The 72,089-nt window shown below is 44.4% G+C and overlaps 1 protein-coding gene across 1 annotated transcript; it reads left to right on the top strand.

Annotated features, from left to right (window-relative positions):
* The first annotated feature begins 14,819 nt into the window (after positions 1-14,819).
* On the top strand, positions 14,820-67,548 carry LOC116983363 (monocarboxylate transporter 5-like). Its single transcript, XM_033037087.1, has 8 exons — positions 14,820-15,071; positions 44,638-44,770; positions 47,572-47,715; positions 49,341-49,502; positions 50,539-51,222; positions 55,739-55,950; positions 58,823-58,916; positions 62,660-67,548. The coding sequence occupies exons 1-8, from the start codon at positions 14,982-14,984 to the stop codon at positions 62,887-62,889; spliced, it is 1,749 nt and encodes a 582-aa protein (XP_032892978.1). The 5' UTR covers positions 14,820-14,981; the 3' UTR covers positions 62,890-67,548.
* Positions 67,549-72,089: the final 4,541 nt, after the last annotated feature.

Here is a 72,089-nt window from a genome sequence, read left to right as displayed (position 1 = left end):
GGTGTTCTCTGAGATCTTCGGTTTCTTCCCACACTCCAAAGACATACAGGTTTGTAGGCTTGGTATAAGTGTAAATTGTCCCTAGTGTGTGTAGGATGGTGTTAGTGTGCGGGGATCGCTGGTCAATGCGGACGCGGTGGGCCAAAGGGCCTGTTTCCGCGCTGTATCTCTGTAAGAAATAGAAGCAAGGATAAGCCATCTAAGTTCAAACCACCATCAGTAAGATTATTGTTGATCCTGCAACTCAACACCTTATTCCCACATTCTCTCCATTATCCTTCATCCTTTCCGTATTTGAAAAAAAATATCTCTCCTTTCAAGGACTCGACTTCCACCATCTCACGCGATAAAGAATTCCAAGATTCCCAGCCCTTGAGTGAAGAAACTTCTCCTTGTCTCATTACTAAATATCATGACCCATATTCTGAGACATTGGCCCTCGTTCTAGATCACCAGACCAACCGCAATCTCCACCCACGAGCCCAATCTAAACAGAGATAGACACAAAATGCTGGAGTAACTCAGTGGGTCAGGCAGCATCTCTGGAGAAAAGGAATAGGTGACGTTGCCTTCTTCAGACTGCGTTCTGACACTTCTTCTTCTTCTTCTTGCGTATGGCGTGCACAGCCTAAAGTTGTAGGACAACTATTTGATCTTATTTGACTGTGCACACCAGGTTGATTGGATTTGTCGAAACAGGGCGGACCACGTGAAGGTTGCAATCTCCCACCCCGCGTTCTGACACCAAAGAGCAAAATGTCCAACGTAGATACAATAATAAATATATCGCCATTTGCATTAGTTTTGTGCAGTTAACAAATCACAATTTCACACAATGTACATAAGACAGCAGTTATTTGACAAATACTCTGCAGTTCGGTGCAGGAGATCTTGTCGACGAATATTCTGGACCCACTGTTGACATCTGAAATTACAGGAGATATCATTTAGGATTAATTAATAAGAAAAAAGATGATCATAACTACATGCCTGAACAATGGATGATATGTCACTTAAATGCAATTGTTTTCAGTTGTGTGGAGAGACCTGTATGTTGAAGATGCTTTTTGCTTCTAATATGTCAATTTACCTTAAATGTAGAAGAGCTTATTAAAATCTTCTTACAAAGACCATTAAGTATTTTCTTTCTATCCTCTTTTGGACCCAAGGCATAGCAGAGCTGCCAACTCTCACGAAGAGGTAAGGGAGGGAGAGAGGGAAGGGAGGGAGAGAGGGAGAAGAGAGGGAGAGAGAAGAGAGGGAGAGAGAGAGAGATCGAGAGAAGAGAGGGGAGAGAGAGATCGAGAGAAGAGAGGGAGAAGGGGGAGAGGGAGATGGGGGGAGAGGAAGAAGGGGGTGAGGGAGAAGGGGAAAAGGGGGGAGAGGGAGAAGGGGGACAGGGAGAAGGGGGAGAGGGAGTGGAACGATAACACATTATAACGCGCAGCCGTCCCATTCCGACCAAAGACTATAGAGCAGATCTCCTCTCCTATCTTTGATTGCGGCCGCCGCCGAACCCCCCGGCCCACCATTGCACCCAATGTGTCCCGCGGGCCATATTTTGGAGACCAATCCCTTACAAGAACAAAACCAAAAACGTACAGAAGTGTTAAAATTGTCTTTATTATTATGGTAAGTAAAGATCTATTAAAAATAAGTCTAATAACTTTCTAATGTACCGACAAACCTAGTTTCCCAATGGCCGTTGATGGGAGAACAGAAAATAACATTTTCACGACAGAATATCGACTGAAAATAATAATAATATTTTCTCACCTTTCTTTTTTATTGGGGAACCTAAAGATTGACAGGTCGGGTCGTTTAGATTTACGATTAGAACAATTGATAGCAGAGCAGTGATGTGAAGCTTTAGATAAGGACGCCATGACAGTGTGGGGGGAAGCCCAACAAAATGCCTCAAAAAATGGCGTAGACAATCACATGCGTCATACTACGCGTTTTTCGAGGAGTGGTCTATCTTGCTCCTCTATGATCTTTGCATTTCACCGTTGCCTTCAGGTAGAAGGTACGGGAGCCTGAAATCTGTAACATCCAGGTTCAGGAACAGCTTCTTCCCCACAACCATCAGGCTATTAAACACTACATCAAATAAGCTCTGAACAATAACAGTCTATTATTATTATTATTGCACAATATCTGTTTATTTATTAAATATATATGGTCTATAGACACACTGAAGTTTTATCTTCCATTTTGTATTATGTTTACATATTCTGTAGTGCTGCAGCAAGTAAGAATTTCATTGTCCTATCTGGGACACATGACAATAAAACTCTCTTGACTCTTGACATCTTGGGTCAGGGCCATTCTTCTGACTTACTAAGGATTTATTCACTGGGATACCAAAGCAGAGAGGGTGTGGGTCATTTATGCTGCACTTTGAACATCTGAGTTAGTTAGGGGTACTGGAGATTGTTATTGATCAGGCTAAGTTACTTTAACTTTAGATGTACCTCCATAGGACTTTGGTTAGACCACATTTGGAGTATTGCGGGCAGTTCTGGTTGCCTCATTACAGGAAAGTTGTGAAGACTATCTTTAATCAGACTATACTTCTACATCTTTAATCGGATTTTACTGGAGTGCATCTTGCACTAAAGTAAAGGATACCCTTTACCCTGTACCCTGTATCTGTACACTGTGGATAGCTTGATTGTGATCACATATAGTCTTTTTGCTATTACCTATTTCCTTCGCTCCATAGATGCTGCTGCACCCGCTGAGTTTCTCCAGCATTTTTGTGTACCCTAGTCTTTTTGCTGACTGGATAGCACGCAACAAAAAAGCTTTTCACGGTACTGTGGTACACATGACAATAATAAACTAAACTAAACTAGGTTTTGGAGCGGGTGCAGATCAGGTGCCTGGATTAGAGGTTCAGCTACAGGGAGAGGTTGGATAGACTTGGATTATTTTCTCTGGAATATCGGAGGTTGAGGGGAAACGATAGAAGTGCATGAATGAAATTATGAGAGGCGTAGATAGGGTAGACATTTTTCCAGGGTGGAAATGTCCAACACTAGAGGGCATAGTTATGAAGTGAGATGGGCAAGGTTTCATGTAAATGTGTAGGGCAAGTTGTTCTTATTTACAAGAGTGGTGGGGGCCTGGAACACATTGCCAGAGGTGGTGGTGGAGGCAGATACAACAGTGCCATTCAAGAGGCTTTGAGATCGGCACATAGGAGTGCAGGGAATAGAGGAATATGGATCATGTAGATGCGATCAGTTTGATGTGGCATCATGTTCAGCACAAACATCATGAGGCGAAGGGCCCATTCCTGTACTGTTCTGTTCTATGTTCTATGTTATGGTTTTTAGTAATATTAATATGAAATATTGAAATCCAATAAATATACACCACAGCAGTCAGTCTTGATTCAAGGTGGCAGAATGCAAAGTCATCTTATTTTGTATGTCAAATATTTATTAAATTCTTAGAGCAACAATGTAAAATGTTATCAAATTAAGAAAGGAATTTTCTAATCTTCCATTTGTCACTCAACAAGGTTAATTAGAATTGACATTTCAGTGCGATTCACTGCATTGTGCTCTGAAGATTCCACCTGTCAGACCCCCAAATTCATCTGTGTTAGTTAATTGGTTGGGAGATGTTTTTTCTGAAGATATAAAGATAAGTTTGGCCATTATTTTTATAGATCCTGCGGCGTTCAGCTTTAACAATGAAGACACAAAGGTGAGTGTGAATAATCTTTTGGTTATCAGAAATCTGTTCCAGTTATTAATAGTCTGAAAGCTACGTCTGAATGTGGACATGTGATAGGCAAGAGTCCACATTGTACAATTACGTAACATCACTTGCACTTAGGTCTAATCTTAGATTTGACATTCAGATAAAGCTGAAGGTGATGAGGTTAGGATGTAGGCGTGCGCTGTTGTAGAATGGATAGTTACTTCAAGTGGTGAGAAGGTGTTTGCACTCATGTTTTCTTTATGATTCTTATCTCAACTACCACAGTGAGAGGACAAACCAAATTAATGCTGGCATTTTCTGCAAATTGGATTGGGATGAGAAGGTCAGACCCAACGTCAAACTTAAAGCAGCTTACTGCCTCTTCTATCTTGGTAAAACCTACCACATTCACAAGAAGGAAACATAGACCTTCAGTGTCATTTTCTAAGCCAACTAACTACATATTGAAGCCCTAGTTACTGACAATTGACTGAAATCACCAGCACAATGGCGCAGCGGTAGAGTTTGCTGCCTCACAGCGCCAGAGATTCACGTTCGATCCTGACCTCGGGTGCTGTCTGTGTGGAGTTTGCACCAAAGATCCTATAGCAGAGCAAGATAGACCATTCCTGAAAAATCCAATGGACTGACCTGTAGTACGCAATGGAGCGTAACTTCCGCCATTTCAGTAACCCAACCCTGCCTTTGACCCGACCCGACTTCAGTTATGTATTATGTATTCAGTTAAAATAGGACATACCTTGTACAGGGAGGAACTGCAGATGCTGGTTTAAACCAAAGATCCTATAGCGGAGGATCTTTGGTTTAAACTGAAGAAAACTGCTATAGGATCTTTGGTTTAAACCGAAGACAGACACAAAAGGCTGGAGTAACTCAGCGGATCAGGCAGCATCTCTGGAGAGAAGGAATAGGTGATATTTCGGGTCAACTTTTTCGATAGCTGCCATGACCCGTTACTGAGCGATTTCACCCTCCTCCCTCCTTTTCTACAAAAATAAATACTTTTATTTCCCCGAATGCTGCAAAATACGTAATCTTTTTTTTTGTGTGTGTTTTAAAACATTGTGGGTCCAGGGTTTGTTTTTAGAAAGAAGGTAGTCTCAAAATGCTGGAGTAACTCAGCAGGACAGGCAGCATCTCTGGAGAGAAGGAATGGGTGGCGTTTCGGGCCGAGACCCTTGTTCAGGCACTTCGTTTTTAGAAAACTGTGTTTGACCTACAAAATAAATGCAACATTCCTGTGAAGGGGGAATAAACGGGGATGTGCAAGTGTCAGGAGATCTCTCTCTCTCTCTCTCTCTCTCTCTCTCTCTCTCGCAAACACATCCTGTGCGTGAATTCGCAGCTTTATCCTGCGCTAGTTAATCCAAGGGCGAGTGAACGAGCGGACAGACGGACGAAAGCACCGATCATAGAGCGGAATAGATGACATTTCGGGTCGAGACCCTTCTTCAGACTGAGTCAGGGGAAAGAGAAACATGAGATATAGACGGTACTAAGGACAAATGAATAGGGTGATTTCACGAAAGGTCACTGGAGCGTAAATCCCCACTCACGTGACCGAAAATTTTAACTGGGGGACAAGCGTCACTTCCGGTACATGTTAGTGGATGGGAAAACACGCACTTTCACACCCGTTAAAAACATCGAAAACGGCCAGTTTTTGAGCTGCAATTAAGTGAGCCAGTCGGGGTGACCGTGAGGAACAGCTACCTAAATTTACAGTCCAAAAAAAAGATAGAAACTAAGGTAAATACAAGAGGGAGCTGAAGGGGCCAAAAAGGCGGAAGTTGATAGCGGACATTTTTCGTGGAGATTTAAAGATCCAAAATATCGGGAATTATCGCGTTTGCTCGCTGCATTTCATCAAAAGTAAGGCATTATTGACTTTGTTATCTTTATTCATTTGTTAGATGAAAAGTATTAATAGTTAGAAATCCGTCAGTAAAATTGCAAAATCGCCCATGGTTCTCGGGTGGGTTTTAACATGCAAAATGAACACGCTTCTGAAGCTCCATTTACCATTTAAATAATCGTAAACTCTCAATGCGTTTGGAAATCAATTTTACTCAGATGCAAGCTAAGGAATAGGATAATTCTCAGCTGTTGGACAAAATCAGGAGATTTTATTATTTGCCAGAATATATTTCTCAATGTTTCTTGTTTAAAGTCTGCACAATCACCCAAACTACTTATTTATTTTTCATCTAATAACAGACAAGCCTGCAGCATGGAATGATGTCAACAATCCTGATTGGGCACCCACTGTGAGCAGGATAGACAATGTGCACAAGAACGCCATGCACGTGCAACAAGAAGAGAGTATTAAAGCAGCTTTGGTCGCAGCTCAAGAATCTATAGCTCTGCAAGTTGATGCTGATTTTGTCCAACAGCTGAGAATTTTGTCCTGATTTTGTCCAACAGCTGAGAATTATCCCATTCCTTAGCTTGCATCTGAGTAAAATTGATTTCCAAACGCATTGAGAGTTTACGATTATTTAAATGATAAATGGAGCTTCAGAAGCGTGTTCATTTTGCATGTTAAAACCCACCCGAGAACCATGGGCGATTTTGCAATTTTACTGACGGATTTCTAACTATTAATACTTTTCATCTAACAAATGAATAAAGATAACAAAGTCAATAATGCCTTACTTTTGATGAAATGCAGCGAGCAAACGCGATAATTCCCGATATTTTGGATCTTTAAATCTCCACGAAAAATGTCCGCTATCAACTTCCGCCTTTTTGGCCCCTTCAGCTCCCTCTTGTATTTACCTTAGTTTCTATCTTTTTTTGGACTGTAAATTTAGGTAGCTGTTCCTCACGGTCACCCCGACTGGCTCACTTAATTGCAGCTCAAAAACTGGCCGTTTTCGATGTTTTTAACGGGTGTGAAAGTGCGTGTTTTCCCATCCACTAACATGTACCGGAAGTGACGCTTGTCCCCCAGTTAAAATTTTCGGTCACGTGAGTGGGGATTTACGCTCCAGTGACCTTTCGTGAAATCACCCTATAGAAGATATGCCTATATCTCCCGTTTCCCTTTCCCTTGACTATCAGTCTGAATAAGGGTCTCGACCTGAAATGTCACCTATTCCGCTCTTGGTGCCGGCGCTTCTCCCCTCAGACTCCGCCAAACAAACAAACACACACACACACACACACACACACACACACACACACACACACACACACATAGAGCATGTCCGGCAGATCGGTGCGGGCCGAGACCAGGAGCAGGGCGAAGGATGACATCAAACGGGTCATAGCAGCTATCGAAAAAGAACGGAAATGGTAAGGGGGAAATGTTTTAAAAGCACACGAAGGAAATAGATATTTAACAAAAATAATGGGGCCGGCGATCGCTCCATGTCCGTGTTGGAGGGAAGGGGAAGGGGGAGGATAGCTTGAGTGGGTGCAGGATTTCCTAATGGCAATATTTTGTATGTTCAAAGTTAAGAAGGAGGACTAGGCAGGAATATCAAAATGATTACCTGCAGCTGAGAAACAAAAAGATGATTTGTGTATGGAGACGCCATGACCAAAGCAAAGATACTAGAGCGGAGATGGAAGCCGGTTACTGAAATGGTGCTGAAGATTACCCATGACCCTATTACGGCTTTTTCGTCGAGTGGGCTCTCTTGCCCCCACTATAGGATCTTTGGTTTGCACTTTCTCCATGTGACCAAGTGGGTTTCCTCCAGGTGCTCTGGCTTCCTCGCACATTCTAAAGACATGTGGGTTTGTAGGTTAACTGACTACTGTAAATTATCCCTAGTGTGCAGGGAGTTGATGCAAAAGTGAGATAACATAGAAATAGTGTGATAGGCCAAAGGGCCAGTTTGTGCCCCTTCATCCACCCCATCAAACATCGTCTACCCCATCAACAGAAGAGTTTGCTGTTCCCACATTAGCCTCATTAGCTACCTTAGAACCCACAAAGCTGGAGTGGATGACATTTTTTATTCAGTTTAATTTAGTTGATTAGTAGAATCATAGTGATACAGTGTGGAAACAGGCCCTTCGGCCTAACTCTCCCACGCTGGCCAACAATGTCCCAACTAGTCCCACTTGCCTGCACTTGGTCCATATCCCTCCAAACATGTCCTATCCATGTACCATGTAACGTTCTTAAATAATGGGATAGTCCCAGCCTCAACTACCTCCTCTGGCAGCTTGTTCAATACACCCACCCTGTGTCACGTGTACAGAGATATAGTGACAAGATTGTTTTGCATGCTAACCAGTCAAACCATAACATGCACAAGTACAAGAGATCATCATCTGGAACAGCACGCAGATAGTCACTAAGTTCCAGCATTGTCTTGCAACTTCCAAGTCTATGAAAAATCCAATCTTAGCCCAAGGAGATCATTTTAATTTAGCTTGGTTTATTATTGTCACATGTCCTGCGATACAGTAAGATGCTTTTAGTGTGTGTTATCCAGTCAAAGAAAGTTGGTTGGCATGGCAGAGTTGCTGCCTTACAACGCCAGAGACCCAGGTTCAACCCTGATTATGGGTGCTGTCTGTATGGAGTTTGTACGTTCTCCCCATGACCTGCGTGGGTTTTCTCCGGGAGTTCTGGTTTCCTCCCACACTCCAAACATGTACAGGCTTGTAAGTTTACTGCTTTGGTAAAATTGTAAATTGTTACTTTGCGGGGATCACTGGTCGGTGCGGACTCGGTGGGCGAATGGGCCTGTTTCCACGCTGTATCTCTAAACTAAACTAAACTAAAACCAAACATGATTACAACCATGTATACAGATACCAGTGTACATATAAAGGAAAAGGGCACAACATTTAATGCAAGGTAAAGTCCAATTAAAGATAGTTCAAAGGTCTCCTTTGAAGGTCAGGATGGGAGGTCAGGACGCCACTCTAGCTGATGAGAAGACCATTCAGTTGCCTGATTACAGCTGGCAAGAAACTGACCCTGAATCTGGATGTAATTTCAGATTTTCTCACTTTAAGTCCGAGTGTCCTGGCAGCCAAGAGCGGAACTGGCTATCAAAACATGGAGGGGACGTGTCCCCTCTGGCCCCCCCGGGTTTTCCGCCCCTGCTGGCAGCTCTGGATCGAAGGAGTCGGCCTGGCCGAGCAAGATGCCGTAGGTTCAGTGGTCTTCATCTCCCAAGAGACTGACAAGGAAGAAGGAGAATTGCCTCTGAGCTGCCTGCTACTGTGTGCTGATTTATGGCCACTTCTGTGGTCAGAACACAAGGTTACCAGCAGTTGGTTCACTGTTTACGAGAGAGGGAAAAACAAACGTGACATTGTTACGAGCTTCTCGGAAGATAGTCTTTGAACCCAAAAATAGTGCTTTGTGTATAGAATCTTAGGGAAGGAATCTTGGAATTGTTTTCATTCTACAAACATCAGGGTCATGTGACATTATCTAGACTGTTCTGCCCAGTCTAATGTGAAACATAAGAAACAGGATTTTTCCCCATTTAAAATGTATTCATCTTTGGAATGTGGAGATAACCTGCAGCTTATTGTTCATCCCCAATTGCTTCTGAACTGAGGAGGCAGTTAAGAATTAATGGAATTGGTCATTCTGGAGTTATATATAGGCCAGACCTGGTTAGGATGGAAGATTTCATTTCATGAATGATATTAGCAAACATAATGGGTTTTTAACAATAATCTATTAGATCCATGACTACCAATACCATGATGTGTCTTTTGTTTTGATTCAGGATTTATTTAATTACATGAATTTAAATTTCCCACCTGCCATTTGTCACATGTCAATGACAATGACAATGACAAACCCCACTCACCCACTCCATGCCCTGAAGGTGATCAAGAGCAGCATCTTCAGCCAGAGGCTGATTGCACCAATGTGCAAAACGGAGAGATACAGGAAGTCCTGTTTACCAGCTGCTATAAGACTTTATAATGAGCATAAATAACTGCACTTTTTTTAAATTAATTGTATTTTAACTTGTATTTTAACGTATTTTAACTTGTTATGTATGAAAGCGTGGTGTTATGTTGTCTTGAAGCTGTCGTGGCACTGTAATTTCCTGAAAAGCATTATTAAAGGAATAATCTAAATCTAATCTAACTCGTATCTCTCAATCAATAGTCCAGACCTCTGGCCAGTTAATCAAACCAGTCTGTTGCTGAATCGTCTTCATAAATCTAATATGTTTTTCAATAACATTATAGCTCTCCCTTGCATGTCCTTTTATGCCTAATCCCTAAAAAGCGAAAAATCCCAATTTTAATGCCAGTTTATAAAATATTAATTTATTTTAATTTATAAAATATCAATGTTAATGATTGTGCTCAGCAGCACAGGTAGATAAGATTTGTACAAATCACAATATATACATTTTTAAGATGAGTTGTTTTGCCATCAGTCATCATCGGCGGTCCCTCGAAACGAGTATGACTGTCCTCTCCTCTCTATAGGGTCGTCTACTTCTGAGTTTGCAGATGTCTGCAGAGGCCGATCCGCAATCCACACACCTTGGTGCAACGTGGGCAGTGGAGACTGACGGTGGTTGGTAGTCGTCGAGCCCCCTTCTCTCTCTCCTTACGGTACTGTTGCTTTGTCTCTGCGACATGGCGTAGTTCCGTTTCATGACGTGCAACTACTTCCTGCACGGATTTCCTCCAGGAGCGCCTGTCCAGTGCAACGTGCTCCCAGTTGCTCGATGTGATGTGGAATTTCTTCAAACTGTTCTTGATGTTGTCCTTAAAGCGTTTCTTTGGCTCGCCGGGGGCTCGCCGACCTTCCTTCAATTGAGAGAACAGGATTTGTTTAGGGAGACGTGTGTTGGACATGCGGATGACATGGCCAGTCCATCGAAGTTGGTGCTGCATTATTGTGGTGGTGATGCTGGTCATGTTGGCTTCCTCCAAAACGCTGATGTTGGTGCGTTTGTCCTCCCAGCTGATCCTCAGAATCTTTCGTAAGGATCTTTATTGGTATTGTTGCAGGGCTCTCAGGTGCATGACTCGGCTCCATACAACAGGGTGGAGAGGACAACGGATCTGTAGACCAGCAGTTTTGTTTGAGCCTTTAGGTCTCGGTCTTCAAAGACTCTTTTCCTGAGTCTGGCGTGGGCTCCGCTGGCACAACTCAGGCGATGGTCGACCTCAGAGTCGATGTCAGCTTTTGAGGAAAGAATGCTGCCAAGGTTGGGGAAGTAATCAACGTTTTCAAGAGTGGTGTCGTCCACTTTTATAGTGGGTTGGGTAGACGGCTGGTTGGGTGGAGGTTGATGTGGGCCCTGGGCCTTCTTGATATTTAAGGCTAGGCCCATGGATCTGTATGCCTTGGCAAAGGTATTCAGGATGCCCTGGAGGTCTTCTGCAGAGTGTGCTGCAATGGCGCAGTCGTCTGCGTACTGAAGCACCATGATGGCGGTGTTACTGACTTTGCTCTTGGCCTTCAACCTGTTAAAGTTGAAGAGCCCACCGTCAGTTCTGAAGGTAATCACATCAACAATAACATGCTGAATTATTTTGAAAGGAATGCAACAAGTATATTTATTTTTGTGTTGCCCATCAGAAAATTCCCCCTCATGCCATCCCCCACAAGCTGAAGGTAAACCAGTGGATCATTATATTTTGCAACAAATTAGATATACCGTACATAAATACAATCAAGTATAATAGATAGAACAAGGGGGAAGAATATTGATCTTACCAATGGTGGCACAATGGCGCAGCAGTAGGGATGCTGCCTTACAGTGCCAGAGACCCGGGTTCGATGCTGACTACGGGTGCTGCCTGAACGGAGTTTGTATGTTCTCCCTGAGAACGTTTTCCTCGGGGTACTCCGGTTTCCTCCCACATTTCAAAGACGCGCAGGTTTGTAATTTAATTGGCTTCTGTAAATTGCCCCTAGTGTGTAGAATAGAACTAGTGTGCGGGTGATTGATAGTTGGCATGGACTCGGTGGGCCGAAAAGCCTGTTTCCACCCTGTATTTCTAAACTAAAACTAAATTAAATGCACTCGTCAGATTAGTTATTTGCCTTAAGAAGGAACTGCAGATGCTGGAAAATCGAAGGTAGACAAAAATGCTGGAGAAACTCAGCGGGTGCAGCAGCGTCTATGGAGCGAAGGAAATAGGCAACGTTTCGGCCCGAAACGTTGCCTATTTCCTTCGCTCCATAGATGCTGCTGCACCCGCTGAGTTTCTCCAGCATTTTTGTCTACCTTAGTTGCCTTGTCTAGCCTATTGCTAGCTTTTCACTTAAACTGATAGCATTTTACACCTAAATACTGACATGAAGTGAGTGAAATGCCCTGTGCAGTCCAGTTGCTAATGATATAATGTTGTTCTTATTATTTATCATTTACTAGATCCATTGGTAGTTTTTGATTGAATATGGTGAACTTAGCAAGATCGAGCAAAGAATTCAATGCAACAAAGTTGACTGTGCAGAATACTTCCTAACATTATCCGTTTCTCAATCGTAATTTTCAGTACGAGGTAGAAATAAATATCCTTGGAGCACTGTACAAAAAAGATTTGAGAAGAATAATTATTGTGTTACTGTAATCATATCATTTTTTAATGTAATTATGATAATACTAAACAGAACACCATTTGAAAATAGTTTTCCGAGTCTATTCAGTTGACTTTACCTTAGAGATACAGTGCAGAAACTGGCCCTTCAGCCCATCGTGTCCCTGCTGATCAACAGTCACCCCACACACTGGCACTATCCTACCCACTAGGAACGATTTACAATTTTTTTCCCCCAAAGCCAATTAACCTACAAACCTGTATGTCTTTGGAACGTGGGAGGAAACCGGAGCACCCAGAGAAAACCCACATGGTCACAGGGAGAGCGTACACACTCCATACAGACAGCATCCGTAGCAGGATCAAACCCAGGTCTCTGGCGCTGTGAGGCAGCAACTCTACCACTGTGCCACCGTGCTGCCCTGTTAATTGGGGTCTTTTGTTTGAAATATACATCATCCCTGACCAAACCGACTAATTCCTGTTGGACAAAGCTTGATTGTGTTTGCAGTAGATGGTGGTTGACCCAACATAAGGATAAACCTGAAGATAGAAGTCAAATGGCATCAATGAATGAGATTTGCATAGATAGGCATCACGGTCCTGTTTCCATGTTGCACAACTAAACTAAACTAAACTAAACTAAACTAAACTTAGATAAACTAAATTAAAACTTTCCTAAACTATAAGTTCTACCTTATAGAATAACATGCAGCTGGTGCATTTGAGGCACTTCACCTGCAAAGATATTATTCTGATTTAGAAATATGTAGACATTTCTTCATTGCTGTTGGGTTTAAAACCTGGAACTCCCAACTCTAAAGTCCCTTGGAACAAATGTCCTTTGTCTGGAATCATAATGACTGTGATAGTCACAATATGTTGTTATTGTCCAAAGCTTCATAGATTCCCAACACTAAAGTCCCTTGCACTGATCACAATGACACCCCAATAGCTTGCAATCTGAAAATGACCTATTTAGACACTGAAAGCTGAAGCAACGCAGCAGTTCAGGCAGCATCTCGTGGAAATCAAGAACTGGGTTCCAGAATAAGGGATTGTCCATTAAAATAGGGATGCAGAGGAATTTCTTGCGAATCTTTGACATTTTTTACCCAGACGCTGGGAAAACTGAATCACTGGATATATTCCTGGTGAAGGGAAACATATTTTTGGTCTATGGAAGGTTCAAGGGCTGCAGGGAGCTGGTGGGAGTGTGCAGCTAAGTCTAAGATTAGTCTGACCATAATCTTACTGAATGGTGAAACAGGTTTGGTGGGCATAAGGCTTACTTGTGATGCTATTTCCTATCAAGAGAGAGTTAGGTCTAGGTCTTAGGGCTAAAGGAATCAAGGCATTTGGGGAAAAAGCAGGAATGGGGTACTAATTTTAGATGATCAGCCATGATCATATTGAATGGCTCGAAGGGCCGAATGGCACCTTTTTTTTCCATTTTTCTATGTTCCAACTTAACAGCTCCATATGGAGTGCTTTTACCAGTTGGATGGCAAAACACCGTTCAATAAAGATGCTTAGAAATTGTCAATACATTCTGGGATGGCGTTGATGTGTCATGCCATCCCAGCATTTAGTGACAGTTCCTAAATATCTTTATTTGGGAAATATCTTTATTTAGTCCCTATGGTTTTTTTGCATTAATTTAAGAGAAGAGGGGATCTGAAGGAGATCTTTTTCGCTCAAGGTGAGTACCTGGAACTGCTAGTGAATATGGTGGAAGCTGCTGATTGAGATGCTGTCAGCATTTAAGAAGGGTCTCGACCCAAAACGTCACCCATTCCTTCCATCCAGAGATGCTGCCTGTCTCGCTGAGTTACTCCAGCATTTTGTGTCCATCTTCAAAATTTAAGACATGTTAGACACACAATTTAAATTGCCCAGGTATAGAAGTTTGTGGGCCAAATGATGGAAGGTGGGATCAATACAGGTGGGTGTCCACTGGTTAGCATGGCGATGAGGGTCAAATGGCCTGTTTTCGTGCTATGTGACTTCATGACTGTTTCACTCTCCGGGTAATTTGAGCATTCACTAACTTTATTGCAGAGACCTTTCTAGGAATTGCAGACGTTGGTTTACGCAAAAGGATACAAAGTGCTGGAGTAATTGAGCAGGTCAGGCATCATCTCTGGAGAACATGGATGGGTGACGTTTCGGGTCAAGATACTTCTTCAGACTTCAGAGACCCTTCTTCGGACTTCAGAGTCTGAAGAAGCGTGTCTACCCGAAACATCACCTATTCATGTTCCCCATAGAAACTGCCTGACCTACTGAGTCACTCCATTCTTTTTTGTCTATCTTTGGTATAAACCAGTATCTGCAGTTCTTAGTTTCTACTTCTCTCGAGATTCTGCCTGACCTGCTGAGTTACTCCAGCACTCTGTCTTCTCTAACTATATTGCCCATTCATATAATCATATGTGATTTTCTCCCAGTCTCTTCCCACGGGTGAGCTTGGGGGTATTTTTTATTCACTCTGACTTCCAAAGTGACCCTACAGGTAACTCTTGTCCCGCAACGCTCTGGTGCTCAGGAAAGCCAGATAGTTTGAGTTGAACTTGTCAACCCCGGCCGCTAGGGGTAGGCTGTGTCCGTGTGACTTGGTAAAAGGCAGCAAGCAATGCTTGGAGACAACCCAGAGAGGGAGAGGCGGTAGGTGCACGGGATTAGAGAGGCAGAGAAACGGCGACCCCGGGAGGTAACCGAAACAAAATCAAACAAGAAACTTTACCATGTCGAGACCAAACGGAGCCCAAAGTCGGAAACTGGTGGATCCCCCGGAAGGTGGCTGGGGATGGATTATCGTCTTCTATCTCTTTATGGTTAGTGGAAAGTTTTGCAGCTTGAGAGAAGAAAGTGAGAATTGCAGCAGGAGCGACCTGTTGCAACAAGACGGGGCACCTAGCGAGGCGGTGGGCACCAGCAACTAGACGCTGGAAGCCAACTTGTCTAGTTTCATGCCCTGGGGCGAAATCGCCTCTGGTGGTGGGGGTACATTTATTTAAAGACCGTGGGCCACAAATAACCAGGAAGAGAGCTTCTTTGGTAGAGTTTAAGGATGTTCGTTTGGCAACAATCTGAAACAAAAGTCTATGAAGTCAACAACAGAAGAGAGATTTTTGATTTGTTGTTCAGGCTGTTCAAATCTGGCAATTCCAGCTTTATGTTTTGTGCAGATAATATATCTTTGGCGACACAGGGTCGTCGGAAGTCGTGTGTTTATTCCTCTATTGGGTCCAAATATAATCTAAACAGATACACACTCTAAATACTCCGCCGATAACGTGCATTGGTTCCGTTCGCACTGTACCGTTTGTGTGATGGTTTTTCCATTTGTTTTTTGGTCCGGGCAAAATGGGTACGGCCACTCTTAGCGACCTCGTTACCTCAGTTACCCTGCAAGGTATTGGACCTTCTGATGGTCGCTGTATAACTGAGTCGATGCCAACACATTAAGGGACTCCACAAGTCGTCGGTAATAGGGCGAACGCTGGAATCTTTTACAAAATAATGTAATAATAGAACACCTTAAAATAAATGCTGCCAGCTCCGCTACTCGAGCATTTTGTGTCTAACCTTGAAAATAATAATGGGATCCAGCAAAGTCAGCATGGACTTCACAAAGAAAAACCATACTGGACTGATCTACTGGACTTTGTCATGTATCCAGCAGAATAGGCAAGCGGAAACCAGGAAATGTGGTGACTTTGGAACTTATGAGGCTTTTGATAAACCTTAATGTGGAATTAGGGATAACGTATTGATGTGGATGGAAAATTGGTTGTCAAAGACAAAGCAGAGATTTAATAAACGGATGACTAATTGGTTTCAGGGGTGGTCTACTAATTTGGTACCACAGGGATGGCCCCAGCTCGATCTCCATCAGGATTTGGCTGATGGCATGAAGTATCATTTGCCATGTTTATTGATAGAGCATCAAACATGTTCAGTTTCGTTTATTGTCACGCCTACTGAGGTACAGTGAAAAACTTTTGTTGCATGCGAACCAGTCAGCAGAAAGATAAATCATGATTAATAGTCAAGCCATTCACTGTGTATAGATTCATAAGGGAATAACGTTTAGTGCAAGGTAAAGCCAGCAAAGTCCAAGCAAGGATAGTCCAAGGGTCACCAATGAGGTAGAGAGTAGTTCAGCACTGCTCTCTGTTTGTTGTAGGATGATTCGGTTGCCTGATAACAGCTGGGAAGAAACTGATCCTGAATCTGGAGTTGTGCGTTTTCACACTTCTATACCTTTTGCCTGATGGGAGAGGGGAGAAGAGGGAGTGGCCAGGGTGCGACTCGTCCTTGACCACTGGAACGTTGGTGGTTGAGGGGAGACTTGATAGAAGTATATAATAGGTATAGATAGGAAAGAGAGTCAGAACCTTTGTCCCCAGGGTGGAAATGTCCAACAGCAGAGGGCATAGGTATAAGGTGAGAAGGGGGAAAGTTTAATGGAGATTAAATGTCAAGAGAGCATAGCTTTAAGGTGACAGGGGAAAAGTTGAATGGAGACGTGTGGGGCAGTTTTTTTACACAGAGAGTGGTTGGAGGGGGGGGGGGGGGGGCTAGAACACCATGGTGGTGGAGGAGGCAGATACAATAGAGGCATTTAAGAGGCTTTTGGATAGGCACATGGAAATGCAGCGACTATAGGGTCAGGGATCATGTACAGGCAGATGAGATCAGTTCTGTCAGCACAAACATTGTTGGCATAATGAGCCCATTCCTGTGCTGTACTGTGCTATGTTCTATGTTCTATATGTCTGGTACATTCCATCCAATGTCAGTGGCGAGCACAATGCCAAATTAAACTAATCCCCTCTGTCTGCATGTGATCCATATCCCTCCATTCCCTGTATATATATGTGCCTATCTAAAAACCTCTTAAACACCACTATCGTATCAGCCTCCATGGCAGCACGTTCCAGGAACTCACCACCCACTGTGTAAAAAACTTGTCCCACACAATTCCTTTAAGCTTTTCCCCTCCCACCCTAAAGCTATGCTATCCTGATATTTCCACCGTGGGGAAAAAAAGTCCTGACAGTCCACCCTATCTGTTCCTCTCGTAATCCTCAGTCAGGTCCCGCCTCAACCCCCTGTGTTCTAGAAATGCAATATGATGAAAGAATGGATCGACTGTCACTGGGTGGATTTCCTCTAGCTGCTCCAGTTTCCTCCCAAAGACCTGCTTCCTCGCTGTATCTCCAAACTAAACTAAACAAGTGAACACCGCGTGACCTTCCAGCTCGCTCTAATACAGAATCAGCACACTACAGTCATCCAGCGTGGGGAGGCCAAACCTGGAAGCCGTGGACATTGCAAAGACAAAACTTCACTCTGACCTTAAAAAAAAAACGTGCCTTGCATATCTGCGACAAACTGATCCTTCTGGGCAACTTCAGTTCCAGCCTCGGCAAAGATACAATACTCTGGCAAGGTATAACTGGAAAGGAGAAAGCAAGATAGGTTAACTCCAATGGTGTCCTACTCCTGACAAAATGCTTGGGGCAGAGTCTTGTCATAACCAACGTGCTGTTTTATCAGAGAGACTAGCACAAGACTACATGACATCACCCATGATCTGGACATTTGTTCGAGATTAAATCCTATCCGAGCAGAAAGGACATGGATGTCTGCATCACCTACCCATTATAGGCACCAATGACCTTTGAATTATTTAAAAAAGAACTGCAGATGCTGGAATAATCAAAGGTAGACAAAAATGCTGGAGAAACTCAGCGAGTGAGGCAGCATCTGTGGAGCGAAGGAATAGATGACGTTTCGGGTCGAGACCCTTCTTCAGACAATTGTTGCTCTGTTACCTCCAACAATTTGACCATTGGCAGCAGCCCCAAACAAACTTCTCATTCGCTCGTGTAGCTCGCTGTTGGCTTCTGTCGTCGTCCAACACGTTGACAGAATTAGTCGCCCGACGCGTCACAGAGCGCATCGTGTCGTCGTTTCCGGAGATCGCCACGAGGAGACGTCTGTCTTGATCCCCAACAACCTGCTGATTGCCTTCAACATCTGGGCTATCTTGAAGTCCACTTTGACAACGATGGACCTTCTAACAGAAATTGCCGTGATGCAACCAGTCAATATGCTCTCTACTGTACACATGCAGAAGTTCAAGAGAGTCCACTCTGACACATCAAATTATAATGAATGATTATATCAAATGGATCCAGAACTGAGTTAATCTCTGTGCACAATAATGTTGAGCAAAGCTGCATTACTGCCCAGCAAGCTTCCCTTTTTTCTTTTTTGTGCTGCAATATTACACGTTATCTCGAATAAACTTCCATACAATGTACAGGTCAAACTAAACAAAAACAAACATTCAATCTATGCAACCGACCCAGTCCAGACCCAAAGTCAATTTAACCTCAGTCATTAAATTACAAATAATACTTGCCTAGGTACATGAAGCCAGGCGCAAAGTAATTGTTATCACATTCGCTGAAACATACAAGTGAAAGGACCTTACTCTCAATGCATGCAAAACAAAGGTGCTGTATCAACGTGGCTTGTTGTACAACACCACCCTCTGATAATAAAGGTCCAAGACAATACTCTGGAAAATGTACACCACTTACCATATCTTAAAGCTATTTACTAAAGGGCGGCGCAGTGATGCAGTGGTATAGTTGCTGCCTCACAGCGCCAGAGACCCGGGTTTGATCCTGGCTACGGATACTGCCTGTGTGGAGTTTGTACATTCTCCCCGTGACCGCGTGGGTTTTCTCCGGGGGCTCCAGTTTCCTCTCACATTCCAAGACATGCAGTTTTCTAAGTTAATTGGCGCCAGTAAATAAGCGAGTTCGGTATTCCGAAGCTCAACTACCACCAGACCGACGACAGCCCCGGACCGACGACAGCAGTATTTACTTACCTAGAAGAATCAAAGCTGGAAAAAATAGAAGAAATGAAGGTGTATAGAAACATAGAAAATAGGTGCAGGAGTAGGCCATTCAGCCCTTCGAGCTTGCACCGCCATTCAATATGATCATGGCTGATCATCCAACTCAGTATCCTGGACCTGCCTTCTCTCCATACCCCCTGATCCCTTTAGCCACAAGGGCCACATCTAACTCCCTCTTAAATATAGCCAATGAACTGGCCTCAACTACCTTATGTACACAACTCCACTGCTTTCCAGAAATGTTTATGCATAGTAACCTTTGACCTGACCATGCGCAGTCGGAATACCAAACTCGCTTATTGCCCCTAGTGTGTAGGATGTGAAACAGGGATAATATAGAATGAGTGAACGGGTGATTGCTGGTCGACGCAGACTTGGTGAGCGGAAGGGCCTGTTTCCACACAGTGTCTCAAAACTAAACCAAACCAAACCAAACCAATGTGGGCAGATATTGATGAAATTAAACATTGCCTTTAGTGTGCCAACACAATAATTGGCTTCTGACGAAAAAGGTATGTGAAGATCAAAACGTCAAACCCTGCTGAAAACGTCTGGACATCACAGACCTGTGGTCTAATGTATGGGCTGGCCTGCCTACAGCAGGCACATTGAAACACTGGTAAAACACCACTGATGTTTCTATCAAAAGGTTCAGTGGTTCAATAGTGCTTTATTTGTCACACATGCAACTGCGCATTGAATTTATTTTTGCATATTCACACGTGCAAGCATCGTCACTTTTGTCACCATTGTTCAAAATCCGGTCGGCCCGCACGCTAGATGTACTGGAGCAGTTCCCGTCAACCGATGTCCCTCTCCTCTCCTTGCCTGGCCATCTTTGTGACCAGGGGACGCCTCCTGCAGCCGATCTTAAAGGCGCTGAAGGCATTACCCCAGTTCACCCTGACTTACTCCTCATGTCTGACGTCTCCAACTTCCTCCTGGTTTCACGGTCCAACAAGCCTTCCAGACAATCCTCCAGATCCACTGGCAGCGTTAGAGAACCAACATCAGTGTCTCTCTCAACAACATCTAGAGTATTATGTTCAATTTTGAGCACCATGTTATAGGAAAGATGGTGTCAAGCTGGAAAGGGTGCAGAGAAGATTTACGAGGATGTTGCCAGGAATCGTGGACTAAGCTGTAGGGAGAGGTTGAGCAGGCTAGGTGGCCACAGCCCCCGAGGCCAAGTCACCCATCAATGTTCTGCTGGGATGCCGCCTGACCTGCTGAGTTACTCCAGCTCTGGCTCTTGCCCTGCTTCTTCCCACTCCCCCACCCTCCACCCCTTTAAACTGACAACTTCCCCTCTAGTGTGTGGGAAATGGATGCCGGCTCGAAGGGCCAAGTGGCCTCCTCCTGCACCTATTTTATGTTTTTCTATGTTAAAAGTCAGAAAACATAGAACTAGTGCGAACGGGTGATCGATGGTCAGCGTGGACTCAATGTGCCCAAGAGCTAGGTTCCTTGCTGTATCGTTCAATTCAATTCAATCACAGTACAATGGCCCCAGTGAGAGAGTCTGCAGGTTTTGTAATGACTCATTATTTCCTTGTTCCTGAGGTGTGTGATCAGTTTCACCCAGTGATGTAGAAATTATTCTGAAGGGATTTTGCTTAATATCTGTTAATTATAAATGTTCTGTGTTGCAATCAGAGTATTCGAGTAAATAGATGTATAGCAGGGCAGTATTGTGGCTTTGAAGATAGAATGTAAGCTTACATAATATGAGTTGCATCATTGAAGAGCATGAGATACTATTTCCTCGGTGGAGAAAGGTCTGTGAATAGTCTTTTTATGTTGAACTCTGTCATAGTGAGACAGTTTTATGGGTTGTGCAATTACTGACTATGGGTAAAGGTTGTTGAAGAATGTAAATGCAAAAGGTCAATAATTGTTTCTATATACAGTATTCCATATAGGATATGGGAATCTCGTTGTATACATGAGGCAATAAATTAATCTTACCTAATCCTCATATCAAGATGATCTACAAATTACAATGGAAAGTTACAAACTGTGTGACTGGATATAATTAAACAATGGTGACAAGCCAGGTCGATTCTGCCTTCCACCTCTGCATTATATAAATTAATCATTTGGTCCTTTGAAGACCAGTCTTTGGGCACAGTGACATTGTGGTGAAGTTAATGATTTGTCCTCCAGAGCCTCGAACCATTGATTGGGAGTGTTGTGCTTGTGAAATGGGATGGGCCGTTTCAAAGTGGCGGATGCAAATTCATTTGTGGCTTGCCAAAGCGAATTGGATAAATATTAGAAGGAGCCGAGGGGAAAGCAAACTGCTGGGCACAAAGATGGCACTGGCTCAAGGAATAAGATGGCTGCATGATACTCTGATAATAAATTTGAGAGAGTTCATGTCCATAAGTTGTAGGAGCAGAATTAGGCCATTCGGCCCATCAAGTCTACTCCGCCATTCAATCATGGCTGATCTGTCTTTCCCTCTCAAGCCTATTTTCCTGCCTTCTCCCCATAACCACTGAGACCTGTACTAATCAAGAATCTGTCAGGATCGAACCCGCTCTCTGGTGCTGTAAGGCAGCAACTCTACCGCTGCGCCACCGTGCTGCAAATGTTACAAATAGTTGTGGTTTTAGAAACGGCATCGTCATCTATCTTCCCGCAGTCTGAAAATCAATATTTACCATGATTTTCTTATCTTTTACCCTTGACTTACTTTCTTATCTACACCCTTACTGATCCTTTTATTCCTCGGGCCTCAATTTAACTTTCCAGTCTTTTACGTCTGATTCTGGAAATCCGTGGATAGATTTCTAGCATTATCTTCAACTTTCTCAGTTACCTGTAAAAATACCTGCCAGGTTCGTCAGAAAAAAATGGCCTTTTTAAAACAGTGTGGGCTGTTGTTTATTAACTCAGACTTTTTGCAAAGTGACTATTCAGTTAAATGATGTTAAAGTTACAAGCCTTTTGTTGACTGGTTAGTCTCTACATTTGTTGTTATTTCCCATCTCTCCGGTACATCCGAGTGTCCGTGGAGAATGGAAGAAACGTGGCCAGCCCATATGCAATTCCCATTCCAACTGTATGCAGCCCGGCATCCTATCTACAAAGACTGACTTACCCAGCCTGCTTTTCCAGAACCCCGACTGCATATTATTCATCCCAACCAATATCTTTATTATCTTGCAGAAACAAGAAACTGCAAATGCTGGTTTACAAAAAAAGGTCATAAGGGCATAAGGAATAGGAGTAGAATTAGGCCATTCGACCCATCAAGTCTACTTCACCATTCAATCATGGCTGATCTATCTCTCCCTCCTAACCCCATTCTCCTGCCTTCTCCCCATAACCTCTGACACCCGTGCTGGAAGTAACTGGTTGGGCGGTACGGTGGTGCAGTGGTAAAGATGCTGCCTTACATCACTTACAGTGCCAGAGACCCGAGAACTTTGGTTTCCTCCCACGCTCCAAAGACGTAAGTATAAATGGCTTGGTATAAATGTAAAAATTGTCCCTAGTGTAGGAAAGTGTTAATGTGCGGGGATTGCTGGTCGGTGCGGACTCGGCGAAGGGCTTGTTTCTACGCTGTATCTAATCTAAACTAAACTAAAAAACTAAACTCAGCGGGTCATGCAGCATCCCTGGAGAACATGTATGGGTGACGTGTTGGGTCGGGACGCTTCTTCAGACTGGCCCACTGAATCACTCCAGCAGTTTGTGTCTTTTCTATACTATCTACCTTCTGATTACGATGAAGGCAGCATCCTCTTCCATGGTAAATACAGATGCAGCGTTAAGAACGCAGATGGTACACAGCTAATGGAGCTGCTATCTCACACGAATCTCCTGTACGGATTGTATCTCCCATACATCTCCTGGTCGGAGATGTGTCTTTTCTCCGAGTCGCATCTTCGCCCTCCCCCGGCCTACCATCTGGATTGGCACAGCCTTTCCTGCTGGAGACCGGCCAGAGCTTCAGCAGCGGCGCAGCGCTGAATTCCATCGTGGAGCGGGACGATGCCTTACCAGGGATCGCCGTGTTGGAGCTCCGGAGTGTTGGGCCAGCTGTTTCACATCGTGGAGCTGTGGTTTGTGGTGCTTCCAGCCGTGGGCAGCGTTGACTTTAATAAGAGTCCTGGGATCTTTTGTTGAGGGTCGCCAGCGTTGAATCTCCGCCCAGCTCGGCCTGTGGACTTTGGGAGCCGCGGTCTCCAGTAAGAAGCGGCCGATTCGGAAACTCCAAGCCGCTAAGAGTGTTCTTTCGTTCCGACGCCGGAGCTCCAATCATCCCGGCGAGAGGGCCTGAACATCGTGCCGCCGTAGCGGCGACTGCGGAGGGCTCAAAGGCCCCGACCACGGGTGAACAAAGAGGAAGATAACTGAACTTTATTGCCTTCCCTCACAGTGGAAACATTGATTCTGCTGTGGGGGATGTTTATGTTAAATCCTATTGTGTTTTGTGTTATTTTATTCGTATGGCTGTATGGTAACTCAAATCTCACTGTACCAATTGGTGCATGTGACAATAAATGTAACTTGAACTTGAACATGAACAGCTCCATCAATCTGGGTTTGTTACAAAACGCTGTCTAAGTGGAGTTTGCATGTTCCTCCTGTGATCACATGGGTTTTCTCTTGGTGGCACAGTGGCGCAGCGGTAGAGTTGCAGCTTACTGAGCCAAGGACCTGGGTTTGATGCTGACTACGAGTGCTCTCTGTACGTATTGTATCTCCCATACAATCGTCAGTGCCCTTTTCTTTGGTGACCTTTGTTTCCAACCCTGAAAGGCTAATGGGAGCCAGTACATTTCTGGTCACACAAGGAATTGCAGTTGCTGGAATCTTGGATAGAACACACAGTGCTGGAGTAACTCAGCAGGTCAGGCAGTATCCCTGAAGGATATGGATAAGTGACGCTTCAGGTGAGAACCCTTCTCAGTCTGAATGCTGAATCTACATTATACTGCATCTGCCATGCATCTGCCCACTCACTCAACCTGTCCAAGTCACCCTGCAACCTCCTAGCATCCTCTTCGCAGTTCACACTGCCACCCAGCTTTGTGTCATCTGCAAATTTGCTAGTGTTACTTTTAATCCCATCATCTAAATCATTAATATATATTGTAAATAGTTGCGGCCCCAACACCGAGCCTTGCGGCACTCCACTCGCCACTGCCTGCCATTCTGACAGGGACCCGTTTATTCCTACTCTTTGTTTCCCTTCTGCCAACCAATTCTCTAACCTTACCCCCAATACCATGTGCTCTAATTTTGCCCACTAATCTCATATGTGGGACCTTATCGAAGGCTTTCTGAAAGTCCAGATACACTACTCTGGCTCTCCTTCATCCATTTTGCTTGTCACATCCTCAAAAAATGCCAGATTAGTCAAGCAGGATTTCCCCTTCATAAATCCATGCTGACTTGGACCAATCATTTTACTGCTATCCAAATGCATAATTATTACATTTTTTAATAATTGACTCCAGCATCTTCCCCACCTCCGATATCAGGCTAACTGGTCTATAATTCCCCGTTTTCTCTCTCGCTCCTTTCTTGAATTATTATTCCCAACCATTATTCCCGGGAATCCATTACAGTTAGTTCACATAAGAACGAGTTTAGCACGGATTTCCATGAGAGGCCTTATGGATTGACTTTAGACTGAAAGGGAGCCTGGATTCTACTGAGAAGGAGTATCAGTAAGCTAATCAGGAAAGTATAGCAGCATTTTCACTGAATCTTGATACATGCGGAATTCTTTTATGCCATATTCCAGTTTTGCATCAGATTTCAATCTGCTGAGTTACTAAAACTTTTCATTACCAGCCCAGCAAAGGAGATCTATTCTTTAAACAAAAGGGCTTTCTGTTGGCAGCTCAATCTCTGGTGTAAATGTTCCCTGCTAGTACGTGTCGATTTCCCCTGACAATAACAGATTGACCACAGTAAGTCTGCACTCACCTTTTATTGTATCTAATAATGTGTTTATACATTCTCAACTGAAGCTGCAACTCTTGATAAAATCACAAAGATTTTCATTCATTAACTTTCCATTCCTTAATTTAAAAAAAAATCTCCTCATATTATATTCTTTCCGCCTCCCCCATCGGCTGCCTTCCCCACCCACTGATTAAATGTTGATGGGAGAGAGTAAGGTTGCGGGGTGAAGGCAGGAGAATGGGGTGGAGAAGGAAAAATAGATCAGCCATGATTGAACGGCGGAGTAGACTCAATGTGTAGAATGACCTACTGCTGTTCCCATGCCGTATGAATTTATGAAGGCCATTTGGCCCATCAAGTTACTATGTTTGTCCTCACATTCTGAGGTTTACTAGAATGCTGTCTGGATTAGAAAGTGTGACCTACACTGGAGACTACGAGAAGACCTGAGAGAAATATATAAAATGATGAGAGGCATATATAAGTTGGACAGTCCAAACCTTTTCCCCAGGGTGGAAATGTCAAAGATTTGTAACGTTTTTTTTTTACAGAGAGAGTACTGGGTGCCTGGAACACACTGCTAGGGGTAGTGGTGGAGGCAGAGGCAATTGTGGTATCTAAGAGGCTTTTAGATGGGCACATGGATCTGTAGGGAGAGGAGAGAGGTTCAAAGGTTCAAAGGTTGGTTTATTGTCACATACACCTAGGTGTAGTGAAATTCCTTTTGCCAATGCAGCACATAAAAAATAATACAAACATAACAATAATAAATAGCTTTAACATAAAAACATCCCCCCACAATGGTTCCCATTATGGGGGAAGGCACAAAGTCCAGTCCCATCCCCAATGTCCACCCATAGTCGGGCCTATTGAGGCCTCCACAGTTGCCTCTACGGAGGCCCGATGTTCCAGGCCGTCCTCGCCGGGTGATGATGTTCCGGCGTCGGGAGAGTCCTCTCAGCGGCATGGGAACCCTGGAATGGCCGCCTCCCTACTCGAGACCGTGGCTTCCGGAGCCGACAAGGCCGCGCCGAATGGAGCTCAACTGGCGAGATATGGATCATGTGTAAGCAGAGCACATTAGTTTAACTTGGCATTGTGTTCGGCATAGACATTATGGGCCGAATGGCCTGTTCTTGTGCTGTATTGTTCTATGTTCTATGTTCTGAGTCTATGCTGTCTCCTGTTGAAGCAATCTCATCATGTCCTTTCTCATTGCCTTGCAATATTCTTCAAATTCCTTTCCAATTCTCTTTGAAGACAGATAATTGACTCCGTTTCCAAAATCTTCACTAGGAGTGATTTTAAGATTGTAATATTCTCTACTTAAGAAGGATTTCCTCCATTTCCCCCATGTATCGTTTGCCCCAAACTGGGCCTTGAACCGGCTGCTAATAGGAAAAAACTTGTGCCTATCTATTCTTAAAGCAATGACCATCCAGTTTTCTGGACAATAGCTTTCTCTTCAGCAAAGAAATGCACAATGTGTATCGTTTCTTGCCTTGATCTGTAACCAGTGAAGTGCTTCTTGGATATGCATAGGAATATTATTTCACCTCGGTTTAACATTTTCCGAATGCATCACTGCTGAAAAGCTTCCCTGTCTGCCTTTGTTATTATTGCATTCTTTCACCACCACAATTTAGAGGTGGGGGGGGGGGGGGGGGGGGATTTGAAATATACATTGTCTGTAGAAACAAGGAACTGTAGATGCTGGTTTGCTCTAAAAATAGCACAAAGTGCTGGAGTAACTCAGCGGGTCAGGCAGCATCTCTGGAGAGAAAGGATGGGTGACGTTTCGTGTCGGGACACTTCTTCAGACTGAAAGTAGGGGGTGGCATCTGAAGAAGGGTCCCGACCCGAAACCTATTTCCTTCGCTCCATAGATGCTTCTGCACCCGCTGAGTTTCTCCAGCATTTTGTGTACCACTGAGTTCCTCAGCAGTTTCTTTTTGCTCCAGACTCCACCATCTGAAGCCTTTTTTGTCTCCCGTCTCTCTGAATTCTGGATTCTGAAATTCTTACCAAGATTTTCAACTATGTTTTTATGAAATCGTGAACAGACCCCTTGAGAATGAAGACGGTCATTTAGTTTATCTCTGTTTGTTGAGCAATTTATTTATCTTGGTTCTTCCATCCTGCCATGTTCTGTGTGATATCCTTATACAAATACATTCTTGAATGAATGTGGAAATCATATCCCTTGATTGGAAGAAATTCTTCCGACATGTTTCCAACAAGCCTTAGGTGTCCAGTTTCTAAAATATTTCCACACAACTCAATCTGTGGATGTCAGCTGAATACTTCTTCTGTGTATTGTCACCAAGATGCAAGCGTTTTCTTGCAGATGATGAATAAAAATGAACACATTAATCAAAGGGCAATGAAAATGATTTTGTTTTAAACTACAGGTAATCGATACCAAAAAAAAAAATAGAGTTCTGGAAATATTAAACAAACAACTAACTGATAGAGGAACTCAGCGGGTCAGGCAGCATCTGTGGAGGGAAATTGATAGATGATGTTTAGGGTCAGGAGTGGAGAGGAGCTAGTTGGTAGAATGAGGTGAGGGAAAAGGGTGGGGCAAGAGCTGGCAGGTGATGTGGATCCAGGTAAGGAGGGGTTGATTTGAGAATGAGTCAGGTGGAGGAAACAGGCCCGACAACCCATCTTGTCCCTGCCAACCATCATGCCCCTTCCACCTGCCTGTGTATGGTCCATATCTAAACCTATCCTATCGATGTACCTATCTATATGTCTAAACACCTCATAGTTTCCCATAGTTCTGCTCTAACCTCCCCCCATTCCCTAAGACATTAGGACATCGGTTCATGGGACGACTGAATGGAGGCCACTGTTGCAATGGACCTCCGTGGCCAGTTGCAGCTGGGGCTGTAGAATAGCACCAAAATGGCGCATCTTTCCTGTGAGCTCAGTGGGCTGTTCCGCACATTATGTACCAACTGGGGGCGTTGTGCTTATGTACGGGGATAGTCTTGTTGAGCTATATGCAAAAAATGTATTTCACTGTACCTGGTACAGGTGACAATAAATAAACCATTGAACTATAGAGCAGGGATATTCCCCTGGTCTTTGCCTTGCACCCAACCAGCCTCCATATCCAACCTGGATTCATTACAGGGTCCACGGTGTCACTTCCACGTCACGCACACATGTTCTAGACTTGCCACGTGCACATTAGTGATGTGCACAAGTGTCTCACCAACACTCCCTTCACCGATTGTGTCCTCTTTATCAGATTATCTCTTTGCCTACATTGAGGCCACTGGCCCTTGATCAGTTGCAGAGGCTCGGAGAAACACATGACATAGACACATAGAAACATAGCCGTAGAGTCTTAATGTGGAAACATGCTCTTTGGCCCAACTTGCCCACACTGATCAACATGTCCCTTCTACACTAGTCCCACCCACCTGCGTTTGGCTCATATCCTTCTAAACCAGACCTATCCCTGTACATAGAAACATAGAAATTAGGTGCAGGAGTAGGCCATTCGGCCCTTCGAGCCTGCACCGCTATTCAATATGATCATGGCTGATCATCCAACTCAGTTATGGTGATGGTACCTGCGACTATCTCAACTATCTCCTCCAACAGCTCATTCCATATACCCACCACTCTTTGTGTGAAAAAGTTACCCCTCAGGTTCCTATTAAACCTTTCCCGCATTGCCTTAAACCCATGTCCTCTGGTTCTCAATTCCCCTTCTCTGGGCAAGAGGCCTGTGCGTCTATCCAATCTATTCCTCGCATGATTTTGTACACCTCTATAAGATCACCCCTCATTCTCGTGCGCTCCCAGGATGGAAGTCATGGAAGTCAATTGAGCCCAGTCATGGTCATGAAGCAATTGTACAGAGCACTAGTGAGACCACACCTGGAGTATTGTGTGCAGTTTTGGTCCCCTAAATTGAGGAAGGACATTCTTGCTATTGAGGGAGTGCAGCGCAGGTTTACAAGGTTAATTCCCGGGATGGCGGGACTGTCATATGCTGAGAGAATGGAGCAGCTGGGCTTGTACACTCTGGAGTTTAGAAGGATGAGAGGGAATCTCATTGAAACGTATAAGATTGTTACGGGCTTGTTCACGCTAGAGGCAGGAAACATGTTCCCGATGTTGGGGGAGTCCAGAACTAGGGGCCACAGTTTTAAGAATAAGGAGTAAGCCATTTAGAATGGAGACGAGGAAACACTTATTCTCACAGAGAGTGGTGAGTCTGTGGAATTCTCTGCCTCAGAGGGCAGTGGAGGCAGGTTCTCTGGATGCTTTCAAGAGAGAGCTAGAGAGGGCTCTTAAAAATAGTGCAGTCATGGGATATGGGGAGAAGGCAGGAACAGGGTACTGATTGGGGATGATCAGCCATGATCACATTGAATGGCGGTGCTGGCTCAAAGGGCCAAATGGCCTACTCCTGCACCTATTGTCTATTGTCTATTGTCTATAAAAATGCTGGAGAAACTCAGCGGGTGAGGCAGCATCTATAGAGAGAAGGAATAGGTGACGATTCGGGTTGAGACCCTTCTTCAGACTGATGTGAGGGTGGGGAGGGGGGGGAGGTGGTTGGGTGGTTGATGCTCTCAATTGTCTATTGAGAGCATCACATTTCCCTTCCCACCGATTCCCTCGCCTTCATTACAGCTTTTTCTGCAGCTATCCAATGTCAAAAGCAACAGTGTGCTCTGCATGTGACCACATGCCACTGACAACCCCAGTCTTGTCTCAGTGCACAATTCAATATTCAAAGCACTTCCAAAACCCCAATAATGGGCTTTAGTCCAATTCTGCGATTATTTTGTCCCTGGAGTTTTCATTTGGCATTGTGTCTGATTACAGCAACCAAAAAAGGAGACATCCGCTTTCTGGCCTTAAATGTTTCCCTGGTGGTTGCAACATACGATGGCAGCACAAGTGCAGTGCGTATAATTTGCTGCAGATTGCCTCTAATTCCACACACCAGCTCCACTCCCACCGAAGCAGTCTTCTTCTTGTTGCGTATGGCGTGCACAGCCTAAAGCTGTAGGACAACTTGTTCTATTTGATCTTATTTGATTGTGCACACCAGGTTGATTGCATTCATCGAAACAAGGCGGACCACGTGAAGGTTGCAATCTCCCCCACCCCCCCTCCGAAGCAGTAATCCCCTTAAAAAGACACGAGTGCTGGAGTAACTCGGGGGGGGTCAGGCAACATCTGTGGAGAACATGGATAGGTAATGTTTCAGGAAGGATCAGTGAGATCATTAGAAGGATCAGTGAGTAATCATTAACTATTACTCTCTCGAAGATACTTTCTCATAGCAACAGTTGTTCAACTAATGTGTCGAAAAGTTCAAACAGAGCCAAGATCAACAAGTTCAAATTTGATCAGCTGCTGGTCAGTGTAGCAGTGTTAACTTAAATGTCTTTTTCCCAAAATCATTCCTTTCTACACCTAAAGTAAAACTACACCCTAAACAAAACTACACCCAATCAAGGACCCTAGCATCCTTCTTAAAGAGCGGGTACCAGAGTTAGATGCTTTGTTCCAGTCATGGTCTAGTCAGTTTTTAACATAACCTCAAAGCTATACATGAGATTCAACATAACTTCCCTGCTCTTGTACCAGATGCATTGATTTATAAAGTTTGGATGTTTCCTTAGCTGCTGGACCAAGGAAATATCCGCTTCCCCCTCCCCCTCTCCCACCCACCCCCGTTCCCTTTCACTTATATTCCTTCCTCTGGCTTCACAATTCGGTCCTCTTCTATCCTTATCTCACACTTTTCATCTTTTTATCTCTGGCCTTTGTCCTACCATCTGCCAACCAAAATCACCTGTATTCACCTATCATTTGCCAGGCTATTTCCTGCCCATCCTCTCTTATAGCCCCTCTCCCCCTCCCACCCCCACACAATGTCTGATGAAAGGTCCCGACCTGAACCGTCACCTTATCCATGTTCTCCAGAGACACTGCCTGGCCCGCTGAGTTACTCCAGCACTTTGTGTCTTTTTCTGTAAACCAGCATCTACAGTTCCTTGTGTCTCCAATACCCTTAAATTATAGACAAAAGGTCTATGTACAAATAGAGACAAAAGGTTATATGCAACTAATAAATGGCAATGGAACAGGATGATTAATTAGCAACCCAGCATAGTGTTTGCTTGGAAGGCAATGTTTACTTTTGCTAAAATATTGCAAATTGATGAAATATACAAAGGGGCAATTTAGTAGTCAGTGACTTAGGTGCAAAGCAGTTCACATGAGACAAGCGTTCACACAGTTGAGTAAATCTCCACAGAATGGATTGTTTCATTTCTCCTCTGTATATAATAAAATATTTAATATACAGTTCAATGGAGAGTAAGAATGAGACGTGCATTTCTAAACCACCATTCACAGTCTCACGCCACCCCCCAAAATTCTTTATAGTCAACACATATTCATATAATGGCCTATTTGTGTATAACAAGCATTTTCAAAAATAATATGATAGTCTGATTTAGGGCAGCACAGTGGCAGAGACCTGGGTTTGATCCTGACTACGGATGCTTTATGTACGGAGTTTGTACTTTCTCGAAGGTGGACACAAAATGCTGGAGTAACTCAGCGGGTGAGGCAGCATCTCTGGAGAGAAGGAATGGGCGACAAAGATAGACTGTAGGCAGAGACAGTAATGCCCCTGTCCCACTTAGGAAACCTGAACGGAAACCTCTGGAGACTTTGCGCCCCACCCAAGGTTTCCGTGCGGTTCCCTGAGGTTCCCGGAGGTTTTTGTCAGTCTTCCTACCTGCTTCCACCACCTGCAACCTCCGGCAACCACCTGCAACCTCCGGGAACCGCACGGAAACCTTGGGTTGAAGTGCTGAGCCACCGGGAGATCAGATAGATTAAGGCAGACTGAGCGGAGTGTTCAAAGAAACGATCGCCGAGCCTGCGCTTCCCCCTGTGACCATGTAGGTTTTCTCCGGGTGCTCCGGTTTCCTCCCACACTCCAAGGATGTACAAGTTTGTAGGTTAATTGGCTTCTGTAAATTGTAAATTGTCCCTAGTGTGTTGGATAGTACTAGTGTACGGGGTGATCGTTGGTTGACATTGCCTCGGTGGGCCGAAGGGCCTGTTTCCGCGCTGTATCTCTAACATCTGAATTTCAAACCACTCCAAAATTCTTTATATTCACCACATGTTTATATAATAGCTTGTTTATGTTTAGCAAGCATTCAAAAATAATATGTTACTCTGATTTAGGTAATGTTGATTTAGGTAAGGACACCATCATTCACGATTGTTCTTCAATATAATGCCTGTGAGATGTTGGTTCATGGTTTCAATAATTGGCTCATTTAGTCATAGCATCATACAATACGGTATCACACCCTTTGGCCCAATTAGACGATGCAGACCAAGATGCCCCTTCGAAGCTAGTCCCATTCACCCGTGCCTCCCCATATCCCCCTAAACCTTTGCTATCCATGTACCAGTCCAAGTGTCTTTTAATTTGTGGTGGCACAGCAGTAGAGTTGCTGTCTTGCAGCGCCAGAGTCCCGGGTTCGATCCCGGCTACGGGTGCTGTCTGTACGGAGTTTGCACGTTCTCCCCGTGACCTTGTGGGTTTTCTCCAAGATCTTCGGTTTCCTCCCACACTCCAAAAACGTACAGGTATGTAGGCTTGGCGTATGTGTAAATTGTCCCTAGTGTGTGTAGGATCGTGTTAATGTGCAGGGATCGCTGGACGGCGCTGACCCGGTGGGCCGAAGGGCCTGTTTCCGTGCTGTATCTCTAAACTAAACTAAACTGAAGTAAACTAAACTAAAAGGTTGATGTTGCAAGCTAGGCACAGGATAGGATTTTGAAGAGGGATCATTGAGCCATTTTTGTCATTGGCTATTTGCTAGAGAGAGAAGTGTAAAAAATTGGCCAAAGAAAGATATTGTACATGTACCAAAGAGAAATGCTCTAGTTCCATGATAACATAACAGTGAAGCACCCGTACCTTGCGGTCAGTGGTATAATCATTAACTGGTACTGTCTCGAAGATACTTGCTCATAGCAACCGTTCTTCAACTAATGTATTGAAACGTTCAACAGAGGCTGCCAGAGGTCAGGATCAATGGCAATTGCATCGCAAGGTAAATATCAGGGATCTGTTTTAATTCCCCTCAAACCTCTTGCCAACAGTATGATGGCTCTGAAGATAATAAGCAAATTTAAGCTGCATTAACTAAATGCATATTTCTCGGAATCATTCCTTTCTGCACCCTATCAAGGACTCTCGCATCCTTCTTAAAGAGCGGGTACCAGAGTTGGACGCCTTGTTCCAGTCACGGTGTAACCAGTGTACTAACATAACCTCATACATGAGATTCAACATAACTTCCCAGCTCTTGTAAGATATGCATTAATTTATGAAGGCCAAATCTTTCCCGAGCTGCTCATTCAGTATGCCGGCCTAATGGACCAGGAAATTATCCCATTCCCCTTCCCCTTCCAGCTATATTACGACTTCTGGCTCCTCTTCTGTCCTTATCTCACACTTTTAAACCTTTTAATCCCTGACCTTCGTCCAACCATCTGCCAAGCAAATACATCTCTCTCACCCTTATTCACTTATCATTTGCCTGGCTCTGACCTGCCACCACCTCTCTTATAGCTTCCCCCCCCCCCCCCCCCCGACCACAATCAGTCTGATGAAGGATCCCGACCTGAAACATCACCTATCCATTTTCTCCAGAATGCTGCCTGATCCACTGAGTTACTGCAGCACTTTGTGTCTTATTTTGTACATCAGCACCTGCAGTTCTTTGTGTCTCTAGAAAATTAGCCAGAGCATCAACAGTCAGCCAACATTACTAAGAACAGATGATCAAGTCATTATCATACTGCTACATGTTGGAGGTTGTTGTCACATGTACATATATTGACTGTGGAACTTCAGTATGGAAACAGGGCCTTCAGCCCACCGGGTCCATGCTGACCATCAAGCCCTGTTATCCCACATTCTCATTCACCCTCGGCACACCAAGGGCAATTATACAGAGACCAATTAGCTTGCAAACCTGCACGTCTTTGGGATTTGGGAAGAAATCAGAGCAACTGGAGGAAACCCACATGGTCACAGGGAGAATTTTGCAAACTCCACACAGACAGTCAGGTCAGGATCGAACTGGGTATCGGGTATCTAGTGCTGTGAGGCAGCAGCTCCACAGCTGCATCACTGTGCCAGTGTAATCAGTCATTTGAAGACTTAGTCAAAGATGATGTCGACCAAGGGGAAACAAGGAAGTGCAGATGCTGGAATCATGCGTAGAACACAAAGTGCTGGAGTAACTCAGTGGGTCAGGCAGCATCTCTGGAGAACATGGATGGTTGAAGCCTCGGGTCAGGATCCTTCATCAGACTGAGACGGGTCATGACCTGAAACGTTGCCTATCCAAGCCCACCAGAGATGCTGCCTGACCTGCAGCATTACTCCAGCACTTTGTGTTCATTGACCAAGGGGTTAAGTTCAAATGGTTTAAAACTAACCACCTAACCTATTCAGTGTTTATTCTCTGAAGTTTATTTGGTGGTTACACTAATGGAAATGCAGCAATGGAATTTATTTTGACAATTCTATCATAAGCTGGTTATCTAAGCATATTAAAATAGAATTTATTATACTTCAAGCTTGATAAAGGAAAGATTAGCACTAGAACGTTATGTGAGGAATGTCTATTCCAATATCCTGACTCGGTCTAGCAATCATCTTGATATGAAGAGCACAAAGTATGCCTCAGTGTAACTTGCAGAACATCAAGGACAACTACTATAGAAGTATCAAACAAACAGACGCATGTATACCTTACAGTGTGGCACCGAGGCATTTGGCTGTGCTTTGTCTTTGGCACAAAGTAGTCCAAATGACAATAAAGACAGCCCGGGCTCTGTGTCTTAAAATGGCTTTTGAGCTTATATTAAGTTGCGTTTTTTTATCACGTTGATTGTATAGAGTTTTAAACAGAACTGCTTTTCTCACTGAAGACAGACACAAAAAGCTGGAGTAACTCAGCGGGTCGGACAGCATCTCTGGAGAACAGGAATAGGTGACGTTTCGGGTCACCTATTCGGGTCACCGAAACGTCACCTATTCCTTTTCTCCAGAGATGCTACCCGACCCGCTGAGTAACTCCAGCTTTTTGTGTCTATCTTCGGTTTAAACCAGCATCTGAGGTTCCTTCCTACACATGCTTTTCTCACTGGTGGATAGCTGCTAAATCACAAGCTCTGTGTGCATCAATGGAAGCAACTTAAGATAACAGGTAGATATATTTAAGCTGTACTTTGTACATGACCTGAAGCATGTACACAAGCAGCCCCCAAGGACACAGTTCTTCATTAGTTCTTAACCTTTCATGTTTAAAAATGTTTAATAAAATCAAAATAAATTGGTGAGACTGCATTTGGAATGTTGTCTTCAGTTTTGGTCTCCCTGCTATGGCTAGGATTTTGTAACGTGTAGAGTAGACAGAACTAGTGTGTGGGTGAAATTGCAGTGAACTAGTGCATGGAGCGTATGGTGCTCATAACCCAGGGAGAATCTGGTATGAGTGCAGGCAGGTGGGACTAAGGGAAAAAAATTGTTCGGCGCGGACTTGTAGGGCCGAGATGGCCTGTTTCCGTGCTGTAATTGTTATATGGTTATATGGTTAATCTGTGTTAGAAAAAAAAGTCCCAAGTGCTGGAGTAACTCAGTGTGTCGGACAGCATCTCTGGAGAAGGTGATGTTTCTGGTCAGGACCCTTCTCTCACATTTCTGTATTAACTCACTTATCCCCCTATTTAAAAGGCCTCTAACCCGCCAGGCTTATCTCACATTTTTTCAATATCCCCCCCCGGGCCCCACTTGGATTCCCATGTATTTCCCTCCCCCCACCACCATTCTCCCCCTCCCCCGCCACTCTCCTCCACCTGGCTTCACAATCCGCGACTCTTCAAACCTGTGTCACACCTTCGGTTCTTATCTCTGGCCTTTATTCAAACCATCTGCCTGTAAAATAAAACCCTCTCCTGTGTCGACCAATTCCAAGCCGCTCTTTGTCCTGCCTCTCCGCTCTCCCAGCTTTATTCTCTCTCTCTCCCCAACCCCCCCCCCCCCCCCCCATCATTCCTACAATCTGTCTGAAAAAGGGTTCTGACCCGAAACGTCACCTATCCATGTCGTCCAGGGATGCTGCCTGACCTGCTGAGTTACTCCAGAACTTTATGTTCTTTTTCCTAACCCTTTGTTCTTATTACTACAGGCATGAACTCATTAACAACAAATTATTATTACCACCACCCTGGCCTCAAGACCGCAATAAATTGCAGGGAATTGTGGACGCTGCCCAGACCATCACACAAACCAACCTCCCTTCCATTGTCTGCATTTACACTTCATAATGGAGTGTAAAGGCCACCAGCAAAGATCCTATAGCGGAGCAAGATAGTCCACTCCTGCTAAATGCAATGGGCTGACGTGTAGTATGCAACGGAGTGGAACGTGGGCCTTTTTTTCATCCATTTCAGTAACCAGACCCGACTCGCAGTGTAATCAGCGTTGCGGGGGAACAGTTTGTGTTAATAAATTATAATTCTGAAAATGAGGAGAAGATTTTTCCCAAATAACTTTTATTTTTACGAGGATGTTTCCGTAACCGGCTTCCGTCTCGACACTATTATCCTACGAGATCTTTGGTGCGGAGACGGAAGCCGGTTATGGAAATGGGGCCTTAAATTACCCATGAATCTGCCCATGACCGTACTACGTATTTTTCATCGAGTGGACTATCTTGCTCGCTATAGGATCTTTGGCCACCAGCATAATCAAGGAGGAGTTTCACCCTGGTCACTCCCTCTTCTCCCCTCCCCCATCAGGCAAGTGCCAAAATGCACACCTCCAGATTATTATGTGTTATCGTGCGACTGAACCATCCTACCAACATCAATAGAGCAGTCCTGAACTGCTATCTATCTCATTGGGGACTCTCGGACTCTCTTTAATCGAACTTTATCTTGCACTAATCTTAATTCCCTTTATCATGTATCTGTACACTGTGGATGGCTCGATTGTAATCATGTAGTCTTACCACTGGTTGGTTAGCATGCAACAAAAGCTTTTCACTGTACCTCAGTACACGTGACAAAAACTAAACTAAACTAAATTTCAGAGACATCCTCTTTTCCCTTATCCACTTCTAACTTATTCTTTTTTTTCTCAGTTCTGACAAAGAGTCTTTGACCTGAAAAGTTAACTTAGTTTCCGCTTCAACAGACGGCATCAGATCTGCCAAGAGATTCTGTTTCCATTCTGAACATTGCATTTAAAGGATTCACTCTTCCCCCTGCTGGCGCATGCTGGGAACATCAGAAAATCATGTACTGTATGATCAAATATGTGATTGCTGGATAATCCTTCTTAAAATGTGATCCTTGTCTGTGCCAGGTGTGGAGGTCATGGAATATACATCTGAGATAAAACAACCCACGTGGCATACTTAGATAAACAGATGAGCTGCTCCATGCTGTGTTTTACTCGCCTGTATAATACACTGCTCTTTCTTTCTTTGTCCCCTTCTAAGAAAATTTGCTTTTTAATAAAGGATGTGTGGCACCGTGATGCAGTGGTAGAGTTGCTGCCTTTAGAGCACCAGAGACCCGGGTTCGATCCTGACTACGGGTGCTGTCTATATGGAGTTTGTACGTTGTCCCTGAGGCCACATCTGTTGGGTGCTCCGGTTTCCTCCCGCATCTCAAAGACGTGCAGGTTTGTAGGTTAATTGGCTTTGATGCAAATTGTGCTAGCTTACGGGGATTGCTGGTTGGCGTGGACTCGATGGGCTGAAGGGCCTGTTGCCATGCTATGACTCCGAACTCAACTAAACTCCCTACTTCTATTTGAATGAGATAAAACCAGATTGTCAGTGAGGTGTCCTGATAACAGTTCATCAGACAAGCAAACGTAAAGGAACATGTGTGTAAAATATATATACACCAATTGATTGAAAGATACAGCATGGAAACAGGCCATTCGGCCCACCGAGTCCACGCCGACCCTCGATCATCCATTCACACTAGTTCTATGTTATCCCACTTTCTCATCCACTTCCTACATACTGGGAGCAATTTACAGAGGCCATTTAACCTGCAAACCCGCACGTCTTCGGTAAGTGGGAAGAAACCGGAGCATCCGGAGGAAACGGACATGGTCACAGGAAGAACATGCAAACTCCACACCGACAGCACCCGAGGTCAGGATCGATCCTGAGTCTCTGGTGTTGTGATGTAGTATCTCTACCAGCTGCAATGCTCTGCTGCTCTTAATTTGTGGTGAGATAAAAAAATGTTAAGCACTCCTACTTCTTTTGGTGAATGGGTAATTGGTTCACATAAACATGTTCCCACCAAAACATGGGTAGGATTGGCAAATCTCAATGATGCATGGAATATTGGGGCAGATGGACAGCTGTATTTTTCCTTCCTTATGTTTAATTACGTGTAACAAATATATTTTCAAAAACGTAAAGAAGAATGTGACAGAGCATCGAATACTACCCATGAGTACAAGTGTTAATCATAGTACATTGGAACACATGAGTAGGATCTTCAAGGGCAGAAGGCCCAGTGGTCCACCCGCGCTCACCGGGGCAATAGGCCTAGCTCGCTGCCGTGATGTAGGACCCGGCGGGCCGCTCACTTCAGGGGGGCAGCTCGGGAGTTGTCGAGCTCGACCCCCAAGACCAGAGAGTCGAGGAGGAGGGAGGGTTTGGCGATGACAGATGCGAGGAGTGGGCTGGTAGGAGAGGGACCGGGGTATTGCCTCCAGCGCCTTCAAGGTCGGCTGCGGGAAGCATCCCCCGGGACTCAGAGGCGGCCCGATGAGGAGGGGACGTCGGTTCGTGGGCCGAGTTGTGCAAGGGCGATGGAGGAGGCCCTGCAGCAGCCTGGGACTGCTCCAGTACATCGAGCGCGTGGACTGAAATTTGGACTTTTGTAAATGGCGCTAAAATATGGCGACTCGTGCATGTGTGAGCTTTGCAAAAAGAATTTCACTGAACAGTGAAAGGAGAATGGGTCTCCTTTAAACTCCATTGATCATAATCTTATAATCTCCATTGGTCAGAACTCAGCCAAATTCCTCAGAACTCTTCATGAATAGATTTCAATCTGCATATGGACAATATCCATTAGCATGGAATGTGTTGAAGGTGGTGAGTGGGACTGCGACTGCGACCTTGTAACTTTATCAGTGTGAATGTATGACTTTGGACTTTGTTACATCTGAGTCATTTTCTGATAGTCTGACACAGAAGGCTTTTAAAAGTGCGATAGCAAGAGTTACGGGACTGAACGTTCCTGATAGAGTGAAGGGTAAAGCTGGCGAGTTTAGGGAACCCTGGTTGACGAGAGATATAGAGATCCTGGTCAGGAAAAAAGGAGGCATAACCAGGTTTAGGCAGTCGGGATCAAGCAAAATCCTCAATGAGCATAAGAACTGTAGGAGATAATTACAAGGGGATACGGGAATGCAAAAAGTGGTCTGGATCTGTCAGGCAATGTGAAGGAAAATCCCAAGAGTAGGTATGTCAAGAGTGAAAGGATGGTTAGGGGTAGAATGGGTCTCCTTTACCAATCAGCATGGTTATCTACAGTAATATGGAGCTACAAGAGATGGGTGAGATTTTTAATGAGTTTATCCCATCAGTCTCATGGAGATCATGGAAGCTAAGGAATATGAGTTGTGACGTTTTGGACCAGATACAAATGAACAAAGAGCAGGTATAGTCTCACAGTGCATTAAGGTGGATAAATCCACAGACTCTGACCAAACACAGCCTTGGACTTTGTGAGAATCTAGGGAAGAAATTGCAGATTCTTTTAATTAAGAATGGTAGCAAGGACAAGCCAGAGAACTACCAGCCAGTGAGCGTGATGTCAGTGGTAGATAGGTAGACAGGACCTATCAGCATTTGGATAGACGAAGGATAGTTAGCATTGCCATGTGCATAAGAAATAGTGTTTTTCTGTAATCTATTTGGGTTTTTGAGGATATAACCGAGAGGAATGATGAGGGCAGGATGGTGGATGTTGGAGATAGAAATAATTCACATGGCTTCACTTCAGAACAAATTCTCTTTATTGTCTGAAGGAGGGTCACGACCCGAAACGTCACCTATTCCTTTTCTCCAGAGATGCTGGGTTACTCCAGGTTTTTGTGTCTATCTTCTCTTTATTACAGGTTGGCCAACATGGGAGACACCTGGCCTAGTGTCTGAACGGTATTGGGGGTTCAGTATTGATGTGGATAGAGAACTGGCTGGCAAACAGGAAGCAAAGAGTAGGAGTAAACGGGTCCTTTTCACAATGGCAGGCAGTGACTAGTGGGGTACCGCAGGCTCAGTGCTGGGACCCCAGCTATTTACAATATATATTAATGATTTGGACGAGGGAATTGAATGCAACATCTCCAAGTTTGCGGATGACACTAAGCTGGGAGGCAGTGTTAGCTGTGAGGAGGATGCTAGGAGGCTGCAAGGTGACTTGGATAGGCTGGGTGAGTGGGCAAATGTATGGCAGATGCAGTATAATGTGGATAAATGTGAGGTTATCCACTTTGGTGGCAAAAACAGGAAAGCAGACTATTATCTAAATGGTGGACGATTAGGAAAGGGGAGATGCAACGAGACCTGGGTGTCATGGTACATCAGTCAATGAAAGTAGGCATGCAGGTGCAGCAAAGTGAAGAAAGCAAATGGTATGTTAGCATTCATAGCAAAAGGATTTGAGTATAGGAGCAGGGAGGTTCTACTGCAGTTGTACAGGGTCTTGGTGAGACCACACCTGGAGTATTGCGTACAGTTTTGGTCTCCAAATCTGAGGAAGGTCATTATTGCCATAGAGGGAGTGCAAAGAAGGTTCACCAGATTGATTCCTGGGATGTCAGGACTTTCATATGAAGAAAGACTGGATAGACTCGGCTTGTACTCGCTAGAATTTAGGAGATTGAGGGGGGATCTTATAGAAACTTACAAAATTCTTAAGGGGTTGGACAAGCTAGATGCAGGAAGATTGTTCCCGATGTTGGGGAAGTCCAGGACAAGGGGTCACAGCTTAAGGATAGAGGGGAAATCCTTTAAGACCGAGATGAGAAAAACATTTTTCACACAGAGAGTGGTGAATCTCTGGAACTCTCTGCCACAGAGGGTAGTTGAGGCCAGTTAATTGGCTATATTTAAGAGGGAGTTAGATGTGGCCCTTGTGGCTAAAGGGATCAGGGGGTATGGAGAGAAGGCAGGTACGGGATACTGAGTTGGATGATCAGCCATGATCATATTGAATGGCGGTGCAGGCTCGAAGGGCCGAATGGCCTACTCTTGCACCTATTTTCTATGTATCTATGTATCTAGGGCAGATGCATACATTATTTTTATACTATTCTTTATCCACTTTCCCCCTGTTATCTTTAGCCACCATGTGCGGTTTCTTCAGAAGGGTTTCGGCCCAAAACATTGCCTATCTCCTTCGCTCCATAGATGCTGCTGCACCCGCTGAGTTTCTCCAGCATTTTCCAGCATCTGCTGTTCCTTCTTAAACACTAATCACACACAACCGACTTTGGTGAGCAGGTCCCATCGTTCTCATCCCAACACGAGACTCCTGAATTGGACGTTCAAGAGAATGTCAGGAGGACAGGGAGATTGCTTCAAGGACGTTCTCAAAGCTTCCATGGAAATAAATGTATTATCCTCACGGGATCTCTGGCGCATGGATCCCTCAAAATGAAGATGGCGCATTTGGGATGGGACAGCGATTTTCAGGTCTCTTTGTTCAGAACAAGTGAAAGCCCAGTGAGAAAGGTGCTACCACCCACACTGGCAAATCTCCTTTGGATCTCATCTCCTCCAAGCAAACTGCCCATCCACTCACCTCAGAGTTTGCAGAAGTCATGTTAGCCTCATCAGCCTCCTCAGAGTAGAAACCAACCTCCCTCAACCTTGGGGGACAGCCTCAGAAGAGAAAGCTTTTATATAACTGTTATTTTGGCATTTAAATGCATTTAACAAGGATATGCTGGGATGGGTTTATGAAGTTAGTTGCGAAAGGTTCATTACACAAAGAAACAAACATATTTAATCGGATTGTCTCATCCGCCATGTATTATTCACTTGGCTTTAATTAATTGAATATGACATCAAAAAACAAACCAGGTCTATTTAATAATTATAATGGCGCAATGTAATTAATTGAGAAGTATTTAAATGGTTTTAAAACGAGAATCTTGGTTTCCTTGTCTCTGGAAGATATTAATTTGTAGTGACTCAGAGCCCACAAATGGAGACAACAAGCAAACACTGTCCATCTGATTAAAGCTCTCTGGGTTTGTGGCCAATGTTGTGGGCAGGACTGGCTTTTGTCACAGTGATCTTAAAATCGGAATCACGTTTTGCATGGAACCTAATTTATATTTGAAGTTTCTTGATCATTTTTAGTGGTTTGGCCTGTTTCAAGCATGTTGTGTTGAAAGCTCAAGCCTGGATAGAGTGGACATGTAGAGGATGTTTCCACTAGTGGGAAAGTCTAGGATCAGAGGCCATAGCCTCAGAATAAAGGGATGTACCTTAAGAAAGGAGATGAGGAGGAATGTCTTTAGACAGAGGGTGGTGAATCTGTGGAAAGTCATTGCCACATAAGTCAGCGGAGGCCAAGTCAATGGATATTTTTAAGGCAGAGATTGATAGATTCTTGATTAGCAGGGGTTATGGGGCTCCGATTAGCAGGAGAATGGGGTTGAAGGGGAAAGGTAGATCAGCCATGATTGATTGGCAGAGTTGACTTGATGGGCTGAGTGGCCTAATTCTGCTCCTATAGCTTAATAACATGAAACTATCAGAAATGTTTGCCAGGTTGTTACAAGCAAGCCGACGAAGTAAACCCCATATAGTGCCTCCCTAGTCAAGTTGCCCTAGTAGAGTTGCTACCTCACAATATCAGAGACCCAGGTTCAATCCTGACCTCGGGTGCTGTCTGTGTGGAGTTTGCACATTCTCCCTGTGACCTCGTGGGTTTCCTCCCACATCCCAAAGATGTGCAGGCTTTGCCTCTGTAAATTGCCGCCAGTGTGTCGGGTGTAGGTGTGAAAGTTGGATAACCTGGAGCTAGTATGAACGAGTGATCGATGGTCAGTATGGACTCGGTGGGCCGATGGGCCTGTTTCTAAGCTGATCAATCAATCTATCTTTGGACTTCCATGACTTTTTCTTAACAACTTAATCCTTGCTTCTGTTTCTCTCGCTCTCTCCTATTCAAACAGATAAATTAGGGTGAATAGTAGCAGGAGCTCTAAAGTGAGTGACAATATTCCTTGGCCTTTAATGGGCTTTCAGTGATGTACAGATGGCATCTAAATTACAAATCCCATCTGTAAATCTAGTTGCATTTATTGGCATGTGTAAATGTACAGTGAGGTACAGGAACAATGAAAACCCTTGCAGCATCACAGGCGGTTCACAATATACACATAAATCCTACTAGAAAGTGGTAAGAAAAAGTGTGTGCTAAAAAGTAAGACATTAGTGCAAATCACAGTTCAAAAACAAGTGATACATTTCTCATTGTTAGTGTGGAGCATAACACACTAGTGAGCAGTGCGGCACAGTGGTGCAGTGGTAGAATTGCTGCATTACAGCGCCAGAGACCAGGGTTTAATCCCAACTATGGGTGTATATGTCTGTATGGAGTTTGTACATTCTCCCTGTGACCGCGTGGGTTTTCTTCGGGTGCTCCGGTTTCCTGCCACACTCCAAAAATGCACAGGTCTGTAGGTGAATTGGCTTCGGTAGAGATTGTAAATTGTCCCTGGTATGTAGGATAATGCTAGTGTACGGGCATCGCTGGTTGGCACGGACTTGGTGGGCCAAAGGGCCTGTTTCTGCGCTGTTTCTCTAAACTAAACTCTAAACTAAATTAAACTAAGATGGGGCAAAAGAGCACTTTCCCCACCCCTTATATAGGCAGCTCTCTCATTACCGCTCCGGTCTCCCTTAATCTCTTGCTATGATCCCTCTCCCGTCTCCTGCTCTTTAAACCGGTCTTCTGGGTTAAGGTTTTTTTTTCTGCAATTCTTTCCATTATCCACTCCATTGGCCCAGAGTTTATTTTTTGTGTGCGATTGCATGCACCTCTGCAAAGTGCATCGAGACATTAAAGATGCAAGGCAAACATGTTGTTGCCACTGGTGTTGTAATTCCAGGCAAATGACCCATGTAATTTGGAAGGCATGTGGCACAACACCAGTGCCCAATGGAGCAACACTAACACTGATGGCAACTAAAAGCATTGTTGTACAAAACTGTGAGGAGGTGATGTGCCTCACTGGCGTAACAATGGTCTGTGGTGCATGGGGCTTTGACGGTCAGTCTGCCTGGGTAGTCGCACACAGCATAATGTGTTGCTTAGCAATGGGTGGCCATGAGGTAGGCACCAGATTAAAGTTTGTTCCTTCTCATTGATTCTCGCAGATAAATGTGCTGGCCATGGGAATACTGAAATCATTTGGATTCTTATCTATAGCACTACAGGAAACATTTGATGCATCTATGGAACAGATCAGCTGGATTGGATCTATTATGTCATGCGTCCGATTAACAGCAGGTACCATCAAAACTTAAAGCATTGCCATATGCTGTACAAAATATGACACATAGCTTTTTTAACTGCAAAAATAGATTTGTGTGCACTTGCTAACTACTAGACATTTTGTCATATCCCTGTCACATTATATGTCTACTTTTTCCTGTTTTAAACTGGAATGGCAATTATAAAGAGTATCTAAATATAAGAGAGACACAAAATGCTGGAGTAACTCAGCGGGACAGGCAGCATCTCTGGATAGAAGGAATGGGTGACATTTCGCGTCGAGACCCTTCGCCAGTCTGAGAGTGAGGGAGGGTGAAACTAGAGGTATGGGAAGACTCAAAACAAAGCAGAGCCTGCATCAATGATTCAGGAAAGGTGGAGCCCACAATGGTCCATTGTTGGATGGGGACGAGGTGATAACAAAGGAATAGAAATGGTGAAATTAGCAACACAGCTAGGGTGGAGGAGGGACAGAGTGAGAGGGAATGCAAGATTGACTTGAAGTTAAGAAATCGATTGAATATTGATGAAAACAACAAAAGGATATGGTACTGTCCGATTCATCTCTATCACTTTGTGGACTTGTGGATATTGTGGACATGGAACTGACTTGCCACAATTTAGAGATACAACATGGAAACAGACCAGTGATTACCTGCACACTAGTTCAATCCTGCACAATTTACAAAGGCACACGTCTTTGTAGCGTGGGAGGAAACTGGGGCACCCAGGAGAAAACCCACGCGGTAACAGAGGGACTGTACAAACTCCATACAGACAGCACCCGTAGTCAGGATCAAACCCAGATCACTGGCATTGTAAGGCAGCAACTCTACCACTGCACCACTGTGCCGCCCTTTGTCCATGTGGCTTTTGGTTTCTCTCTGGGTGCTCTATCTTTCTTCCCACATCTAAAACACATCAATTGGTAGATTATTGGCCACTGTAAATTTCCCCTTGTAAGTGAGAGGGAGGAGGGGGGGGGGGCGTTTGAAGTGGATGTGAGGAGGATAACATTGGATTAGTTTAAGATTGGTTGGTTGATGTTCCCAGTGTTTCCATGCTGCCTGTCTCCATCTATAACAGTGTTTCCACCATGAACGGTGGAGCCACTAGTAGGCTGCTTCTATTTCTAACAATGCTGCTTTAATTGTCACGCGTGCAACTGCGCAGTGAAATTCTTGTTGCATATTTACACATGCAGGCACCGACATGCTTTGGCGCCATTTCCACAAGTCCAAAGAGCGGTTCCTGATCCTGACAGCCATAGAGAGATACAGCACAGAAACAGGCCCCTTGGCCCAACTTGCCTACACCGACCAACAGGCCCCATCTACACTAGTCCCATCTGTCTGTGCTTGGCCCATATCCCTCTGTCCTATCCAAGTAGCTGTCAAAATGTTTCCTAAACATTGCGATACTACCTGCCTAAACTACCTCCTCCGATAGTTTGCTCCATGCACCCACCACCCACTGTGTGGAAAGGATATCCTTCATGTTCCTATTAAATCTCTCCCCTTTCACCTTAAACCCATGTCCTCTGGTTCTCGATTCCCTTACTCTGGGCAAGAGACTCTATGCGTCTACCCGATCTATTCCTCTCATGATCTTATACACCTCTGTAAGATCACCCCTCATCCTCCTGTGCTCCAAGGAATAGAGTCCCAGCCTGCTCAACCTCTCCCTATAGCCCAGGCCCTCGTGTCTTGGCAACATTCTCGTAAATCTGCTCTGCACCCATTCCAGTTCCTGATCCTGGTAACCTCCAGGCTCCTGTAGGGCCTTTCCACCGTCACCCTCGACCAGAACCGACCCTCTCCTCACCGGGTCATCTTTCTGTTCTACCTGGCATTGGGATCCATTTGTGTTGTGGGAGAAGGTCTTGTTGTATTTTCAACAATCAGGGCATTGCCGCTGCAAATAAATTTGAATCACTTTTAACAGAAGACAAAGAATAGGCATGCATTGATAAACCTCCTTTCATGTCCCTTTCAAAAGGTGCCAAAAACCTTTCTAGCCAGTGAGATACATCTGAATTGTGTTAATGGTGACAAAGCAGCCAACTCACACGCAGCAAGCTTCCACCAACAGCAATCCATTGATGTCCAGACTTTCTCTTTACTAATTTGTGGATTGAAGCATAAATATTGGAACAGGAACAATCATCTTCAAAGAAGTGTCATGGGATTTTCAACAGACACCTTAGAAAGCAGAAGTGGCCTCAATCAAAAGATGGCACTTTAACACTGTAGTTTGCCCTCAGTCCTAAACTGGAATGTCAGTCCAGAACATGAAGAAAGGTCCCGACCTTTCCCATCCTGGAGAACATGGATAGTGACGTTATGGGTCGGAACCCTTCTTCAGAGTCACCTATCCATATTCTCCAGAGATGCTTCCTTAACTTTACTTCGACTTTAGAGATAAACCGCATAAACAGGCCCTTTGGCTCCCTCCAATTCCGCGCCGACCAGCGGTCACCCTGTACACCATTCTGCACACAAGGGACAATTTACAATTTTACCGTGCGTGTCTTTTGAAATGTGCAGGGAAACCAGAGCACCCGGAGAAATCCCACGCGGTCACAGGGGAGAACGGGCAAACTCCGTACACTGCACCCGTACACTGCACCCGAACCCAGGTCTCTGCTGCTGTAAAGCGGCAGCAACTCTACTGCTGTGCCACTGTGCATCACCCTCCGAGTTACTCCAGCATTCTTTCACCTATCTTGTCTGAGCCACAGCTAAATGAACCAGGTGATGTGGTCCAAATGTACCCTCCCCCCTTCATTCTGGATGTTTGTTATGTGTTTGTTCCAGGTCCATTTGCTGCTATATTCTGTGCAAAGATTGGTGAGAAGAAGACCGGAATTTTGGGAGGAGCCATGGTCTCCATTGGATTGTTCTTAAGCTCGTACTCTGAACAAATTTCCTATCTGTACTTCAGCCTTGGCTTGTTGACAGGTGAGGGCAGTACTTACTGAAACGTACATGAGAAATGTCCCTTCTATTGTCTTTACTTAGAGCCGGAACTTAGTTTAGTTTAGAGATGCAGCGTGGAAACAGGCCCTTCGGCCCACTAAATCCTTGCCGACCAGTGCTCCCCACACACTAACACTATCCTACACACACCAGAGACAATTTACAATTTACCAAACCAATTAACCTACAAACCTAAGATAGACACAAAAATCTGGAGTAACTTAGCGGGACAGGCAGCATCTCTGGAGAGAAGGAATGGGTGACGTTTCGGGAAGGGTCTTGCCCCGAAACATCACCCGTTCCTTTTCTCCAGAGATGCTGCCTGTCCCGCTGAGCTACTCCAGCTTTTTGTGTCTATCTCCGGTTTAAACCAGTATCTGCAGTTCCTTCTTACACAACCTAAAATATGTCAGGAGTGTAGGAGAAGACCGGAGAAAACCCACGCAGATCACGGGGAGAATGTACAAACTCTATATAGACAGCATCTGTAATCGGGATCGAACCCAGATCTCTGGCGCTGTAAGGCAGCAACTCGACCGCTGCCCCACCGTGCCTCCCCAAGGATTTGTTTGTAAACCCCTCTGCCTCTGTTTCTCGGTGTAATGGGCACAGCCACAGTGGGATGATTGGTCCTCCGGGTATGAAGATTCCACAATAATAAGGAAGCAGTGTAAGTATTACATTTCAGGTAATGCAGACTGATTAGCAAGGCTGAGAGTAGTGGTGAGAGCTCAAAATCATGGTCCACCACTGATCACTGCTGAATAATCAGTAGTATATAGCATACAGTAGTGCATAGTGTACAGTAGTCCTCAGTACATAATAGGATGTCTTTCCATCACTCACACACAGGTTGTGGATGAAATCTCCTAGAACAACTTCTGTTCATGAGGAAAGCAGTGCTGACCACCCGATGGAGAGAGCCACGTCATTGCCACATTTGGGGAATTAATTTCCACCACTCCTCCTCCCCTTTCCTCATTCCTCAAGTCTCCCTGTGCCAGGTCTGATTCCCGAAGCTTTGGACTAGTCTTGTCCTTTATTATTTTGTCTGATCTGTTGGAGTCGAGTTCCTCCCCTCATCACCCCCACACAAAAAGGCACTTCCTAGGAGAGTTAAATAAGATTCACAAGAGGAGCTGTTAGGACGAGCTTGGAGACAGAAGACGACTTTAAGGAGAAGCCGAAAGGAAGACTGTGAGGTAGAGACCTAAACCGGTATCGGGGAAATGTAGCCTCTGCCTTTGGCCTGTCCCTACCAGCACAGTGGCCCATCCAACTAAGTAAGTAAGTAAGTAAGTTTATTGGCCAAGTATTCACATACAAGGAATTTGCCTTGGTGCTCTGCCCATAAGTAACAACATGACATGCAGTGACAGTTACGAATGACTCAGAAAACACTAAACATTAATAATAATAAGACATTAATTAGATTAGATTAGATAGCCTTTATTGTCATTCAGACCGAAGTGATAAAACTACCTGCTGTTTCACAGCTCTGCTTAATGATAAGACTCCTGCTGGTGAGGGAACCAGTCCCTCAGGTAAGGAACCATCTGCTTGATCTAAAACTCAATGGCTGCGTCTTTCTTCTTTTCCCTTTGCAGGAGCGGGATTTGCTTTCGTGTCCCAGGCTGCGGCTCTTAACACGACCAGATACTTCCGTCGAAAGCTCACCACCGCCTGTGCCATTTCCCGCTCGGGTACAGGGCTAACCTTTGCCCTCGCTCCATTCCTTCAGTACCTTCTCAATGAATATGGCTCGCAAGGTAGGTGGTCAACCAAATGCTTCTGCATTCCTTCACTGTTAAAACTTTCACTTACACACAACTTGGATTTATTTGATCCTTCGGCAAAATCATATACCTCAAGGCTTTAATTGTCAAGTGGCAACATCAGATTAAAGATGAACCGTATTTTAAAGAGGTGTACTAAATCATGAGAGGAATTGATCGGGTAGACGCACAGAGGCGCTTGCCCATAGTAGGGGAATCGAGAACCAGAGGACAAAGGTTTAAGGTGCTGGGGGAAAGATTTAATAGGAACTTGAGGGGTAACTATTTCACACTAAGGGTGGTGGGTGTATGGAACGAGCTGCTGGAGGAGGTAGTTGAGACAGGGACTGTAGCAACGTTTAAGAAACATTTAGACAGGTGCATGGATAGGACAGGTTTAGAGGGATATGGCCAAACGCAGGCAGGTGGGACAGATTGGCCAGTGTCAGCAAGTTGGGCCAAAGGGCCTGTTTCCGCGCTCTAACACTTTATGAGTCTATTACTATACATAACATTATCACAGTTGTCTAATCTCAAACACAGTATCCATTGGGATGTAGCCCAGTGTCCTGGCTCTTTTTCTTCATGGCAGGAGTGGTTCAATGTTAAGTAAATTTGGAGTTGAAAGGGGGAGAACATTTACAACCCAGTTCTTAGGAACTTACACTCAGAAATCCCTAACAGATTTTGCCGCCATTTCTAAAGTCCAGTCCGTTCCGCGCGCTCGTTCTCCTGGAGCAGCGCCCGATCCAGGCGAGCCCCAGGCAGCTGCAGGGCCTACAGCCGTCGCCTCTGTCTGGATCGTCCAGCGAACCGTTGTCCCTCTCTATTGAATTAGCTCACTGCAGACAACTCTCCAATGGTGTGCGTACCTAACACTGAAACGTGGAAATATATTTTGATAATTATGATTTAATTGCACAATTCCAAACGTGTTTTGTTGTCATTTGTAAATAGAAAGAGGCATTTAATATTGCGTCCGATCAAGTGATTGTTTTTTAAAAATTACTTTACTACTCATATCACTCAGGGGCAATTCTCATCCTGTGCGGATTAACGCTGCACCTGATACCACTCGGCATGTTGAACCGTCCAATTTATTTGAAGCAAGATGCGGCCGAGGGTCGTGACTGGAGGCAAGGTCAGCAGAAGAAGCCAGGTCTCCTTGAAGAGAAAAAGGACACGGTCACTGCAGGAGGGTCACAGTTTCCAACCGGTCACAACAGCAAGACTGTGACGGTTCCTGCTCTGCCCACTTGGAATGGACTGGAGGAACCTAACGCTCTATTGTGCAACGGGAAACAGGCTGATGAGCAAAACCATTCCACTCCCAAAGACTTGTCTGTCTTGGAGCCCAGGGAGTCCTTCTTGCCTCAGGAGCCTGCTTCATTAAGACAGTTGCAATCCGCTCCCCAGCCAAGTTGCAAAGTGATAAACGGAAGTTCAAATCAATTGCTGGCCACAGTCAGCCTGCCAACTGATACGGGACACAAGGGCTTCTGCAAAGAACTGGGCGACCAACTGAAGTCCATTTTTGGCGAAGTGAAAAACCTCATTGATTTGACTCTGCTCACCAACCCAATGTTTATTATTTACACTTTATGCACCTTCTTCAGTCAATTGGCCTACTTCATACCTTATTTTCATCTAGTTGGAAAGGCCAAGGCATTGGGCATTGAGCCATTCCAAGCCACCTTACTAATTTCTATGGCTGGTGAGTAGCTTGTTGCATATCTATGTTGTTAAACAGTGAGTGGCACAGTGGTGCAGCGATAGAGTTGCTGCCTTACAGCGCCAGAGGCCCGGGTTCAATCCTGACTAAGGGTGTTGATTGAAAAGAGTTTGCACGTTCTCCCTGTGATCACGTGGGTTTCCTCCAGGTGCTCCGGTTTCCTCCCACATTCCAAAGACATGCAGGTTTGTAGGTTAATTGGCTTCCGTAAATTTCCCCTAGAGTGTAGGATAGATCTAGTGTATGGGGTGATTGTTGGTCGGTGCCATCTCAGTGGAATGAAGGGCCTGCTTCCACACTGTATCTCTAAAACTAAAACTAACGGTGGTTCTAGATGAACACAAGAAACACATAAGATTTTGCATTGTACCTGAACCTGACCGTAGATGCGCATATAACAATAAACTCATCGTGCAAAGTACTGCAGAAGCTGGAATCTTGAGCAAAGCACAATGCCTGAGGAAGTTAGCAAGGCAGGCAGCATCTGGAGAGGGAATGAACAGATGACATTACAGGTTGAGACCCTTCCTCAGACTCTCCATGAGAGTTTGAAGAAAGGTTCCAAGAATAAAACTCCTCTTGACTTATCATGCGCCAACATGCAAAAGCACACAAGATATCTACTAACATCGTAAACACAAGGAGCTGCAGATACTGGTTTATTAAAAAAAAGACACAAAGTGTCTCAGCAACTCAGCAGCATCTTTGGAGAACATGGACAGGTGACAGTTCTGACCCTAAACATCTATTCATGATCTCCAGAAAATCTGCCTGACCCGATGAGTTACTACAGAACTTGCCTTTTTTTTTATCCCTAGTAACGTGAATTGGATCTCCTCACATTGTTACATAGATAATAATGTTGGATATAGGTTGTAATTAGAGAATTTTATTAAAAAAATAAAAGTCACATTTCTATAGTGTATTTCACAACCCCAGCACCTATGAAGGCTCCTTAGACCCATTGAAGTCAGATAATTATTTTAAGATAAGAAATGAATGAGTATGCACAACAGACTTGCACAAGCAGCATTGTAATGGTGGCCAATTAATCTGTTCAACCATGTTTATTTGGTCATCCCATTTTCCCTTGTTCTACGGGACACCTGATGTTCAGGACGAGCTGTGCCCCAAGGCCCAGTGTGTTTTCCGGAGACACTTTGGGCATTTTTCACATGCTTGGCATTTTGTACGGCTTTTTGAATCCAGGCAATCTCACTGGAATGAGGGAGTGTGATCCACGCCCTATGTAAGACCCACTCCCTGTCGAAAGTCAGGAGAACATACTGATGGCAGGTTGGCGCAGTGGTGCAGCAGTAGAGTTGCTGCCTTCAACTCACGTTCGATCCTGACTATGGGTATTGTCTGTGCGGAGTTTGTACGTTCTCCCTGTGACCCCGTGAGGTTTCTCTGGGGGCTCCGGTTTCCCTTCACATTCCAAAGACATGAGGGTTTGAAGGTTAATTGGCTTCTGTAAATTGTCCCTAGTGTGTAGGATAGAACTAATATACGGGTGATCGCTGGTCAGTGTGGATTTGATAGTCCAAAGTGCCTTTTTCCGCACTGTATCTAAACTAAACTAAACTAAACTAAACTAAATGTCTGGAGAAACTCAGCGGGTGCAGCAGCATCTATGGAGCGAAGGAAATAGGCAACGTTTCAGGCCGAAACCCTTCCTTCGCTCCATAGATGCTGCTGCACCCGCTGAGTTTCTCCAGTTTTTTTGTGTACCTTCGATTTTCCAGCATCTGCAGTTCCTTCTTAAACAAAATGTCTGATATCTTCATACACGTTAACTGCATAGTGTTGTAAGTTGGCATATGCTGCTTCCTCCTATGGTGTTAGGGTGCTAATATCCAAAGCCACAGTAATACTAATCTTGCATGGGATTTCTATTGACATCTATTCATTTCTTTCTCTAAACTGATTGAGAAAAGCTGGATTTCTGAATCCAAGCCAACACCTAATCTAGAAAATCCAAATGATTCACAATCCAATATATTTGCTTTGCAGCTTAATGATCAAATCCAGAATGACAAAGGTACAGTTTTCTCCATTTAAAATAAATGTTTTGATTGTATATCTGCAATGAATGATCACATTTTCAATGAAATGTTTAACAACAAGCATGGAATGCATTGAGAGGGACCTTTGGAAAACCATATTGATAATTGTGGGAACTTTGATGAGCAAAGGTAGATTATGTTGTAGAAGTATTTAATCTTTTTGATTGAGGAGCTTTTCATTTTCAGATGCCCTGCTGGTTATCAGAGGGTGTTATATATTTCATATTTCTTTATAACATGGGAGATTATTTTGCTCATTGGGTCTGTACCAGCTCTCAGAACAATCCCCTTCCCCCAATTACATCTCGGTGAGCTACTCTGTCACACGTGGCCATTAGGAACCACTGATCTGCCCTGCAGGATAATCCACACATAAGGGATGCTTCTCAATGGTTTAGTTAGGATGCATTGTTGACCAGATCTAGATAGAGTTGATGTGGAGAGGATATTTCTAATAGTGGGAGAGCTTCATTTAATTTAGTTTCGTTTACAGATACAGTTAACAGATACAGTTTAAAGATACGATGCGATACGATAAAACTTTATTGTTCCCCGGAAGGAAATTGGTCTGCCAACAGTCACAACACACAAGGTAGACAAAAACTTAAAATTAAAAGTGAAAACAAATAGAAAAGGACAAGTGAGTGTTGGCTGGCAGCCGTGTGCACAGCGCCTTAACCTGAACAAGCGATTAAAACAAACGCAGACTTATCCCCTGCGCAGAGGATTCTAAAACTAGAATGCCCCCCCGTCCCCCCCACTCTTCCCCACACCAGGTCCCCCTGTGTTCTCCCACCATCCCTCACAGTGTCACAGAATGGAAATAGGCCCTCCAGCCCTCCGACACCAAGCCGACCAGCGTTCACCCGAACACTAGTTCTCTCTGGGAAACTAGGGGCAATTTACGGAGGGCAATTAACCTACAAACTTGGAATGTGAGAGGAAATTGGAGCACCCGGAGGAAACCCACGTGGCCACGGGGAGAACATACAAACTCCAAACAGACAGCACCTGTAATCAGGATCAATCCCAGGTCTCTGACGCTGTAAGGCAGCGCTCTACCGATGTGTCATTGTGTCGAGTGTAGGACCAGAGGGCACAGCCTCATAATAAAAGGACGTACCTTTAGAATGGAGATGAGGAGGCATTTCTTTAGCCAGTAGGTGATTAATCTGTGGAATTCATTGCAACAGACAGCTGTGGAGGCTGTCTTTGGGTATTTTTAGGCGAGATTGATAGGTTCTTGATTAGTAAGGGTGTCAAAAGTTATGGGGAGAAGTTATTGTATCGTATCCTATCTTTAACTCCACCTGAGTTTAGATGGCTATTTGCTGGCAGCACTCAGTCTCATTTTTGATTAATTTATGTAGAAGCAGTAAAGTCCTGATGCCATGCAGTGGTGAGAAGTGGATTTGCACTCAGCGAGAGAAAACGTGCATTCAATTCCATCATTGCTAGGAACTCAGGATGCAAAATAACACTTCACAGTTGAATTGAATTCAATTTGAGATAGGCTGGACCTATGCCCTTTGGCCCACCCGAGTCAATGCTAACCATCACTAGTTCACACTAGTTCTAAATTCATAAGTTCAAAAGTTCATAAATCACTGGAGCAGAATTAGGCCATTCGGCCCATCGAGTCTGCTCCACCATTTAATCATCGATGATCTATCTTTCCCTCTAAACCTCATTCTTCTGCCTTCTCCCCATAACCTGCACTAGGCCTCCACCACTGTCTGTGGCAATTAATTCCACAAATTCACCACCCTCTGGCTTAAGAAATTCTTCCTCATTTCCTTTCTAAAAGTACGTCCTTTTATTCTGTGGTTGTGCGCTCTGCTCCGAGCCACTCCCATTATTGGTAACACCCTCTCTATATCAACTCTATCCATGCCTATTCGTTGAGTTTCATCCTTCACACATCCTTCAAAACTCCAGCGAGTACAGTTCCAGAGCCATAAAATGCTTATCATACGTTAACCCGATCATCTCTGGAATTTTGTGTCTATCGTCAATAGAATTAAATGCTCCGTGAGACTTGCATTTAAAACACTCTCACAAAGGGCCAGCACTGAGGCACATCGGTAAAGCTGCTGCCTTATAGCGCCAGAGTCCCGGGTTCGGGACAAAGTTTGTACGTTGTAACCGCGTGGGTTTGTACCCTGTAACCGCGTGGGTTTTCTCCGGCACGCTGGTTTCCTCCTGCATTCCAAAAGACGTACAGGTTTGTAGGTTAATACAGGTTTGAAAGACCCGTTCCCACACTGTACTGTTCTAGGTTCTGTGTGAAAAGCTGAATAATCTGTTGTTTCATTTTTCATTTGTACCATTTTGCCACTTACGTTATGATGCTAACTGATGTATTGACATTGCCGACTTAAGATACATCACAGTCACGGGCCGCTTTCCTAAAGTACAAGTTTTTCTTTCAGGAGTCGTTGAGATTGTGGCTCAGCTCATCTCTGGCTATATCGCTGACCGCAACTTCATCAAGAAGTATCATTACCATAAAATCTACCTTCTGTTTTGTGGAGCTATCAATCTTCTGGCACCCCTAGCAAAAACTTTCCCCACACTCATGGTGTACATAGTGTTCTTTGCCATGTTCTGTGGGGGTTATCTGACCTTGTTGCTGCCAGTCCTGGTGAGAGGGAATTTACTTGTCCTTTTGTCTATTATTTTCCTCCCCATTTAGGTTCTTCCAACTGATCACTGCAGACGCTGCACTGCACTGGAATGGAAATGTTATAGAGAGGGAAATGGGTCAAATGTGAGCAAATGGGTCTAGCATAGATGGGCGTCTTGGTTGGCATGGACGAGATGGGCCGAAGAGCCTGTTCCCATGCCGTATCACTCTATATCATAGTCTTCTTATCTCCTTGCAGCCTCCCAAATAAACTGCACAATTAGGAAGGCATTGGAAAGGGGATGGATAGTATTGCAGGGTGGCAGAGTGGCGCAGCTGGTAGAGTCACTGCCTCATAGTGTCAAAAGCCTGACTTTGATGCTGACCTGGGGTGTTGCATGTGTGGAGTTTCCCACATTCTCCCTGTGACCTCGTCCCATCTGCTCCGGTTTTCTCCCACATCCCAAAGACGTGCGAGTTTGCAGGTAAATTGGCCTCTGTAAAATTGCCCCTAGTGTGTCGGGAGTGGATGCAAAAGTGGGATAACATAAAACTAGTGTGAATAGGTGATCGATGGTCAGCATGGACTCGGTGGGCTGAATGGCCTGTTTCCATGCTGTTTCTTTCAATCTTTCAATTCATAGATAAGAGAGAATGGGAGGAGGCTTCAGTAAATGTAGATGCCTCCACAGAATGTAAAGCTGAAGAATCCATTCCTACGCTATATATTCTGTGGAATATATTGCGTAGGAATATGGAAAAGAGCATGGAAAAAAAAGCCTTAGTATTTATTCCTAAACCAAAAAAAAATTTAAGATGAGAGGAAATGTTACATTTACAAAGAAAATTGGTTAGACTACACGTGGGAGTAATTGGAACCAAAGATCCTATAGCAAGCAAGATATTCCACTCAACGAAAAAGACGTAGTACGGTCATGGGTAATTTTCGGCCCCATTTCCATAACCGGCTTCCGTCTCCGCACCAAAGATCCCAAAGATACTAGTGCGGAGACGGAAGCCGGTTACGGAAACATCCTCGTAAAAATCAAAGTTCTTTGGTAAAAACCTTCTCATTTTCAGAATTATAATTTATTAACACAAACTGTCCCCCCGCAACGTTGAGTACACTGCGGGTCGGGTCGGGTCGGGTCGGGTTACTGAAATGGATGAAAAAAAGGCCCACGTTCCGCTCCGTTGCGTACTACACGTCAGCCCATTGCATTTAGCAGGAGTAGACTATCTTGCTCCGCTATAGGATCTTTGCTTGGAACAGTTACACTCTCCAGAAAGATACCACAGAAAATGAATTGGTGTAGGACAAGAAGAGTACAACAAGGAATTAACCAGGATTGAAGAAACATCTTTCAAGTGAGAATGAGCAGGCTGGGGTCACTGCTCGTATAAAAAAAATTGAAAAGAGACCAGAGAGAGAGAGACATCTGAAGATGTTACCAATTCTGAAGATGTTAAGAGGTTTGACTGTGGGGGACGGTATTTTACAGTCTTTGTACAAATGGACAAGAACCCAGACATTAGCATGATACAAATATTGAGTAACTAAATAAGTTTTCAGAGGATTTTCTTTTCAAAGGAGGTGGTGGTGAGGAAATGGAGATTTCTGGCATGTTAATGGTCAAAGCGGATAGTAGTGATGCTTGACACAAACATGGGAAGGGAAGTCAAGTCAAGTTTATTCGTCACATACGCATATGAGATGTGCAGTGAAATGAAAAGTGGCAATGCTTGCGGATTGTGCAAAAAAACTACAAAAACAGAATGGAACAGAATCAGTAATTACATATTTGTGGGAGAAACAACCCCATTGTCGCAGCAAGAGGCAGGACGTAGTGGTTGGAGATGGGGTAGTTAGATTAGCTGAGGATTCACATGTGTATACTGGCAATGCTTAAGTAAGATGAATGATCCGCTCTTGTGGTGCAGTTCCATGTAACGAAGATTGTCAGAACATCACCCAAATCCAGTGTACATTATGCGGAAACAAAGAACTGCAGATGTTGATTTATACCAAAGAAAGACACAAAATGGTGGAGTAACTCAGCGGATCAGGCAGCATCCCTGGAGAAAAAGGATAGGTGACGTTTCAGGTCAGGCCCTTCTTCAGACTGAATGGTAGGGGGTGAGAAGTGGGGGTTGGGGAGTATGAACAGGCTGGAGGAGAAAAAAGACCACGACCAATCTGGGCTGGCCATAAATGACCTCAGGCAGGGAGATGCCCTGGTAGGTCCATTGGTGGCTGGGGAAGGTGTGAACTCAAGTGGGATGCAATGTGGTGAACTGTGGAACTGGTTAAACGACTAGGGTGGAGCAAGAGAGACAAGGGGGAAGGGGGAGGTGAGGGGATTGTAAGTAGAAGTTACTTGAACAGAGAATTCGACGTTCATACCGCTGGGTTGTAAGCTCCTCAAATTGTTTCAATAAATTGCCATAGTAAGTTGAAATGTCGTCGGGGGGGGGTAGAGGGGTGTGAGGTGGAGATAAAAAATTATCTTCTGTTACAAGCGCTGGACAAGATGTGGTAACATATGTAAGTTGAATTCAATGGAACTGTATTTCAAAATGGGACTTCAACACATGTTACTGGAGGCATCATCAATGCATACAACAAAGGGGAGATCTTTTCCAGCAGTCTGCAATATGATTCCGTGTAAACAACAATATGTTGGTTAATCAGTGACCTAGCAAGGATGTAACAATAAGCACCAACTGAATGAGGATAATGTTCCAGGGCTGGATCTGATAGATTTAGCCTCCCTCTCCATTAATGAATGGTAATAAAATGTCTTCATGATACATTATTAAGATTGACAGAAAACTCAGTGCATTTTTATGCTCAAATTCTTTTTTGACTAGGTTTCTTTTTGTCTTTTAGGTTGATTTCATTGGAAATCATAAGATACAGAAGGGAATGGGTCTCTCCCAGTTCTTTGTGGGAATTGGCTGTTTGATAGGTCCACCAGCAGCAGGTAAGTGTAACTCTTGGTGTAGGAGGTGAGAGATCGAACAGAATTAGTTTAGTTTGATTCAGAAATACAGCCCTTCGGCCCATAAAGCCCATGCCAACCATTGATCCTGGATGTGGGAACTGAACCATCCTATAAACAACTAGAGAATGGTCATGAGCTACTATCGACCTCATTGGAGACCCACTGACTATCTTTAATCGGACTTTACTGGACTTTATCTTGCACTAAATATTATTCCCTTGATCATGTATCTATAATAATAATAATGGATGGGATTTATATAGCGCCTTTCTAATACTCAAGGCGCTTTACATCGCATTATTCATTCACTCCTCAGTCACATTCAGTGGTGGTAAGCTACTTCTGTAGCCACAGCTGCCCTGGGGCAGACTGACGGAAGCGTGGCTGCCATTCTGCGCCTACAGCCCCTCCGACCACCACCAATCACTCACACACATTCACACACAGGCAAAGGTGGGTGAAGTGTCTTGCCCAAGGACACAACGACAGTATGCACTCCAAGCGGGATTCGAACCGGCCACCTTCCGGTCGCCAGCCGAACACTTAGCCCATTGTGCCATCTATCTGCATACTGTAGATTGCTCGATGGCAATCATGTATATTCTTTCCGCTGACTGATTAGCATGCAACAAAAGCTTTTCATTGTACTTCGGTACACATCACAATAAACTATAGTTATATGTTATTCCACTTTCTCATTCACTCCCTACACACAAGGGGCAATTTACAGAAATCAATGAACCTTCAAACCCGCGCGTCTTTGAGACGTGGGAGGAAACTGGAGCGCCCCAAAGGAAATCCATGCGGTCACAGTGAGAACATGCAAACTCCACACAGACAGCACCTGAGGTCAGGACCAAACCTGGGTCCCTGGCGCTACGAGGCAGCAGCTCTACCAACTGTGCCACTGTGCTGCCCTAACTGAGAAAGAACTAAATGCTTACTTATACATGTGTTAAAATAGTTGCTAAATGGAATGTGGGTAGGTTGTGTCGATGATTTATGAAGGGGGCCAACAGTAAAGTTGGTGAACAGAGATCACATTGGTCTGAGGTCTTTGATTCTATTTAATCTGAGGTGGATGTTAGTGGCACTAATGTTTAAATTAGTTTAGAGATATAACGTGGAAACAGGCCCTTCGGCCAATCAGCGATTCCCGTACACTAGCACTATCTCACACACCAGGGACAATTTACAATTTTACCGAAGCCAATTAACAAACAAACCTGTACGTCTTTGGAGGGTGGGAGGAAACTGGAGCACCTGGAGAAAACCCACAAGGTCACAGGGAGAGCGTAGAAAATCCATAGTCAGGATCGAACCCAGGTCTCTGGCGCTGTGAGGCAGCAACTCTACCGTTGTGCCACCATGCCGCACTAGGTTGACCTCATTCATTTAATGAAGCAAAACTGGGATGCCAACCCCATATGGCTCTCCAGTTATCCTTGCTGGTATCACACAAAGGTAGGATGAGAATAGATTGGACTACTGGTGATAATTATTCACTGAGATACAAGGTGCTGCTGGAAACCTGTGTAACATAGCAAGTTGAACAAGCTTTCAGGGGAAGGGAGAAGAGGTAGGAACATTCTAATTGCAAGTCAACGACCTGCATCTGCCTGAATGTAATCCATTTCCCACCATTCCCTGCATATCAATGTGCCTTATTTGCCTCCTGCAGGTCTCGACCTGAAATGTCCATCCTATTTCCTTTCTCCAGAGACGCTGCCTGACCTGCTGAGTTACTCCAGCTTTTTCTGTCTATCTTCAATGTAAACCAGCATCTACAGTTCCATCCTACACCCCTGGCAGCATGTTCCAGACACCCACCACCCTGTGTAAAAAAAAACTTGCCCTGCACATCCCCTTTAAACTCTGCCCCTCTCATCTTACAGATACAACCTCTAGTCTTTGACAATTCCACTCTGGGAGAAAGGCTCTGTTTGTCTACCCTATCTACGCATCTCGTCATTTTGTGTACTTGCTCAATCTCTGGCATTCTAAAGAAAACAGTCCAAGTTTGTCCATCCTATCCTTGTAATGAATACTCCCTAATCCAGGCAGCATTCTGGTAAAATTCCTCTGCACCCTCTCCAAAGCTCCACATCCTCCATTGGGGCACCCAGAACTGTACGCAATACACCAAATGTGGCCAACCAAAGTCTTATCATGACTTCCTGACTTGTAGGAGGCGGTGCGACTCTCGTCAGCAGCGGCCTCTGCAGTCCGTCTGTGTTTTATTATTTTTTGTCTCGTTTTTATGTAGTTTTTGTTATTTTTTTTGTTGGGGTACGTGTGTGGGGGGGGGGGGGGGGGGGGGGGGGGGGGGGGGGGAGGGGGTAACTTTAAAATCTTTCCCTGCACGGGAGACCCGACCTTTTCTTTGTCGGGTCTCCGTTGTCGTTGGGGCTGCAACGTGGAGCGGCCTCTAACAGGAACGACCTGGGGTTCCAGCTGCGGAGCTGCCGACTACTCACCGTCACGGGGCTGGCCGAGTCCGGAGCGGGTGGAGCGGTGGTGGACGCTGCTGCCACCCGACCCCCGGAGATTCGGAGGCTGCAACTGCGGGTTTGGCGGACGGGGGCACCGGGAGCCCGCGGGTCCCTGCTGGGAGACCGCTTTTCGGGGCTTCCGCAACGGCGACTTCTCCCGCCCGAGTTGCGGGGTTGAAGAGCACCTGAGCGGGGCCTTACACCATCGCCCCGCGCGGCTTGGAATGGCCGCGGGTCTCTGCGAGCGCACGCCGGGGGCTCTAACACCAAGACCCGGTGCGCGACCTTGCATCACCCGGCGTGGCTTTAATGGCCGCGGGACAATCGCCATCGCCAGCCGGAGGCTTTGACTTTGACTCTGACTCTGACATGGGGGGGAGAGTGCAGAGGAGAGATAAGTTTTTTTTGCCTTCCATCACAACGATGTGATGGATGTTTGTGTAAATTGTGTTGTGTCTCGGGTTTTTTTGTTTTGTAATGTATGGCTGCAGAAACGACATTTCGTTTGGACCTCAAGGGGTCCAAATGACAATAAATTGAATTGTATTGTATTGTATTGTATTGTATTGTATTGTATTGTATTGTATTGTATTGTATTGTATTGTATTGTATTGTACTCAATGCCCCAACCAATGTAGGTCAGCCTACCATACGCCTTCTTTACCAGTCTATCTACTTGTGCTGAAGATAGACACAAAATGTTGGAGTAACCCAGCGGGACAGGCGGCATCTCTGGAGAAAAGGAATGGGTGACGTTTCGGGTCGGAACCCTTCCTCAGACCAGACCCGAAACGTCACGTATACCTTTTCTCCAGGGGTGCTGCCTGACCTGCTGAGTTACTCCTGCATTGTGTGTCTATATCTTCTGTATAAACCAGCATCTGCAGTTTCTTCCTTAACATTTTATCTACTTGTGCTGTCACTTTCAGGGGGTTATGGACTTGGATCCCAAGACCTCTCTGTCCATGGATGGTTAGGTAAGGCCATCAAGGATTTGGAGGTATGGTGGGTTTGTGCATTTGAGGTACAGTTCAACCAAGACCCTATTGAATGTCAGAACAAGCAAGAATGGTTGGGTGGCCCATTCCTGTTCAGTTCTTATAGCCAGCGATTTGAATCTTCAGAAATCATCTTCAGAGACTTGCAGAATTGCAAGAGCGGGGTTTTTGGTTTGTGAGAATGGTTTCAAAACTTCTGTCAGTTCGTCAATGTCCATTTCTCTTGTTCCAGGTGCTCTTCACGACTTCACCAAAAATTACGACGCCTCGTTCCAGTTGGCTGGCTCTTGTTACTTCGCCTCATTCGTGATCTTGTTCTTTGTACCGCTGGCTGAGCGTAAGGTGTCGAGGGAGGCCGACGAAAGAACCAAGGACGACTCCAGCAACTCCAGCAAAGAGAACGTTCTCCCTCCCTGTCCCTCCACGAAGAAGGAGTACTTGCAGCTGGAGAGCATGGTGTGAGGGAGGACTCCCTACCAGCAGTACTTTACTGGACATGAGCCCCAGTCCCAGTACCTTGATCTTGCCACCAGTAACATCTCCAATTGTACAGCCCTTTGGATGGTAACCGCATGAAGGGAACATTGGTGACTAAGAGGTGGATTAACGCCAGATGTTTCAAGGAGGAGCTGGATATTTATTGAATTTTATGGGCTGAATAACCTACACCAACTCAGACCAATCAAAGTCGGGGAGGAAAAAGAAACAGCACTTTATTTGAAAATTCCTTTTGATTACTGAAGACTACACAAATTCCTACCAAACGATCATTCTGATGTTTTTGTTTTATCGATTTTAAATGACTTTGTTTTGCACCACACTACCCAGGTACTGATGGAAACCTCAGCATCAGTGGTGTTGGGGAGTTATAAAGCATGGACAGACAGCAGCCAGAGTATTCCCAGTGAAGAAATATTGGTTCCGAATGAATTGCACAGGTGCTATTCAGCACATTTAGGATAAGACTGAAGGAGTCTTGTTTCACCAATACGTTCAGACGGGAATATCAAGTGAGCTCTTTTAAATGATGCCTTAAAGAAACTGAGGGGAAATGCATATTAGATAAGGACAAACAAAAGATTGTAAAAGCACTGAGTGGAACAAAGCAAGTCCGAGTAACGTGCCTCGATTTAGACTCCAACCCTGGCTTTGTTAGGGCGAAAATATCGATTGTATGCATCCTTTTTATTCTCTCTCAGCATAGTGCCTTGAGTCATTTTTTTCCTGCATTTAAGGTGCTGTATAAAATAAAAATTGTTGGACACCTCTCAGGAGAAAATCAATATCAAAGTGCTGGAGTAACTCAATGGGTCAGGCTGTACCTTTGGAGAAAAAGGATGGATGACATTTCGGATCGGAACCCTTTTTCAGTTCTGACCCGAAAAGTCACCCATTGTTTTTCTCCAGAGATGCTGCCTGACCTGCTGAGTTACTCTAGCTCTTTATGCCTATCTTCAGTATAAATCAGCATCTGCAGTTCCTTTTTACATGTAGAAAACTCCAGCTTGGTTCCTTCTGGGAGTACTATACAGTTGGCATTGCTGTCTTTGGATGTGATGTTATACCTTCGATATTGTCTAACCTGCTGAATTCCTCCAGCACTTAGTGTTTTGCTCAATGTTTCAACATCTGCAGTTTGTTGTGCCTCTATTATGGAGTAATTTTTGTCCCCCACGAGAGACCAGACAGGATATCAATGTCATACCTTTATCTGAAAGACAGCACTCTCTGAAATGCCGCACTCCCTCAGCATCAGGCCAGGTTTTGTATTCCATTCATCAGAATAAAGTTCGAACCCAGGATCCGATGAGAAGGTGAACAACTGGGCAACAGCTGGTAATAAACAGGCAAATGGAAGTAAGATTGGAGAAAAGGACTAACACTGACTTAACAAACAAAATATCCCAGTTCTATCTCATTAATCAGTCCGATGGCACAATGGTGCATGTGCCGCTGCCTCACAATGCCAGAGACCCGGGTTCAATCTGACCTCGGGTGCTGTCTGTGTGGAGTTGGCACGTTCTCCCTATGACTATGTGGGTGTCCTCCAGGAGCTTCTGTTTCCTCCCTCATCCCAAAGACATACTGGCTTGTAGTTTAATTGGCCGCTGTGAATTGCCCCTAGTGTGTAGGGAATGGGTGCGAATGTGGGATAACAGGATGAGTGTGTACGGGTGATCCATGGTCAGCGTCGACTCAGTGGACCAAAGGGCCTGTTTTCATGCTGTACCTTTTCAATCAGTCATTCTAGTTAATAACTGAATGTTTGGAACAAGCTTGATGCTGCAGTGTCTGGGCTGTTTGAAAATGTTCTACCGCGGAGTACTGATTACTGACGGCAACAGGCCTACTGAGGTCAAAACTGGCTGTGAAAGTTTTACCATCATAGTTTAGTGAAAATTTATTCACAGAATTCTTTTAAGCCAAACAGTGCCCAATTTGTGATCGTGAAAAGAATCTGGAAAGTGATAATGATTGCTACTTTTATTTCTAGTTAAAGAGACAGGGGTTACAAGGGCACTCTCATTACCACCAAAAGCTGATGCAAAATCTTTTGTGAAACGATCAGGTTATGTCTTTGATTTGGAAATTAATATCAGGCCAACGCCACATCTATTTGAATTGTCACTGGCTTGGTATATTTGCCTGTCTCTTAGGGATTGCTAACAGCAAAAAAAAAACCTGTCGCTCCTGCTGGAATGAAATCTAATTAAGAATTAAAGGAATTGAAATTAAATTAAAAGCCTCAGATGACTGCTGTGACACCGAGGACATTATCGCCTTCTAATGAGCTGGTCTCCTACAGAACAGGATTTAACAGCAACTTCCTCATTAAATTTGCAAAGATCCACAAGGTATTTGATAGCTTCCAATCCTACACTTCACACAGGCTACTAAGTCTTGGGTGTTAATCCGCTCAAAAGGGCTTGCTTTCTCATGACGTACTTTAAGTCTGATCTTGGGGATATTAGAACCGGAGCCAGCTCCATCCAGCCCACGCTGTATCTCTGCCATCAGCAAAGTCAGTTTGGAACCGGCATAGTTGACCTGACCCATCCACAGAGTCAGCCTTCACTCTTTCAACCTCATTTGTGGAGATGAGCAACGGCTTTGGCCAACTCCAGACACCCTTCTGCCTTATCACTCAGTTTGCCTGAGTTGAAACGCAGGAAGGAATTTCAGATGCGAGTTTACACCGAAAATAGACACAAAACCCTGGAGTAACTCAGCAGGACAGGCAGCACCTCTGATGAAAAGGAATAGATGACGGAAGATGTCAGAGAGACGGGTTAAATCACCAGTTCACCTTTAGGTCTTGGCAATGTATGACTTAATAGTTTCTAACTCCTATTGTCCCATTAGGAGTGAGTTATTGCACAGAAGTCACTGACAGATTGAAATTACATCACAATAAGCCTTTGGGATATAATGTTATAGCTTCAAAATTCACTGAAAAAGTAACGTCAAGTATTTTCAATGTTGCAGTCTTTTAAAAAATGTCTTAATTATCTTCTATTTGTGGATTGTGTTTTTACAGTAAAATTTGAGTTGTATATTAAAGTAGATATTGAAATGGTTGAAACATAAGTGAGCTTTTGAGGGAATGCCTCTTTTGATTGCAATGGTACTTAAGTTTGAGTTAGAGGCACAGAACTGTTCAGCGCTGAAGCAGGCCTTTCAGCCCACCTTGTCCATGTCGACCAAGTAGGCACATTGGGCTAGTCCCATTCGTCCGCATTTGGCCTGTAGCCCTCTAAACCCTTCCTACCCACTTATTTGTCCAAATGTCTTTTAAGACTCATAATAGTATCCGCTAAAGAAATTAAACCTATATGTGATATGCTACCACAATAGTGAAGTTGCTGAACTCTACTTAGAGTTCCGTTAATCTGGGGAGATGAGAAGAAAGCAAAAAGCTGGAGGAATTCAAAGGGGGGGAGGGGGGCAAGGTGAGTTCCTCCAGCAGTTTGTTTTTTGCTAAAGATTCCAGTAAGTGCAGTCTCTTGTATCTCCTGGGAGATGAGTTTGAATCTCACCATGGAATGTGATTTAAAATAATTAAATAAAGCTAGAATTTAAAATATATATTTTTGTTGTAATCACAAGGCCTGGATGAAATGGATGTGGAGAAGATGTTTCTACCAGTGGGAGAGTCTAGGACCAGAGACCAGAGCCTCAGAATTAAAGGACGAAGATTTAGAAAGGAGATGAGGAGGAATTTCTTTAGTCAGAGGGCGGTGAATCTGTGCAATTAATTGCCACAGACGACTGTGGTGGCCAAGTCAACGGATATTTTTAAGGCGAAGATTGACAGATTCTTGATTAGTGTCAGAGTTATATGGAGAAGGCGGGTGAATGGGAATGAGAGGGAAAGATAGGTCAGCCATGATTAAATGGTGGAATGGACTTGATGGACAGAATGGAATAATTCTACTCCTATGACTTCTAGTGAACTCACTATGCCCTCTAGCTCTCCCGTTCTAATGAAGGGTCACCAAAATGAAACATTAATTGTTTTGATGATGGCCTAATCAGTCAGCCGTGATTGAATGGCGGAGTGGAGCTGATGGGCTGAATGGCCTAATTCTGCTCCGAGAACGTTTGCACTTATGAAGTGTAAATTTACTGAATTGTTGAAAGCACTCACCTGGTTCACTCATACCCTTCCGGGAGAGAAATCGCATCTTTACCTGGTCTACCCTCAATACAGAACCACCAACATGGCTGATTCTATAAAATTTGACATCTGCCTGCTCATTTCTGGGCAATTTGAGGCAGGGAATAAATCCTAGCATTCAAAGCAACATCCGCACCTCAATTATGAATAAATTAAAGAGGCCCTGTTTATTTTAGATGAGGAGAATGATTGTTAACCTAGATTGCTGCTACATCCACAGGAGGTTGAATCTAACACACCACACAGAACGTAAGGACAGGTGTAACAAAGGGACAAGAGACCATTCCCTTAACCAGTGTCTTCGGGGATAGATTTGAGTGAGAGAGTTATAAATGAGTGTTGTTATAACTGTCCTGATTTATATTTCCATTGATTTAATGATTGTATAATTGCACCTACAATGTTAGCAATAAGTGCTAATAAATACATGATGATTTGCTGAACAGCTGCATTTTCTCATTCTTATTTTAAACTACCTTACAGCCCTTTCATTGCCAGCAGAGGGCGCTCACAACTTAGTATATCAAAGTGATGTGTATCAAAGGCAAACTTTACAGTACAGGCTCACACACTGAAGGAAAGCAGCTCGCATGAGTATATTCCAATACACACACATACATACAGCTTGTAGAGCTGCCACTTCACAGTGCCAGGGATCCTGGTTCAATCCTGACCTCGGATGTTGTCTGTGTGGAGTTTGCACGTCTCCCTGTGGCCGTGTGGCTTTCCTCCCAGTATTCCGGTTTCCCTCCTCATCTCAAAGACGTGTATCTTTGGGTTAATTGGCCTCTGTAAATGGACCTTAGTGTGAATGGGGAGGATGCGAAAGTGGGACAACATAGAACCAGTGTGAATGGGTCATCGATAGTCAGCATGGACTCAGTGGACTGAAGGGCCTGTTTCCATGCTGTATCTCTAAACTCTAAACATGTTTTAATTATCACAGTGAGTCATAGAGGGAACTGGGTGGAGTGGTGTTAGTTAAATTGGCCAGCCAGTGAACTGAGGATGGTTTCCTAACCAATATTGCTGCCACTGGAAAACCAAAAGCTGAAAACACTGCAGGTCAGGCAGCATCTGCGGAAAGGAAAAGAGTTGACGTTTCAGGGTGGTTCTTACCATGTCAATGGGACATCAATGTGAAATATTAATTTTGCTTCTGTCTCTATTGATGGTACCTGACCTGCTGACTAATGCCAACATTGTCTATTTACATTTACCACAGACAACCAGTACTTTTTATATTGTTTCAGTGTGAGTGAAGAGGGTTTAAATGGAGACCAAATAAAACAGAATGTAGAACAATTCAACACATGAACAGCTCCTTGGGCCTACAATGTCCAAGCAAAACATGATGCCAAGTTAAACTAATCTCATCTGCCTGTATGTGATCTTCCATTCTCTGCGTATCTTTGTCCCTATCCAATATTCTATTGTATCTGCCTCCACCACTAACCCTGGTAGCTCCTTCTAAGCACCCACCACTCTCTGTGTAAAAAAAACATGCCCTGCATAGTTCCTTTAAATGTTGCCCCTCTCATCTTAAAGCTAACGCCCTCTGGTCTTTGACATTTCCACCCTGGGAAAAAGGTTCAGACTGTCTATGCCACTTATAGATTTTTATGCTTCCATCCTGTCTCCCCATGCTGAAATGTCTGACAAGATGTAAAATAAATAATTAGAAGTTATGATAATCAATAGTCATTTTTTTGCAAACAACAGGGCTCTCACTGCTTATATGAAGCTCTTTTATAATACAGTGAAAAGCAATGATCATGTTCATGATGGAATTTCTGCTGTGGGAAGTTGGCTTTATTTTCATGCTTTCAGTATCTATTTTATCATTCAATTACCATTTTATACATAACATTTGAAATATATGAACTAACACCACCAGTGATGCAGCAGTAGATTTGCTGCCTTTGAGCACCAGGGACTCAGGTTGGATCCTGACTGCAGCTGCTGTCTGTACAGTTTGTACATTCTCCCTGTGACCGCATGGGTTATCTCCGGGTGTTCCAGTTTGCTCCCACATCCCAAAGACATGTAGGTTTGTAGGAAATTGGCTTTGTAAAATAAATTCTCCTGTGTGCGTAGGATAGAATATAGTATATGGGTGATCGCTTGTCGGTGCGGGCTCGGTGGGCCGAAGGGCTTGTTTCCACACTATCTCTAAACTAAACAAGCAATACTTGTTTTTTCAGTACAATCGGCAATAAGAGAGAGATTTCCCCTCCCCCTGCGGTCGGTTAAAATAAAGGTTTTCTATAGTACATTTTGAACATGTTAAAAATATTTTTTTGCTTTCTCTTTGGGCCTTCCTTCACAAAAGCCTTAAAGATAGAGGAGACAGGGGAGATGGGGAGAAGGCAGGAACGGGGTACTGATTGGGGATGATCAGCCATGATCACATTGAATGGCGGTGCTGGCTCGAAGGACCGAATGACTTTTCATCACAACTTGTTGAACAAGTTTTTAGTCATTGAGCAATTCAGTCAACAATTTTATTGACAATGGCTCTGTAGAGCATTGGGGATGATGAAGACACCATTGAACAAAAGCTAGAGTAGACACAAGGAACAGAAGATGTTGGAATCTTTCAGCAAAAAAAATCCACAAAGTGCTGAAGTAACTCAGCAGGTCAGGCAGCATCTGTGGAGGGCATGCAAAGGCGAGATTTCGGGTTGGGATTGTTCTTTAGACATTGTAGTAAAGGGGGGGGGGGGTGGGTAAGCTGGAAGAGAGGTGGGGGTGTACAAAGTTAGGCAAGTGACAGGTGGATACAGGTTAGGGTGATAGACACAAAATGCTGGAGTAACTCAGCAGGACAGAGAGCATCTCTGGAGAAAAGGAATGGGTGACGTTTCGAGTCGAGACCCTTCTTCATAGGGATCGAAGAAGGGTCTCGACCCGAAATGTCACCCATTGAGTCTGAAGAAGGGTCTCGACCCGAAACGTCACCCATCCTTCTCGCCACAGATGCTGCCTTTCCCGCTGAGTTACTCCAGCGTTTTGGTGTCTATCTTTGGTTTAAACCAGCATCTGCTGTTCCTCCCTATACAGGTTAGGGTGGGTCATTGGCGGATGGGTGGACAAAGACCAGAGATGAAAATGAGACAAAAAGCTGTGAAATAATGAGAAAAGAGGTTTCAAATGTAAAGCCAGAGGAAGGGATGTAAATGGCAGGTTTGGAGGGGAAGGGAGTGATGGAATAGAAACTGACATTTTGCCAAGCTTTGTTATGATTGGAATGTTACTCATGTGAGGTTTCTTTTGGCCAGGACGTGAAACGGAATCATTATAATTAAAGACTTATTTCAATGCAAATGTCTGATTCATCGCTGCTACTGCTCATTATAGACAATTGCTGTTGTTTTATTGTTGCTGACTGCAAGGTGTTTCAACGTACAAGTACAACCTCTGTCTCGCTTTGCTTCCATCTCTTCTCACAGGGTGTTACGGTGGTGCAGCTCATAGAGCCACTGCCTGACAGCCCCGGAGACCCAGGTTTGATCCTGACCTCGGGTGCTATCTGTGCAAAGTTTGTACGTTCTCCCTGTGACCGCGTGCGATTCCTCCGGGTGCTCCAGTTTCCTCCCACATCCCAAAGACGTGCAGGTTTGTCGGTTCATTGGTCTCTGTAAATTGCCCCTTGTGTGTACAGAGTGGAAGGAAGAGATGAATGTGTTTTATGAAGGATGTGTGCTCTCTCTCAAGGATAGTGTGTTGCCTCCCTGGTGCCAGCGTCCAGATGTCTCTGAACAGCTGCAGAACCTTCTCAAAGGGGAGGGTGAGCAGCCAGAAATTGGTGTGCACATTGGCACATGTGACATGAGAAGGAAAAGGGATGAGGTCCTGCAGAGTGAATACAGGGAGTTAAGCAAAAGGTTAAAAAGCAGGACGTTGTGAGTAGTGATCTCTGGTTACATCCTTGTCACGTACTAGTGAGGGTTGAAATATGATAGGACAGATGAATGTGTGGTTGAAGAGTTGCTGCCTGGGGAGGAGATTGAGGTTTTTGGACCTTTTTTGTGATTTTATAGATTTAGAGATACAGCGCGGAAACAAGCCATTTGCTCACTAAATCCGCTCACGACTCGCGACCGACCCGCCCACCAGCACTATTATCTACACACTAGGGACAATTTATAATTTTACTAAAGCCAATTGACCTGCAAACCTGTACAACTTTGGAGTGTGGGAGGATAAAGAAGCACCTGGAGAAAAGCCACGCGGTCACTGGGAGAACGTGCAACCACTGTACAGGCAAGACCTGTAGACCGGAACGAACCCGGGTCTCTGGCGCTGTAGGGCAGCAACTCTACCAATGCGCCACAGTGCCACCCTTTGCCCCATTGTGCTGCCCTTGTTTTGACGCCTCTACTGCTGCCCCTTTGGATATTGTTCAGGGGGGGGGACCATTCAGGCTGGATGTTGATACAGGACTCAATGACAGCATGTTCAGTGAACAAGACTGGACAGGCTGGAGCATGAGAGGGAGTGAGCAATGACTTTTAGATTAAATTGCATTTATTTCAATTCATGAGGCATGACAGGTAAAGGTGGTAGGTGGAACAAAAGGAGGAAGACTTGACTGAACTTTATTGCCTTCTATCACAATGATCACTGTGGTGGATGTTTATGTTAAGTTCTATCGTTCTTTTAATTGTGTTGTGTTCTTTTAATTGTATGGCTGCATGGTAACACAATGTCACCGTACCTTAATTGGTGCATGTGACAATAAATGTGAATCTGAATTTGAATTTGGTTGAACCCAGGGTTCATAGGTACATGAGACTGGGACATGATAGCCATTGCAGAAACCTGGATAAGCAAGGGACAGATTTACAGCTCATTGTTCCACGAGTACAGGTGCTACAAATGGGACTGAAGCAGAGGAAAGAGATGAGTTGAATTTTTGATTAAGGAGATCATCGTGGCAGAAGTCTGAAAATAAATTACAGAAGTTATGACCTAATGTGAG

The sequence above is a fragment of the Amblyraja radiata genome, chromosome 18 (genome assembly GCF_010909765.2).
Source record: "Amblyraja radiata isolate CabotCenter1 chromosome 18, sAmbRad1.1.pri, whole genome shotgun sequence".
NCBI classification, from domain to species: Eukaryota; Metazoa; Chordata; class Chondrichthyes; order Rajiformes; family Rajidae; genus Amblyraja; species Amblyraja radiata.
This window is presented reverse-complemented; position numbering and strand designations above follow the sequence as displayed.

Coding starts and splice junctions, on each gene's coding strand:
- LOC116983363 (XM_033037087.1), top strand. CDS start 14,982: ATGTCGAGACCAAACGGAGCCCAAAGTCGGAAACTGGTGGATCCCCCG. Junction 15,072..44,637: donor TCGTCTTCTATCTCTTTATG/GTTAGTGGAAAG, acceptor TGATTCTCGCAG/ATAAATGTGCTGGCCATGGG. Junction 49,503..50,538: donor CAATGAATATGGCTCGCAAG/GTAGGTGGTCAA, acceptor CATATCACTCAG/GGGCAATTCTCATCCTGTGC.